The sequence below is a fragment of the Haliotis rufescens genome, unplaced genomic scaffold (genome assembly GCF_023055435.1).
Source record: "Haliotis rufescens isolate VD_foot unplaced genomic scaffold, xgHalRufe1.0.p SCAF_5, whole genome shotgun sequence".
NCBI lineage: Eukaryota > Metazoa > Mollusca > Gastropoda > Lepetellida > Haliotidae > Haliotis > Haliotis rufescens.
The window spans coordinates 3238753-3310841 of record NW_025964223.1 but is presented as its reverse complement, the minus strand read 5'-3'; the positions used below and the strand labels follow the sequence as shown (position 1 = coordinate 3310841).

The 72089-nt window shown below is 40.6% G+C and overlaps 2 protein-coding genes across 4 annotated transcripts in view; both read right to left on the bottom strand.

Annotated features, from left to right (window-relative positions):
• LOC124133624 (beta-1,4-N-acetylgalactosaminyltransferase bre-4-like) overlaps positions 1-7834 on the bottom strand; it is a 36642-nt gene extending 28808 nt beyond the window's left edge. The window contains exon 1 of one of the 2 annotated variants that reach the window (XM_046498078.2): positions 7751-7834. The gene's annotated coding sequence lies outside the window, so the exon portion shown is untranslated. Of the gene's footprint in view, positions 1-7432 lie in introns of both variants that reach the window. The other variant, XM_046498077.2, reaches the window with a different exon arrangement.
• Positions 7835-42731: 34897 nt separating this feature from the next.
• On the bottom strand, positions 42732-71867 carry LOC124133533 (beta-1,4-N-acetylgalactosaminyltransferase bre-4-like). Of its 2 annotated transcripts, none has more exons than XM_046497957.2 (8): positions 71831-71867; positions 68300-69444; positions 55626-55858; positions 51270-51457; positions 49108-49230; positions 47208-47312; positions 45902-46040; positions 42732-44936 (listed from the first exon to the last, which is right to left on the bottom strand). In XM_046497957.2, exons 2-8 carry the CDS (start codon positions 68655-68657, stop codon positions 44931-44933), a joined length of 1152 nt encoding a protein of 383 aa, XP_046353913.1. In that variant the 5' UTR covers positions 68658-69444; positions 71831-71867; the 3' UTR covers positions 42732-44930. The 2 variants fall into 2 exon arrangements, with proteins under 2 accessions (XP_046353913.1, XP_046353912.1); XM_046497956.2 differs by lacking the exon at positions 71831-71867 and adding an exon at positions 71542-71824.
• Positions 71868-72089: the final 222 nt, after the last annotated feature.

Below are 72089 nucleotides of genomic sequence, written 5' to 3'. Positions count from 1 at the left end.
TCTCAGTGAGCTAGCACTATAAATCGGCATCAGTCCGGACTAGTACAAGCACACACACACACACACACACACACACACACACACACACACACACACACACACACACACACACACACACACACACACACACACACACACACACACACACATACACACACACTCACTCACATGCACGAACGCACGCACGCACACACACATATGCATGCACGTCGCTATATAAGTGCAATAACCTTGAACGCGACGTTAAACCCCATTTCACCTCACCTCACCTCCACATGTCCATCATGTTGTGACAGTATTATCCTTCTGTTGTCATTACTTACTCATGTTATCCCACTTATGTATGCAATTGTTGTTACTGTTAATCCTCCACCTACTATATATATTCTGTACGATGTTCCTCATTCCAAACTAGAGATAAAAAGCAAAATCAAAGCCTCTATAGCACAAAGATGGCAATCCCAATGGGACGCAAGTAACATCGGCAGATGGCTATACAAAATTCAACCCAAGATCCAACAAAAGCCAAACTCATACTCAAATGAAAGGAAAATTGAAATTGCCATCTCACGCCTCAGACTCGATCACAAAAAACACTATGACAAGGTTTGTTCATCTTGCAATCAGCCTGAATCGTGTTACTGGATTGAATGTCAAGACCACGTCCCAGCCGGGGCTCGGTTAAAACAAGAATTGCCCCTAAAGCCAAGAGATGCAACAGCGAAGGCCAAACTAACTCTGTTTCTGAGAGATCGACAGCTACTCGAACGTATATAAACAGAGCAGCCAAGGATAAAAATGAAATTATATCAAAATACGAAAATAGAAATCATATCAAATCAAAAACAGAAATTATGTGAATACCAAACTCAGAATAGATATGTGTACCAGAGTCCCAGAGAGGGACAGGTCAGCCGAAATTGCTTAAACACTTAATGCAACAACAACGACAACGTTCTTACATAATTCACAACTCGTCATTATCCCTCGCCCCAACGAAGTTGGCGGGGGGTAAAGAAATGGGTTATGTCCGTCTGTGCGTGCGTGTGCGCGCGTGCGACCCGAAATCGTTTTCGGAGCATAACTCAGAAACCGTTAAATATTTCTCTACGAAACTTTGCATGTCTATTAGACTCATGCTGAACTGGTGCCTTTTGCTACTGCTATTTAGGAATTTTAGAATTTTTTATTTATTTTATGTTTCCATGGCAACAAGTTGGACTTACATGTAGGTTGGACTTAGGTTCTATAGGGTAGAGTTCGTTTCCGGAGCATATCTCAAAACCCATTCAATACTTTCTACAAAACTTTGCATGTTTACCAGACACATACTGAACTGGTGCCTTTTGCTATTTAGGAATTTTAGAAATTTTTATGTTTTACATTTCCATGGCAACAAGTTGGACTACATGTAGGTACTATAATTGTTGTGTTCGTTTCCGGAGCACAACTCAAAAAAAGTTAAATAGTTTCTTACAAAACTTTGCATGTCTACTAGGCACATACTGAACTGGCACTTTTAGAATTTGTTTACGTTTCCCTGGCAACAAGTTGGACTTAGAAAGCAATAAGGGTAGGGTTCGATTCCGGATGAAATTTTCCACATATATCAGACACATGCTGAATTGTTGCCTGTTGCTATTTATGAATTTTAGAAATTTGTATTACTGGGCATTATTTTCAGAAATATTTCCTTGCCAAACATTGCATGTCTATATATAAAGCACATACTGAACAGAACTGGTGCCCTTTGACATTAAGGAGTTTTAGAATTTCCATTGCAGCTATTTTGACATGGGCTAAGAGAAATGTTGGGTCAGTTACCTGGTTTTGGACCATAACGTGTTAAAATGGGCGGAGGATATAGATGACTTCGTCGACTAAACCTTGTTTTTAATTGTATCAGTGTGTAGATTATTTTATCTGTTAATGATGTAATTCACGTCCCTGTTTTATAGTGTAAAACGTAAAATACGTCAGGTTTACTCGGGTTCTGTCATTTCCCACTGTTATCTTTCCAAAAGATTACAGATTAAAAACAGTTAGCAAGAATTATTGTACATACCTTTAAGTACCATAGAAATACTTAATCTTTACATGGAAACTGCCATCTTGATGCATTCTTCTGTATTGTATGACATGGATATATGCTCCTGTACCGCAGCTGGTAGTTTAATTTGTGAAAAATAGGAGGACATTCAGCTGTCGGGGTTATGGGCCAGTTGGTGATTGACGGTTTGTGATTGATTGTTTCCAGATGGCTCCAGCTGGGGTAGTAGACGACACACTTTCCAACTATGCTAAATATGAACAGGCTGGTTATCCTCGAACTCTAGCTGGGCTAGCAGACGACTCACCTGTCTCAAATTTATTGAAAAAACACAATTAATTCTCAACCTTATCTAATGCTAATTCAACAATTTATCATATACTCTCTAGTAAAGATTTGATGCACCTGTCTCTTACTTACTTACTTAAATTAGGAATTTAACGTGCGCTTTCCGACATATGCATATTTCGCACACGGGCCCGCCAGGCCATTTGGTGTTTGGTCGAAAAGGGTATGTCCGAAAAGGTGAGGCAGCTTGTTTGTTGTACTTTCATTTTTAAATGCGGCCAAGTAGGCCTGTTTTGAAACTACCTGGGACAGCTGGGCCCATATATACACTGATGGACCCAAGAATCCTACCAACAACAGTGATGGTTACGGGATCCATATCCACAGCTCCAAACGCCAAGCACATTCGGTTCGCCTGCCTGATGGTTAGTCAGTATTCACGGCTGAATTGGAGGCAATTCATCTTACACTCAAACTCATACCGGAACTTCCGGAAGCAAAGGCAGTCGTCCTACTGAGACTCGCTAAGTGCACTTCAAGCCATCAGTGGCAGAAACTTCAACTCCAGGCCAAACACAGTCAACACTATTCTATACGAATATACAAAACTATCGGACCAAGGGCAACAGGTGGAGATGTGTTGGATCCCCTCTCACATAGATATTCATGGAAATGAAAAAGCAGACTCACTAGCGAAGCTAGTTCTAGACAAAGCGGATACACAGCCTATTCCCATTAGTAGACTAGTGATAAAAAGCAAAATCAAACCCTCCATAGCAGGAAGATGACAAGCCCAATGGGACGCAAGTAAGATCGGCAGATGGCTATTCAAAATTCAACCCAAGGTCCAACAAAAGCCAAACTTTTTTTAAATTGCTATCTCACGCCTCAGACTCAGTCACAAAAAGCACTATGACAAGGTTTGTTCATCTTGCAGTCAGGCTGAAACCATTGCTCACGTGTTACTAGAATGTCAAGACCATGCCCCAGCCCGGGCTAGGTTAAAACAAGAATTGCAGTTAGATCCACTATCTGTCATAGATCTCCTAAAGCCAAGAGATACAATAGCGAAGGCCAAACACTCTAATTCTGAGAGATGGACAGCTACTCGAACGTATATAAACAGAGCAGCCAAGGATAAAAATGAAATCATATCAATATAAGAAAATAGAAATCATATCAATACAAAAACAGAAATTATGTGAATACCAAACTCACAGTAGATATGTGTACCCTACTCACACACAGGAGTCCCAAAGAGGGACAGGTCAGCCGAAATTGCTTAGGCAGAAGGCGACCTCTTAAACACTTAAATGCAACAACATCAACAACCTGTTGTCCATAATCAAAACGGCAAATGTCTAGTGGCAGTCTCCTTTCTACCTCATCCTCGGGGAGGTAGATATGCTTATCATGGAGGTTACAAGTTTAGAGTGAACAGGAAGAAGAATGATGCAGTCTACTGGATGGGTACTGGGGCTACTTGCAAGGGAAACATTATGACAGTTGTGGACAGACTAGTAAAGATCGGCCCAGACCACAATCGCCAATCAGCTCCTATTTCCATCATGTTGATGCCTTTAGAAGCAAGCTTCTTGATCGTGCCAGAACTGAGACTACGCCTATCCCAGGTATTTATGCTGATGAACTGGCCAACCTCAGACGACATGCTGATGAAGTTCCTGGGGAATATCTCTGCCAATTTCCAACTTTTGACAGCATGAGGTCACCTATGTACAGAGAAAGACAGAAGAACATACCCAGACTTCCAAAGACCAGATCAACAGTTCACTTGGAAGAAGGCTGGACAAGAACTGACGCAGGAGAACAGTTTCTGATTGCTGACCATGGAGAAGATGACAAGATTCTTATCTTTGCCACAAGAGAGAATTTAGAACATTTGTGCAATGCGGACATCGTGTATGCTGACGGAACTTTCCAACTGCCCAACAAGTCACAAGAAACCTACACAACAGCTTTCCGTTTACTGAAGACAGAAACTGAGACACTGCATCTCAACCTCCAGCCCCAGATTTTTCAGATAGACTTTGAGAAAGCCGTCGCCAATGCAGCATTAGCACTGCAGGTTACCTGGACTAATTAACTAATTGAGGGTTAAATGACCGTGTTTAGAGTGTGATATAATCCGTTTGATGTCGAATTAGAAAGAGTGAATCTTTAAAATGGGTACGCATATCTGAATTGAACTGAACTTTATTTACACTCAGGCTGCTATCAGCGGCATCAGAGGTACAACATTATTTCAACAACATAATACATATACATACAGTATTTTATTCTATCTTCTTGCCGATTTAGAGATTTTGTCTGAGATGATGGCTTTGCTATATGATACTGCGATGTTGTTGTGCTGAATGTAAATAATAATGTCACTGTAGTTATGGAAGATAATCCAGGAATTAAACACTTACAGAACAGTACTTATCTGTAATGCCAATTATACAATGTAGGCTATTTCTCATGTCACTTTCAATACATTGCTATTTGTATATGTATCATGTTTGGGAGAGGCATTCAGATAAGCAAGATTTGCTTGTTTGCCAATCCCTCCACTTTATGGAAATAAATATGTTTATATCACATATACATATAAATATATAATATATACAAAACCATCTTGGCCGAGCATGCATGCATATTTATACAGATTTACTATGGTAGCAATATATGTGCAATTCAGAAAGAGGGAGAGTTACTTGACAGGTTTAAACAATGACATGATGATTTTACAGAATTTTGACAGTTTTCTCAATGTTCCTAGTCGTGAATTATTGAAAAGTAAATTAATTTTATGCATATTGGGTTTAATGTAGTAGAATCGGTAAATTGTTTTCTTTCGTTTTCTAAAGATGGACAAATAAACAAATAATGGAATTCATCACCTATGTCAGATAATTTGCAAAGTTGACATCTCCTTTCGGTTAAAGGTATTTTCTCCATCTCCCAGTTTCAATAGGTAGATTAGGACCACAAGTTCTAAACTTAAGTAAGACTCGCCAAGCGTTTTCCTGCAGTACGTTTAAATAATATTCAAAATTTAGGCAATCATTTTTTTATGATACCATACATTGTGCCTTTTGAAGACCTATCCCTTGCACTGGTCCAACACTGTAGGTTAATGTCATTTAGTTTTTCATGGACTAGATGTTTTAGGTATGTGGGATTTTTGAAACTTTGTGAAAACCAAGTGTACCTTCGTCCAAGTTCATCAAAAGTTCGTTTGATATATGTAATCCATTTATGTTTACATTTTGCAAATAGGTAGTCATTAAATAACAACTTGTATACAAGAAAGGATAATTTAGTTGATTTCCCGGAAAGCAATTTTGTCCAAAAACTTATCATTCTCATTTTGACGATGTTTGATAGACGGAGTCTTCCAAGTTCCCCATGTACCATGAAATTTGGAGTACATTTTCTTAATGGTAACAGATATTTTATGAAACGCACGTGTAAACTTTTCTAGAGCTGAGATGTTTTCAAATCCCCATACTTCGCATCCGTAGAGAAGAACTGGTACAACCATACTGTCAAAAAGTCACAGTTGACATTTAAGTGACAAATTTAACTTCCGTCCTTGGCATAAAACATAGAACATAGCTTTCGTTGCTTGTTCTATTAGCTTTTTCTTTGTTAAAGTGAATTTTGATTTTTTTTTTGAAAGATAACACCCAGGTTGTTATAGGAATCACCTTTATCCAAAACATCATGACCAATTTTGAACTTATGTTTATAATCAGTGTTTGATCTACCAAATATTAATATTTTAATTTTGGTAGTATTAACTTTAAGCCTCCAGTGTATACAATAATTATGAAATGAGTCTAACATATGTTTTAGATCATAAGCTTTTGTGGCCAATAACACTGCATCATCTGCGTACAGTAATACAAATAGTGTGACGATATTTTCGATTCGATCATAGAATTCATCTGGTTTTAATTGGACACCGTTACATAAACACTGTACAAGAGATGCTTCGAGATCATTTAAAAATATTGCAAACAAGACAGGCGACAGGTTTTCTCCTTGTCTTACTCCAGATTTACATGAAAAGAAACCTGTAAAATTACCATTACAGGAAACACATGATTTGATATTCTGGTACCTATTATAAATAACGCTAAAACAGTTTCCAGATATGTTATTTTGTAATGTTTTTGCCAAAGTCCTGATCGCCAAACTGTGTCAAATGCTTTCTGGAAATCTACAAAAGCACAAAATAATTTCTTTTTCCTAGCTTTTAATAATTCCATGAGGTTATATAGAGCAAAGATGTGATCACTGGTAGAATAACCCTTTCTGAAACACTACCAATAGCACCTGCCATTCACATATAGGGTTGTCACGATTAAGATACATGCTATAATGTATAATACTGACACGTTGCTTAAGCGTTATGGGAATAACCGTGAATTTGATTTTCACACTCTTTGCTCATGAGCACATAAATTTGAAATGCAATTGTAAATAAAGGTTATTTTCTTCAGAAGAGTTGTAGCCAAGTCCTCGGGATACGTCATAGCGACCTTCCCGTCCAGAATAAGAAGGCTTAGTTGATGTCGTGATATTGCCCGCCGTGATATTGCTATAATATTGCTAAAAGCGGCATTAAACCATAATCCCTCACTATTTGAAGTGCGTTTCAGCGTGAATACCCAGGATAAACGAGAATGGTCAGGTGCAACGCGTGGTTCAATACCCTTACCCGCTACACCCGACTCACATGCACGCTCAACCTAAAACTGTGAATAACAGTGCAATTCGTCGTGTGCACCACAAGCACGGGTATGGTGCTGACAAACATACAAACATAATCGGGGCGTACCGGGATTCGAACCCACAATCATAGGTTTCTGTAGTGGCCATGGGGCGCAACCCTGCACAGCGAATCGTGGCGCCTTTGACGACTGGGCCACCCATGCCCCCTCCTCTTATTGGATGAGGTCAACACCTTCAATATAATCCGATATATCACTTCATCTACTCTTGAAATCACCACACAAAGTCATACCACCGAATTCATAACCGTTGGATGATATACTGTCTAATAATCCATATACATCTACTCACCTGCTAGAATCTGGGGGAAAGTCGCACATACCAAAGTTATGTTGTTCCGCTCTCGTTGAATCTTTGAGCGTTATCCACAATATGCCTTCATAAATCTGATCTAGCTCAATTACTTCATTTTTTCTAAAAGATTTTCATTGATCAAAAGCCAACCTCGCCGGAGCAACATTTCCCCCGGCGGTGTAGAGAAGTACTATTGTGCTCCTTCCACACCAAGAACGCTTCACCTTCTTATTCTTGAGGTGCGTTTCCGCGATGCCGTTGTTGTCCAGTTTTCGGTCTAGGATGACATGGTTATTGGAAGCATCATTTACATACCATTCGCTGACGTTCCAAAGCAGGGAGAAATGACGAGTTAATAGGTCGGGATTTGTAGCAGGGCGACCTGGTTGCTTCGTGGCATGAACCCAAACGGCAATGGACCCTACTCATATCACTGGTTTGTCCCACAAAGACCTGATTAATTACAAGCTGTCGTCATACAGCTGGGATATTGCTCTGACATCTCATAAACCAAGTTATCGATCGGATTGATCAGGGCAAACATCAAAGCCAAACAGACTGTGTTTTTACTTTGGATTTGTGAAACCAGAAGACGTTTTGTAAGAGTTCGGGGGGACGTGAGCTTTAAGACAATTATGTAGTGTCTGATAAATATAAATAATTTTTAAGAAGAACGTACTCGACCTATCAATTCACAGATCGGACAGGTGTCACGTTTTCCGTATGTCACATCAGAAACCCGTTAGATAGACATCTGGCGTACATACTAGGGGCCAGTAACACAATTCATTCATCACATGGGGATACGTGGATACAAAGCGCCCCATGCAAGCTTAGCGTGTACAGGCAACCAAATGAATTGGAAAATAGGCTCAGTGACTTGATGATTGCGTTCATCGTATTACGACCACGTAATTCCTAATCACTGATGTGTCTTTGCTAATACTCGAATATAGCTGTAACATTCACGAGTGCAGCGTAAAACAACAAACAAACTACATTCAGTTATAAAATTGTTCACTGCATGGTTTCAATACCTGTTAGTGTGTAACTAAACACCAAGGCAAGTCAGCTGCTGGTGTATCTCAGCTCATGGTCAATACGAACGTGTGGCTACACAATGCCATTTTGGATTTAAACATTTGTTACATTTGACCACTTTCAAAATGGCATTGTGTATTCATAGCTTTCGGCCATTGGATCCGTGCCAATTTACGCTTGTCTGAGGGGTACACAAAGAACGTGATCTATACTACTAGGACTACTAGTTGTCAGACTTTCATGTGGTGGAAGCCTCGGTGGTTGAGTGGGTCAGATCGCTGACTTTGTGTGCTGGCGATTAGGTGCCTCACTCTGGCAGTGTGGGTTCGAATCCCGGATGGGACTCAACCCCATAACGTACCAGAAGCTGTAATTTACTAATAAAGTGTTATCCCAAATATTACATTTGTCGATTGACATCGATTGACTTCTGTGTCTGTATAAACACTACTGGTGTCGATTACATGAAACAAGATACTAGTATCCGTCTGCCTGTTACCATATGTTAAAAGCATTTTACGAAAATGGTCAATCTAACTGGGTTTCTGATATAAGACAATTATTGTGTTAAACTGATTTTTCATATGTGTGGTCGTCTCAGGATTGCGGCGATATGAAATGCTTCATGGTTATATTGAAACAACGATGTAAAGATATGGAATTCCAAAACTGGCATTACAAAATCACTAATTCTTCTTTCCTTAATGTTTATACATCTTATAAATCACAACTCCAACCAGAAAAATATCTGTCTGCTTTAGCATGTGAAAGAGATCTTCTTAGAGCTTTATGTACATTCCGTTGTTTAAGCCATTATCTAAATGTACAGAAAACTCGATTTAATACTACAGAGTCATCGTCTAGTTTATGTATGTAGCGTAATCGCTATGAAATAGAAAATGAATACCATTTTTTGTTAATTTGTCGTTTTTATTCCAAAATGTTACCATGTACAACCATCTGTCACAAAATGTATCAGTCTTCTATCGACCAGAAATGAGTGTGTTATTAAAAACCTGTCCATATATTTAAAAAGACATTTACCTATTCTTTATAAACAGTGTCCGTATTGACAGAATATGTCATCCTTTTTTGGCAATATACACTACGCAGGCACAGACTTTGTCAACTCATTTAGCCCCAGCGGGTACCGGTTTGCGGAACCAATCTATAAATCATATAGTTCAGTATAAGCTCTCAGGCCTACGTTTGTTTGTTTGTTTGTTGTTTAACGCCGCACGTAGCAATATTCCGGCTATATGACGGCGGTCCGTAAATAATCGAGTCTTGACCACACAATCCAGTGATTGACATCATGAGCATCGACCCTCGCAACTGGGATACGATGACATGCAAAAACCCGTTCCCGTTAGTCGCCTCTTACGACAAGTATACCCATTCATGTATTGCGGCCTACATGATCCACAGATTTTAACATAATATATATTTGTCTGGTGGCATATTGTTTGCTAAATGCTAAATAATCTGGACCAATATTTAATTGCCTTTGTCATATATACAAACTGCGAAGTCACTCTTCCACATTCCCCTTGAACCATATATGAACAAGTTGATTTTCTTGTAGATTTGAAAAAAAATAATATGTACCGATTCAATAGTGTTACAATATATGGTGCCCCATATTTCAGGACAAATGTAGAATAGGTGTTATCACACATTCAACTATCTTAAGATCTGGACAACTGATGTTATCAAGTTTCTTTCGGTAATTATTAACTGAAAGTATTGCCTTATTTGCCTGGGGCAGGTCTGAGCTTTGCTCCGGGGTGAAGTGGCGGGTATTAATATAAAGACAGACACTCTCTCTATAGGAGCCATCATAAGACCACTTGTCATATGACCTTTAGGGACCACTAATTTTTAACACAATAATCTTCGGTTTATTTACCAACTTCACACAAGTGCAGAACATCATGTCTTAGAGGGGCGGTCAGGTAGCTTAGTGGTTAAAGCGTTCGCTCGTCACGCCAACGACCCGGGTTCGATTCCCGACATGGGTACAATGTGTGAGCCCATTTCATCATGACCCCCGCCGTGATATTGCTGGAATATTGCTAAAAGCGGGGTAAAACCATACTCACTCACTCATGTCTTAGAATGTCAAAAGCCTTGGAAAAGTCAATGAAGAGGCAGTAAAATCTGCCTCTTTTCTGACCAATGTATTTTTTAACTGTTGCCTGTAATGAAAAACTATTGTCAATAGTAGGGTAATGAACTCTAAAACCAGCTTGTTCATTAATAATATCATGATTCTCACACCAATTCTTTAGACGGCGGTTCAAAATAGACGTAAATACTTTACAAGTTGAGTCTATGAGAGAATTACCTCAATAGTTGTTCAAGTCATTTTTACAGCCAGGCTTGAAGAGAGGACATATAATACCCTTCGCCTAAGCAGACGGAATCTTCCACTATCAAAAATGTGATTACAAACATGAGTAGGATAAGGCACAGTAAGATGCATTGAAGCTTTAAAACATTCACCAGCCTCACCATCTGGTCCTTGTGATTATTTGCACCATCCATTGGGTATATTAAATAAAACGTCTTGATCAGTGATTGGTTGATTAAGTGATCCAGTGGGTCTTTCTGTTGAAGGAAGCAAATCATCATCAAGATGAGGGGAAAATACTTTGAGTGGTTCAACATGAAGTGAGTGAGTGAGTGAGTGAGTTTAACGCCGCTTTTAACAGTATTCCAGATATATCACGGCGTGTCAGCTTAAAGTGGGAGGAAAGCCCGAAGGGATGCAGGTCTCAGACGTTTACCACTTCGGTGAAACCCACGAGCACGGGTGTGGTGCTGACAAACCTAGAAACATAATCGGGGCAAACCGGGATTCGAACCCACAATCGTAGGTTTCTGGCTTGTCCAGGGGACGCAACTCTGCAAAGCGAATCGCGGCGCCTTGGACGACTGGGCCACCCGTGCCCCCTCAACATGAAGTATTCCACCCTCCCGACATATTACACTGTGGACTTATTCTCCAGAAATAGAGTTTTTACCAGCTGCTACTAATTTATTTTTCTGTGCACCGAAAGGATGTTCCTTTTTAATTCTAAAGGTACTGTTAAACAGATTCCGAAACATTCTAAAATCACTGATATCCTTTATAAAATCTCTGTGCCCTCTAAGAGCTCTGTATTTTTTGTTTTCTAGCTCCTCTTGTTCCTGGTCCCACCATGAATGTATCTGCCCGGTACAAGAACAAAGTTTTGTTTCCACCATTGCCACATCAAGCCCACTTTCCTGTGCAAAATAGGACTTCACTATCGCGCATATCGATAGTTCGATCCATATCGAGTTGTTGATGGACTGATATTCGACAAACGGTGCGTATTGTCGATTTGCAATGTCTTAAACTGCATTATTTTCACACTTGTTAAAAATGTCATGGGGGAATACAGTAAAGCAAAACGCACGTGCAATTTATGGCATTCGTAACCTATAAAAAGGCAAGCATAAGCAAATAATTTGTCATTCAATTGTCAAGTTCGAAAATGCCGAGACTCAGCGCTGCCGATCGGAACATCGCCATAGGACGTATCCAAAGAGGGGAATCGCAGTCTACTGTTGCACGCCACTTCAACGTCCACCACAGCACCTTTTGTCGCCTTTGTGACCAATACACACAGTTCAATTTAAGTGCACACCGTCCGAGAACCGGCCGACCAAGAGTTACCACCCCTGCACAGGATCGCTACATTCGACTGTTCCACCTACGTCATCGCAATGCCACAGCTACGGAGACTACAGGACACATCCCTAGTTTGAGGAGGATATCGGACCAGACTGTCAGGAACCATTTTAGCGAGGCTGGATTCCGACCCAGAGACCAGTTATCGTCCCTGTTTTGCAACAGATCCATCGACAGCGACGCTTGCGCCGGCGCCATACCTTACAGCCTTGGAATTTGAGAAACTGGAGACGAGTGTGGTTTAGCGATGAATCACGATTTCCTTTTCACCGGCGAGATGGAAGCCAACGTGTTTATCGTCGTCGAAATGAGCGTTTTGCCCCACGTTATGTTCGTGAATTCGACAATTTCGGTGGCGGCAGTGTCATGGTGTGAGGGGCCATATCCTACACCACGAGATCTGACTTGGTTGTGGTTCAGTGGAATTTGACAGCAAATCGCTACATGAATCAAATTCTTCAACCTCGTGATCACCCTCTACCAATTATTAACCGCCAGAGGAAGCTGTTTCAACAGGACAACGATCCACCGCACATAGCTCGTGTCACGGTATATTACCTCCATAATGCCAAAATCAACGGCTATCCCTGGCCGTCGAGATCTCCAGATCTCAACCCAATCGAACACCTCTGGGATGAACTCGATCGACGTGCACGTCAACATCAGAACACGCCACAGACACTCACGCAACTCGCCAACGCGTTACAAGCAGAATGGTGCAGAATTCCGCAGGACAGAATTCGTACACTTATCCAGTCAGAGCCGAGGAGATGCAGAGCAGTGATTGCTGTACGGGGCGGTCACACCAGATACTGAGTTCAGCGCAACCTTGTGGGCTTATGTGACAAGACAATGAACAGTTTTCATGCCTTTGTACAACGACAACATGTGACTATCGAGCTCAAAATTTCATATTTGTATCTATGATATTAAATTGAGTAAATCGACTTTATAAGGTACAATAAATTTACTTAAAATCTAACTGTGCGTTTCTTTTTTTTGAAGATTGTATGTAAATAAATGGATGATATCACGATCCATATTCAATGTTTGACACGAAATATAAGAGCTACACAGTGCTCAAATTGGTGAAACACACGTTGGATATGACAATGTTCTGTTAGACTTTGTCTGACAAATACATTTACATCACCGCTATATTGTCCAAGGCGTTTCACCTTGTGTCGTACACAACTGATAACCTGATAGCCAGGTAGGAAGTCACTGGACTTGGTTATGGCACGAACAGTACTCTCACAAAATCCGATTATATCATAACTGAGACACTGTTTCTTTAGAATTGAGACTATTATCGTGTTTTCCTAAACCTTCAAGGTGAGGTGAAATGGGGTTTAACGTCGCGTCCAAGATTATTGCACCTTTATAGCGACGTGCATGCACGTGTGTGTGTGGCTGCTTGTTCTAGTCCGGACTAATGCCGATTTATAGTGCTAAAACACTGAGATACTATGCCGCAGTTTAACATGATTACCCCATTCAGACACAGTATACCGAGCCGACCAGTCCTTGTTTTAGCCCCTTAATACCGAGCGCCAGACAGGGTAACAACAAGTACCATCTTTTAACATCTCTTGGTATGACGCGGCCGGGAATCGAACCCCGGACCTTCCGCTCTCCGGGCGGACGCTCCACCACTAGACCACTGAGGCGATCCCTAAACCTTCGATGTTCCAAGTAAGTATGCTCACATCTGAGTCACATTTGTTCTGTTCTTTCGAGCCTTGGATCACATTTGCTTGATTTTCATTTCGACGTCTCAAGTGAATCGGGACTTTTTTTTAACAAAATGCACGTGATTAGCGACGATTACCCCTGTTTCGACGTTGTGTACACCATTGACGTGTGCTGACAATATGACGATCTATAAATGGCGGCACAACACGTGGATGAGGATGAGGTGCGTGTGGACGATGTATGGTACTCCAGCAGCCAAATCAGACTGTGAAACATTGAACGTATTGACCACTGCACGCTGTCTTCTGCCAGTTTCCAGCATGCCAGTTGTACTGTATTGCTTTTTTCAATGTCTTTTGCGACTCGTATCGTGGTTGTGTGCGATTTCCGGTATTGCGCATGTGCAATAAACGTCTTTCGTACTTCCGTCATCGTCAGTGGACGTAACATGGTGTCAGAAGCCATGAAGCCATGAAGATTACAAGCAATATACAGTTAATAAGCAGTACCTTGATACGAGAGACATTTTTAGAATGGGAGATGAATAAAGCAGGGTAAACCTCAGGGTGAAATGGGATACTGCTGATCTTCCACAGACATGGTAGAACTTTAGAACGCACATGGATTTCATGTTCGTGGGCAGTTAAGTAAGATTTGTCTGTTTGTTTATTTGTTGTTTAACGCCGCACTCAGCAATATTCCAATCGATTCTGGACCAAACAACCCAGTGATTGACATCATGAGCATCGATCCACGCAGTTGGGATACAATACCATGCATCCACCAAGTCAGCGAGCCTGACCACCCGATCCCGTTTGTCGCTTCTTGTCAGAAGCTGGGTTTTGACCTCACCTGTTTCTTGTTTTCCTCATAGCTAGACTTTAGTTAAGCTAACCCTAACTAAGACCAAAATGACGAAAGGAATGAAATATATATTTGCTTGGTCAGGAATTCAAAAGTGAAAGAATGATGAAAACCACATGACTCTTTATATACCCTGTACTTTTTGCGCGAGATGGGCGTTATTTACCCTAGTTTAACGTAATGTAACGCTTTTAAATGTAGTTCAACGTACCTGAATGTGTGGGTGAGTGAGTATGGTTTTACGCTATTTTTAGCAATATTCCAGCAATGTCACGGCGGGGGACACCAGAAATGCGCTTCACACATTGTACCCATCTGAATCGAACCCGGGTCTTTGGTGTGAAGAGCGAACGTATTAACCACTAGGCTACCCCACCACCCTTGATGTAATTGCGTTTTGGAACAAAACATAACAGGGTAAGAGAGAAATGCATTGAAGAAGGATCAGGTCTCACATTGCAAGGTGCGTCAGCGATTGCACAAGTTATGAAGTCTCGCAGAAACAATTGCAATCCTTGCAGGTAGACAAAGTTCATGCCTTGAAATATGCCCATGGTGCTGGATATATAGAATACTAAACGAGCCCCCGTGTAATACCAATTTTATGAAACGAGTGAATAGTTCTGGTATTTGACGAGCAAAAGCGAGTCAGATACCAAAACAATTCACGAGTTTCATAAAATTGTATCACACGGGAGCGAGTAAAGTATTTTATTTAGTACTTGCCATTTTAACTCTTTTTTAAGAATGTCACTGTCGTGTATGAATGGGTAGATACCTACACGATCCCCAATGTAATCTATCTGACTTTAACAGAATAATACTTCAAACACGTCAAACGTTGACACATATTAATTTAATATCATAAAACTGCCCACCTTCAGCATTCAGGCGTCCGTTCCACAAAGTTATCGAAGCGCTAAGGTTATCGTAACTCACAAACTACGATCACCTGCACCACAAAGTTTAGAATCACGTCACAATACTCTATGCCGTGACTAGTAGAATTTTGTTGCAAGATTCCCCGGCGAAACAATGCCATGTGACGTCAGCCTAGCAACGGGGTTGCTGGGGTCTTGAGTTTGCATAAGCTCCTCTCTGTGATCTATCATCTCCTCACGTAATGTCGTTGAATAAGTCAAGCGATGTTGACAGCTTGTTGTTTGTTTGTGTAACTTGTTCACGCAGTACATAAGCACGCTCTTTGGTATTACATAATGTGTAATACAGTTGTATGTTTATTAAACAGGTGATCTCTTCAAGGGCAAGTAATAAATAGAGGAAATACAGAACTTAGTCCTTTTAACTCCTCAGGTGATTAGTGGACCACTCAACAAACCACAGAATTATTGATCAATCAAGAGTTTTTCAGGCTGCAAGCTTCATACTAAAGAAAAAGTTGCCTTGAACTCGGAAATAGAGACAATGTTCACGACATTACTTTTAATGTTGTGGATGTGATTGAATTTCCTGTGGTTGTACGTGCAACCTGTTTAGGGATGTGGAAACCAACAGTCAAATTACTCAATATGAGGTTGAGTCCAGTCTGAGTGGCTATCAAGATGTATTTGAATGATGTATTGGAATGTTTAGGGTGCCTATCAGGGACTTAAAGCATTAAATTGTCAGCTTAACACACCAGTGATTCACTGTCCCCGAAAGCTTGCTGTTCCTCTTCGTCCCAACGTCAAGATACAGCCAGACAGAATGGAGAGCTCAGTTAGTAAGACAAACGGGCCACAACTGATTGGGCGAATAGCATGGTTGTGATGGTGAAACCCAACAATATTCTGGATCCAAAGGATTTGAACACCGTAATTCGATGAAAACATTTCCCTTTGAAGACCATTGAGGAAGGCGTGGCTGTTATGGCTAATGCTACAGTGTGGCTGTTATGGCTAATGCTACAGTGTGGCTGTTATGGCTAATGCTACAGTGTGGCTGTTATGGCTAATGCTGCAGTGTGGTTGTTATGGCTAATGCTACAGTGCTTTCGAAATTGGATGCCGTCTCTGGGTTTTTGCAGATTGGTTTAGACGAGGAGTCATCCAAGTATACTTTTAATACCCCATTTCGAAGGAATAGATTCACGAGTATGCCGTTTGGTATTGTTGTATGACAGTGTAATGTTTCGTTAAATACTGTTGTAATTGTATTATATTGTTTCTGTTGAGTCTCAGTAGAAGTTCATTGCATTGATTTTTGAAAATGATTAGTTGTCATGAATGTATTAGTATCTAATGAAAGCAGTGATGTGGAAGTTGCTACATATATGTGTTTTAGGAGTCAATTGTAATCTGGAGTCTTCTAGAACAGCTAGGCTAATCCAGCACTGTATAGAAAGTTTTAGAAGGGATTTAGACACAATAAGTGTCGCAAGGGCGTGCCTACCTCATCTGGCATCACATCAAGACCAGCGGTTGTGTGAAGGTCATGGTTGTCAACCCGGATATCCGGCCTAGGCCTATTTTGGACGCCTGTTGGACAACTGTTGCTGTTAGGTGACTAGTATCACTGCCCTTTTGCTATCACCTCTGCTGTTGTATTTATTCTGCCATTATCATTGTACTGCCATTAAATTATGTACTGCTACTCTACTGTGTAATGCCATTGTCATAACTTTGCAGTAATTTGTATTGATTTGTGAATCTAGTTAATTCAAAAATACAATTGTTATTTGTAGACCATATTTTGTTTGTTGGTTTGTTTGTGGGGGGGGGGGGGGGGTCGATGTTTGTCTGTCTTGAGCCTGGAGTTACCTCCCTTTGGAAGCGGTTGTTATTACGGCTTCCACAAACACCGAAGAAATTAAATAAATAGAAATTAATAGAAATTTAATTAATATATGTCGAGCCCTGGTCGGTTATATTTTCCAGAGCTGACAAAACAGACACATAAAATCATCCATATCGATCAACATCGCAATAAACGCCAGGGACAAACATGACATACAGTGCACTACTTTCCACAGTGTTATTACTGTCGATCTACACATCAGGTGTGACCACTGCAAACAACCCAAGCTACATGTGTTCTGACTTGAGTAAGTTAGACACCAGAATAAACTTTCATATATCTGAGTACAATCCCTCTCCTTTGTTTACATTAGAAAAAAACAGACTCGAGACAGTTGTAAGTGCAATCCATGTACAGGTGTTATTATGTATCTGTCAGGAGACATAGAGTTAAGCCCTGGAACATTAAACAAAGATCTAGAAGACATGAAATCAGCATCATTCGTCAATCATTCAGCAAAAAAATGATTAGAGGATAGACTGACAAACGAGATCAGTTCAATGAGGAACGATATTTATTTCGTAGGGAGGTCGGGTAGCCTAGTGGTTAAAGCGTTTGCTAGTCACGCCAAAGACTCGGGTTCGATTCCCGACATAGGTACAATATGTGAAGCCCATTTCTGGTGTTCCCCGCCGTGATATTGCTGGAATATTGCTAAAAGCGGCGTAAAAACATACTCACTCACTCACTCACTCACTCATTTGTTACGTGGTGGGGTCACAGAAAAATCCTTAAGGAAGCCAAAGAAGAAAATAACATCACGAGGTTAGATACTGATGCTGATCATTAAAACGTTCATGAAATCCATAATGGTTTTGATACTATTGATCCACGCATAGAGGATCTTGATAGACGTAGCAGAAGGAACAATATCATTATCTATGTTATCCTTGAGAGTAAGAACGAAGCTTATTCTGTTTGCAAAAAAACAAACTTGGAAGTTTTGAACTGATGACATAGAACTATTTACACTTGAGGGCCCACAGGATAAGTCACATGTCGCCCGATAAATGATACACATGTTGGACGATAAAATACAGATTCTTAACCTAAAAGTCTAGAGGCTGCGGTATAGTGAATGATCTGGCGATAAGACCAGAAATAAAACAATAAATAACGACTCTGAATTTAAAAGTCCAGAGGCTACGGTATTGTGAATGATCTGACGATAAGACAAGAAATAGAAAATACAAAGAGAAAGGCTCAAGCAAACATTACTTCTACAAAGGCGGTAAACTGTCGTCTGCTCCTGTAACGTACTCTTCGCGGGTTAATACAGAGGTGACTCGACCCGAGTCACGGTTCGGAAACAACCCACGTCGGGTCGACAGGGGTAACACAGGCAGGGGTGGGAGACCGACACAGAAAAGATAGGGGCGGGACCAGGGCCCGGTTATACCTGGGGCGCCGTCTGAACCTACTAGTAGTATCATTAATGCTGTAAAACTCGTGTTGTGGAATATATCAGGACTGGTCGCCAAGTTCTCTGATTGTGAGTGTCTATCATTTCAAAATACATTTGACATAATTGGTTTGACAGAAACATGGACCCAGGAGCTGAATTTTGATTATACGTTCTGCGAATATACCAACTTTTTATTTTAAAATGCAGACAATATTGCAAACTTTGGAAGACCTCAGGTGGATTTGTGTTCTCATAAAAAAGAATCCTGTAGATTATGTTAAAAATCCATGGAGCTCAGAAAGCGGTGTATATCTATTACTTGACAAGTCACTGTGTGGTCTTTATAAACACTGTTATACTGTTGGGTGTATATTCACCCAGACGGATCTACATGGTACGACAGGAATGTTGGATCTAAGAATTGTATATTGCTATTTCAGGATAAACTGCTTGACATTCTAGGTGATGTTGGTGACGTTTCGTGATTTTAGGGGGTCACTAAGGGGTTGGGATGGAAAGAGCCAGATTATGTGGACGATGATATACTTGAATGTCTCCATAGCCAGGATACTCCCTACTGGAACCTTCTCCCAGACAGGTTTGATCTGTGTAGATATTAAAACGATACTGTTCTTAATAATTTTGGAGAATGATTTATTCATTTATGTTCTGTTATAAATGTACACATTATGAATGGCCGCTGTGGAAGTGATTCCGGAAAAGGTGACGTTACATTTGTTGGCAATGCTGGGGCAAGTGTTATCGATTACATTATTAGTACCATAGATATATTTGACGTGTGTGAAAATGTTGATATTGAGTCACGCCACGAATCACAGTATCTGCCTATCACGATGTCTTTACGAGCGCTTCATTCAGGTGGAAAACCATCATTTGATGACGCCCTTCATAGTCATTCAGTCAGTGAGTGAGGTTTTACGCCGTTTTTAGCAATATTCCAGCAACATCACGGCGGGGTGACACAAGAAATGGGTTTTACACATTGTACCCATGTCGGGATCGAACCCGGGTCTTCGGCGTGACGAGCGAACGCGAACCACTAAGCTACCCGACCGCCTCCATAGTCGTTCAATGTTTAAGTGGTATAACAGCACGGCAGACATTTTCAGACACTTTCGCATGTCTCTTACATAAAGCTATTGATTATCTTTTCACAAATATTGATAAAAGTGTATCGTTCGTTTCAGAAGCTATTGTATATGCGGAGAATTTAATGAAAAGGTGGGGCGGTCGGGTAGCCTAGTGGCTAAAGCGTTCACTCGTCACGCCGAAGACCCGGGTTCGATTCCCGACATGGGTTCAATGTGTGAAGCCCATTTCTGGTGTCCCCCGCAGTGATATTTCCTTCTTTCCGAGGCAAGGGCGTTAACTGACTGTACAAGTCAAGTTTCTGGCTGGAATTTCATGACTCAATCGTAGCGACCCCAGTGGCACTTACGAGTTATGCCCCTTCTATGTCCTTCCTATAGGCCAATCAGATTCCACCTCTCATATCACTTTCATTTGCTTCAATCAATACGGCGGCGCCCAGGCAAGACGATCTGACCGATAATCAGGATATTTATAGTAATAAAATTGGTCCTACCTCGCAAAGTGCATCAGATCACTTGAGCACCTTGATCAAAAGCTTGAAAAGATTTGGAAACATGTGTCGACGCTCATTTCACGGTACACATGCTCTACAAATCCTACAATCGACCGAAATATTCACGGCAGTCGCCATGTTGTTAATGAACTGAATGCCGAATTTATTACGCAAGTTTGATTGGACTATGCAGAGACTCATTAGTCCACCCAATATATAACTCCATAATTCCAGGCTAGTTCGTCAAGGGTCGAAACTGGATTTCATAGGCAGTTTACTCCCTTGCCTCGTGAACATGGAATTCTCCTGTTTTCCGAGCACCAAATTTTGAAGACCTTTCAGATCGTCAGAAGATGTCAAGTGATGGAGTTGTCTTTGAAGGAATTTGATAAGAGCATCAAGCATATTAAAGCCAAAAACACAATTACATCCTAGTGCATTACCACAAGTTGGCTGAATGTGATCAGTTTTGACTGCAAACATGACTTGCATTTTTGTAACAGATTCTCCTGATTACCATAAACTGACGTCCAAAAGAAACTTTACAAACTGAAAATATAAATTTCAGACCAAGTATGATTTTTTTTCCGATGAAGTCTATCTAAAACACATAACCTAAATACAACAATAGTGTATGCAGAAAATGTTAATCGTCTGTTACATGTTTGCGAGATAACACGCGAAAAAGTGAAAAACACGTGCACCACGGGCAACTGCAAATGCACGTGCGGGTAAGGGTATAAAATGATTGCAACGGCAAGTCAGACATCCACAGTGATAAAAAACCACAAAAGAAATGCCACAACTCACAGTCGAACAACGTGAACAAGCCTTGGGTATGGTACAGATGGGAGCCACCCACGCCCATATTGCACGAACCTTCGGTTGCTCCCGTGTTGCCGTTACCAACTTGATGCAACGTTACAGACAGACAGGGCGGACCGCTGACAGGCCAAGAACAGGCAGACCCAGGGTTACCACGCCCCATAATGACCGGTACTTGCGTCCCTTGCACCTCCGAAATCGCTTCCTGACAGTGACTTCATCGGCGACAAATGCCTTAGGTCACAGGGTTAGTCGACAGACAGTGGCCAGGAGACTCAGGACTCATGGAATCAGGGCTTTTAGACCATACAGAGGACAGCTATTGACAGCGCAAGATCGTCGTCTGCTATTGAGATGGGCCCGGACTGTACGACGTTGGCAACGACGTGACTGGCAGAGGGTTGTCTTCACTGACGAAAGTCGATTCTGTATGTTTAGGGCTGATGGAAGACAACGTGTTTACCGCCGAAGGGGTGAACGAACGGCGGCGTGTTGCGTGCAGGAGGTCGTACCATATGCTGGAGGGAGTGTCATGGTGTGGGGAGGGATCTGTGGGCAGGAGAGGACACCGCTGGTCATCGTTGACGGAAACCTGACTTGCTTAGCGTTACAGGGATAACATTCTTCGTCCAGTTGTCCTACCATTTCTCCAACAGAGGCCACGTGGTGTCATTTATCAGCATGACAACGCTAGAGCCCATACAGCCAGAACTGTTACTAACTTCCTCGCAGCCAACAACGTCAACGACCTGCCGTGGCCTGCACGCTCACCCGACATGTCCCCCATAGAACACCTCTGGGACTTGATGGATCGTCGTGTTCGACAACGACCACACTCTCCAGCCAACCGGCAAGAATTGATCTTGGCCCTCCAAGAAGAATGGCGTCAAATCCCACGTGACCTCATCAGACGACTGACTTTTTCTGTGCGTCGAAGAGTTTTTGCGTGTATTGAGGCATTTGGTGGTCACACACGCTACTAATGACTTGTTATTGAACGTGAGCGATTGTTTATGTACTCTGCCTATTGTCCATGATTCTGAAAGCTCGAGTTTTGTACCACACCAAACTTTGGGGGGACTCTGACGTCATTCCCGGTCGCGGTATGATTGTCATTTTCAGTGTTGATTATGTTGATATATTGATCTTCTCGATACACTTAACTTCATGCATGTATGTTTGTTGTTTTTGAGCAAGAGTGATTTCAAACTCTGGTAAAGTTACTTTTTGAAATCAGTTTATTTGCTTGCTATTATTTATTGTACTTAGCCGTTTTGGTACTTTAATTAGCACTGTGTTCAAATTTCGTTATACGGGTATGTAGTTTAGTGTTAACAATGTTTAATTGTATCACATTGTTACTGCTGAGATTCCTTGTGTTTTGACTAAGGGTTATTTGCCCAACATTTAGGACTATCTAATGTGGATGAAGTAGGGTCCAAGAATCCTGCACTTATACAGCGACGTGCATGCACGTTTGTGTGTGTGGCTGCTTGTTCTAGTTCGGACTAATGCCGGTTTTTATAGTGCTAGCCTACTGAGATACCTTGCCACAGTTTAATATGAAATTCAAAGAAAATTCACTGACTCTGAGCCAGCTAATCCTTGTTTTATCCCCTTTATTCCGAGCGTCAGCCAGGGTAATTACAAGTACCATCTGTTAACGTCTTTTGGTATCGAACCCCGGACCTTCCGCTCTCCGGGCGGACGCTCTACCACTAGACCACGGAGGCGGTCCATGCGTGTATGAAATGGCTAATAGCCTGAGGTAATTACCTAACACCTGTTACGAGGTGATGACCTCACACCTGTCCATGCATTCTCACAGGTGCCAATGACGCCTGAGTTGGGGGTGGTCTCAAAATAATGCTGGTATTGGATTGAGATATGCGTTGATGTTCTGCATTGTTTTGCTTGGAAAAATGATAGAATGGGTGGGGGTTGAATCAAGAAGTATTCGTTGCTCTACAGATGATTTCTTTAGCCAGCATCGGACTCTACTGATGACGTATCTTAATCTGTACTATCACCCAAAGGTATGATAACTAGTGCAACTAGGGTGGATATTGTATTGTTAAACAATTATTGTAACTGTATTACACTGTTTCTGTTGTGATTTGGGCGAAGGTTAGGCACTGTTTTGGGATTAGTTGTCAGTTGACTGTAGACTCTCGCATCTCTCACACATATTTCATTACATCAAGACCAGCTTTCGTGTGAAGATCACTCATCACCCAGGATTCCCTGCCTAGGGCTTTCTTCGAAGTTTGACCGCTAAGTGAATATACTATTATCACTGACTTTTGCTATCACCACTGTATTTTGTATATTTCATACTAAACACTGCCATCACATTATATATATTGCCATTGGATATTGTGCTACCACTCTATTGTGAACTGCCATTGTAATTGCTGTGCGGTAATGTAACAGCCTATGTAAACCTAGTTAATTTTGTAATACATTTCTTGATTGTATACCACTTGTTGGTTGGTTTTGGTTTCACACTAAGTTCTTGTACGTACACTTTTCTTGGGTACAATTTGGGAAACGAGACCTAACAGCAATCACAATTTGGTAATTTATAAGAACATTACCGCTGCCTTGGAGCCTTTATTTGAGGCATATAAACAGACAGATTAATTTTTTTTTATCAAATTATCGAAGACAGGAGTCCTTCGGTGAGCAGGATGTGCAACGTAAAATGTTTTTCTTGACATTCAAAACAATTTCTTTGATAGACATTTAGAAGTTGGAGTACTAAGTAAGGATAAGAATTTATCGATGAACAACTTTTTTATTACAATTAAGAGCGACGTTTCGGTGTAGGTTCTAACACCGTTATCAAGCAAGTGATATACAGAGTGTTGTTGACAAGTATATATACAAGTAGGAGGCAATGTGTATACAGTAGTTATAAGAATTCTACTGTTATGCTTGATCTTCTATCATGAAAAACACTGAAAAATAATATTTACCTATGGAAAACATGGCAAACCTGTTACTTTTAGGATTAAGATTTTTATTAGACATCGAGTTTTGAACTGCCCCCTAAAGTTTTCATTTGGTGCTAGATAAACGTTATGTTTGCCAGCAATGTGTCGTTTGACAATTACGTTACATGGTAACCCACAGACGGGTTTCTTATGTTAGAATATCGAGATTGGAACAAGGCTGGTTGAGTTAACGGGTGGAGCCACACAAACTTATGTGTGTTCGAGAAGTCCCTAAATCTGGGCGTTAAGCCGCGGCTTCATCATGAATATTTGCTTGGTCTGTTGGAAAGAAAGGTGTTACTGTGAAGAGACCAAACAGACACTGAATCTGATGGTCTTAACCTGTGTCAGCCATGACTTTAGAAATATGCAGTTGTAATTCTCAGGTGTGACTCTGAGCAAGAATGTTGTTTAGCGCCGCAGTCAGAAATATTCCAGACGTATCCAAGCGTTCTCAAGGGCACGGGTGGCCCAGTGGTCCAAGGTGCCACGATTCTGTGTAGAGTAGCGTCCCTTGGGCACGCCAGAAACCTATGATTGAGGGTTCGAATCCCGGTTCGCCCCGATTATGTTTCTAGGTTTGTCAGCACGATACCCGTGCTCGTGGGTTTCAACGAAGTGGTAAACGTCTGAGACCTGCATCACTTCGGGCTTTCCTCCCACATTAAGCTGACACGCCGTGATATAACTGGAATACTGTTAAAAGCAGCGTTAAACCCAACTCACTCACTCACCAAGCGTTCTCATATTAATCGGGTGCCGTGGGGATAGCCTAGTGATCAAAACGGTCGCTCTTCTAGCCGAAGAACAGAGTTTCATGCTTGGTGTTCCCGCCGTGATATTGCTGGGATAAATACTCTGGCGTAAAACCAGAGTAAGTGTTTCAGTGCGTGCCGGGAAACCCAGTGCCTGAAAACACAAGCAACGTCCCAGTCTCGTGCCGTGCCAGTCTCGTGCCGTCAGGCTACACGCACGCATTCAACTGTCAGCTTTACACCAACTGACATTGTAAAGGTGAGGTGATGTGGGGGGTTTAACGTCGCGTCCATAATTATTGCACGTCTTTTGCGACGTGTATGCATGTATGTGTGTCTGCTTGTACTAGTCCGGAATAATGTCGATTTCATCGTGCTAATCCACTGAGATACCATGCCACAGTTTAACATGAATACCCGACTCCTACACAGTATACTGACTCCGATCCGACCAGTCCTTGTTTTAGCCGCTCAATGCCGAGCGCCAGACAGGGTAACAACAAGTACCATCTTTGAACGCTTTTGGTATGACGCGGCCGGGGATCGAACCCCGGACCTGCCGCTCTCCGGGAGAACGCTCTACCACTAGACCACGGAGGCGGTCAACATTTTAGAAGATATAACAAAATATTATCATTTTGTATAACTATTCATGATACCACCTGACCCAGAAGATCCGGGTTAGAATAGGTCTTCAACATCCCCTGTTTGACGTAAAAGGCGGCAATGCTTGTAAGAGGCGACTAATGGGATCGGGTGGTCAGGCTTGGCCGATGCATGTCATCGTATCCCAATTGCGTAGATGATTTCGATCACTGGATTGCCTGGTCCAGATTCGATTATATAGAGTGGTCATATAGGTGGAATATTGCCGAGTGCGCCGTTTAACAACAAACAAATAAACATAATACTACCATGAATACACAATGCCATTTAGAAAGTGGTCAAATGTAACTAATGTTATATTTGGGATAACACTTTCTTAGTAAAGTACAGATTGTAGTACTTTTTTGGGTTTAGTCCCGTCCGGGATTCGAACCCACACCTGCCAGGATTAGGCACCTAATCGCCAGCACACAAAGTCAGCGATCTAACCCACTCAGCCACCGAGCCTTCCACAAAAATGAAAGTCCGACAACTGGTAGTCTAGATCACGTACTTTGAGTGTTATCCCAAATATAACATTAGTTACATAATACTACCACTTTATATAGCTTGGTTATCCTGTTGGAAATTCCAAGACAACATATGTTCTGAGTGGCAATGCTTGCGTTGGATTTCAAAACAATGGGCAAGCCAGGTTAACTGTTTTGACATATTTTGGGATAACCAAAGTTAACCTTGGCTGACAAAACACCGTGTCAAGGTCGAAATTGAGGGACAGCCCTTATGTATGCTAAATGTTTAATTCTCTTGGGTTTTTAGTTACCTCTCACGCGTTAACTAAATAAACACTTTATTGAATACTGAACTGCAAAAGAAACGTCACATCATGAAAATACTTCATGAAAGTTTCCCATTGCATTTTTTTAGCTATCTCGTTTTTGACATTAGTCTGTATCCAAATGTAATATTAACGGTCAAAAAGTGCCACAAATATGGACAAATGGGTCGCTAAAATGCAGCTTAACAAACAATCATGGTACAAAATCCCAAATGCTTTCCATGAAATCAAAATGCACTTGCGTTTCCTTGTGCCTTTTCCGATAACGGGCACCCCAATATGTCGATCCAACAGTTTTTTTATCGAGACAAGCGCCATGCCAAGACTTACAAAGAATCAGAGAATCCAGGCTTTTGGACTTCATGCTGGTCAGACTGCACGAATTGTGACAGTGCCTTTAAGAACCATCTTCAGATTACATCAACGATACTAAGGGTGAAACGATACACCGACATTCCGATGCATCGCGATACTTGACCCACGATACGATATACGATAAACGAGGGCCCATTTATCGATACGCCACGATACGGAACGCAAATCTCAAGTAAAGCGTTTCCTCGCTATTGTGCCTTTCAATAAACCGCTAACTTGGTTATAGCGCATGGCTCCCAAAAACGTACTTACATTTTTAATATGCTCAGGTTTTACACCGACAGATGTTTTTCCCCATCTCAAAAAACATTATCAGCTGATCCCCGCAAGCGCATAACACCGGAAATACCTGTCAGCAAATCCGAACTGATGTACGCAATTCAATACCATTATTATACTATCTTGTTATTAAAACGTGTTCATTATATATCTGGACTTGTTTTTGTAATTTATTTTATTAATTTTATTAAAAATTTCATTTAATATTGTTTTCATTAAGTTATGTGAAATCGTGTGTGAAGAGATACTGCATGCAACCACGGTCAGATTACCTCTTTTGACGCATTGAAACGAACTTTAGTTGCTGGAGCATGGATACATATATTAAAAATGCCATACTTTGACTCGTTAAAAGTCATATGTGTGGCAATTTGGCGAATATATGTCAACATAACGTTTTCGCAATCGAAATACATGTAGCACAGGAAGTCCCTAGGGTGACTGATCAAATTGTTCCATACGTAAAAATATCCTGCAACAGCAATCACCAGTACCAAAATTCTACACTTGTGGTTCTTATAATTTGAAATATATATATAGTTAAAGCTGCAACTAAGGTAACACGATATTGGAATATATTATTCCTGATAAAACAAAAATTTCAGATACAATTTCTTCGACCATTGCATCAAAATTCTTTGAAGTTGTAGTACCTGTGGAGTACATTAATTATTTTCTGTTGTTTGAACTTTGAATTGTTTTTAAGGAAAGGTAGAGAAAGTTCCAACTTCAGTAGTCTTGTTATTATAAAATAATTTTGACTGTTCCAAAATCATGAAAGGTTCAATCTTGACATGCTTTAAGTCATGTTTTATTTATCATTGCGTATCGAGATACGTATCGTATCGTGACCCGAATATCGAGATGCGTATCGTATCGTGACCTTCCTGTATCGTTGCAGCCCTAGACGATACCAGTTCACCAAAAGCATGCAGCATTCCTTAGTTCATACACTCTTGTATGGGACAAAGCCGAAGTCTTTCCCTGTATTTTGTTTTGGTTTGTTGTTTAACGCCGCACTCAGCAATATTCCAGCTTTTTAGCGGCGGTCTGTGAATAATCGATTCTGGACCAGACAATCTAGTGATTGATATCATGAGCATCGATCCACGCAATTGGAGTACAATCACATGTATCAACAAAGGCAGTGAGCCTTACCACCCGATCCCGTTAGTCGCCTCTTTCGAAAAGCATAGTTGCCTTTTACGGCAAGCATAGATTGATGAAGACCAATTCTACCCCGGATCTTCACGGGTCCAATTTACCCATGCAGACGCATCAGATGGATGTGTGCAAATCTGATGATCAATTCCGTAACTTGGGTGAACAGCCGGGGAGTGATGGAAATTCACCATGGTAGTACCAAGAACTCATATCGGTGATTGTTGACTGCGAATCAGAGATACCTCCTTGGACCCGGAAGAATTGGGACATCCCCGTAAGTATCCTGATCTTCCAACCCCCTGGCATTTTTCGGACGTGGTGTAAGTGAGTGAGTGAGCCTGGTTTGTACGCCTCTTTTAGCAATATTCCAGCAATATCACGGCGGGGGACACCAGAAATTGGCTTCACATTTTACCCATGTCGGGATTCGAACCCGGGTTTTTGGCGTGACGAGCGAATGCTTTAACCACAAGGATACCGACCGCCCTGGAAGTCGTGTAAGAAATTCTTTGTTGAGCACCTTCAGATCTGTGATCATCCTCATGCCTGTACTGACGAGCGAATGCTTTAACCACAAGGATACCCGACCGACCTGGAGGTGGTGTAAGAAATTCTTTGTTGAGCACCTTCAGATTTATGATCATCCTCATGTCTGTACTGTTCATGGGAACCAGGAAGACTTGAGAATAGAATCCTCGACCGTGGTCTGCAATCTTCAGTTCTCGAACAGGTCTCTTGTCTGATAGCGTCTGAATAGCTTTGGACACGCTGTTTACTTGTGACATGTTAGATGGAATCGACAGTCCTGGTGCGGGCGAGAGATTTTCTTCCCGTATTCGATAATCTTCGTCAATAAACCAAGCAAGGCCGACAGGTTTTATTTCAAACGTTGGAGTCGCCGGGCAGTCGATATCGGTGATCCCCTCTTCCACCAGGCTTGGCAGGGAAGCGGTTGAAGATCTTTGACAGCCTGTATGTTCTTACATCTGCGGTTTAATATCTTCCTCCTTCTTGGGGGGTAGATCTCTTCCAATAATTCCAGAAATGGGTGTCCCAGAATGTGATCTGCTGTAAGGGGTACACTGAAATCTAAGATCTCTTCACTCTGGAAAGAGTAAGTCTTGACTACTACGCCTGAACCCAGAGCCATGCACCGGATATTCTGAGTCCGCTGGAGTCAAACTGTGGGCCAAGATCTGTGTGGTAGAGGGCTGACACGTGTTGCAGATGCAATCAGGTTAGCAGCGTCCAACTGTGTCCAACTGGCCCTTTTATCTGTTGAAGGACCGAGATGAGGGTCTGTTGCAGACCTAGAGTCCGAGCTTTGAACTGTCACACTAACGGGGCGCTGCTTCTTAATCCCACATGTGATGCCCATGGTGGTCGAATAGTTCATGGCAGATAACAGGTATCTGTCCTGGTTCCAGGACTCTGCTGAGTCAAGCTAGCTGCCATGGGGTGCCCCTGATGAGCGTGAATCTGTGGGTAACGATTGGGTGCGAATCTCTACTGATCCAGTTAAAAGAGAGGAAAACGCCTCCATTGTCTTCCGAGCAGCCTCCATCCTCTTTGCCTTCTTCCAAGAGTCTGCAAACTTGTCGAACACCTCTGGGACAGAAATCTTACGGTCTTCAGCTGCATCGCGGGATACTCACAACCCTAATCCTCCTATTACTGATACAATACAGCATAAAACCTACCAAAACTAATTTGCTAATGTCAACCTAAGACACAAATGCTGTTGTTGCCACGAGCATGCACAGGAAAGAAGTGCGGTGTGGGTAGCAGGATACTATTATTTGCAAAACTGATTCTGGATACTTGACAGTGAAGAGGACTTCTGTTCAAAATCTGAAGATGTTATAGCGTTATGACAGCTGATATTCAGGATTTATGGATATGATAAAACAGGTAGGGTATTCGCAAGAATTCTATTTACCAAAAATCTAAATCTGGTCTTCACACCAGTGATGCATGGAACCAGGCCTGGTTTGTTTGTTTTGGTTTGTTTGTTGTTTAACGCCGCACTCAGCAATATTCCAGCTATATGACAGCGGTCTGTAAATAATCGAGTCTGGACCATACAATCCAGTGATTGACATCATGAGCATCGATCATCGCAATTGGGATCGATGACATGCATCAACCAAGTCAGCGAGCCTGACCACCTGATCCCATTAGTCGCCTTTTAAGACAAGCATAGTCGCCTTTTACGGCAAGCATGGGTTGCTGAAGACCTATTCTACCAGGCATGACTAAGGGACGCAACTCTGAAAAGCAAATAATGGTTCCTCAGACTACCAGGTTTCCTCGTAATAGGATCAAAACGTGGACACGGAGTAGACAGTTTTATTAAAAAAATCAAAGACATAATATGTACAACATTATGAAATCACAGTAATATTTGTCTTCACATCCCAACAACAAACACTTCTACCATATGGAAGTATCCCTTTTCACATTCACTAACGACCATAATCTTTAGGGTTTTCACATTTAACATGCAACATAATCAGTCACTGACTGCTAACACCAGATGGTGTTTCACAATATATGGAGAACACACGTCACACAAAGGCGTTCAACCTAATGCTCATGTCCTTCTAAGTCCTCCCAAAGATTGAGATTGATTCTTTTTAGTCTGGGAGGCAGAACTTTAGTATGGAGGATTGTGCTTTTCAGTTGTGACTAACCTCAAACAGGTTAGAGCACAAAGGGAAAACAGCTTCCTTCAGGGGTGGTGGGGTGGTAGCCTAGTGGATGAAGCATTCACTCATCACTGCAGTGTTGTGTGATCTGTGTTAGTTGTGTGAGATTGATATCATTGGGACAATCACTTGAATCATGTTAAACAGGAGTTTAAATCTGGTTTGTTCAATAACAATTACCGGTAATCTCTCTTGAAATTTCCAAATAGGTATCTTAGCATCGAGGACAACTCATATTAACCTCACCCGACTTTGATGTCATGAAGCGTTTTATTTTCATTTGTAATGACATTCCAGGCTACTTCTTGCCCCTTGTCAGGTGAATTCTGACTTGGCGTATGTCAGTGAGTGTGAATGAGTTGGGTTTAACGCCGCTTTTAACAGTATTCCAGTTATATCACGGTGTGTCAGTTTAATGTGGGAGGAAAGCCCGAAGTGATGCAGGTCTCAGACGTTTACCACTTCGGTGAAACCCACGAGCATGGGTATGGTGCTGACAAACCTAGAAACATAATCAGGGCGAACCAGGATTAGAACCCACAATCATAGGTTTCTGGCGTGCCCAAGGTACGCAACTCTGCACAGCGAATAGCAGCACCTCAGACAAATGGGCCACCTGTGCCCCGCGTATGTGAGTGATTATACATAACAGTGATTTGTGTACACAGGGTAGGATTAATGCTGGACCATGAAAATACACTGATAAGGCTAGAATAGACTCTCTAGGACAGTATCCAAGATGCAAGAAGCAAAACAAAGAAAGAAGACAAATGATGATTTCAGGAAATTTCAGGTAAAACCTGGTCACCAAAATGAAAGAAAACAAAGTAAAGCAACAGCTGATGGAAGGTAGCCTTGCTGTACATTCATTTCTCTACACAATAAAGATAGACTTGTCGGTTCAACAAGAACAAAATATTCACCTTATTGATACTTCAAAATGTCACAAGAGGAAGAAAGGATCAATCCTGTGAAATATGTTTAACTGTGAAATAATGAGTCCATGACAAGATTAATAAGCATGGGATGTGTTGATGAAGATAAAAATGCATCTAACAAATGTTATATTTGGAAAAATACTTTCATAGTAAAGTACAGATTCTAGTACTTTTGGGGGTTGGGTCCCATCTTTGATTCGAAGCACATAAAGTCAGCGATCAGTTGTCAGACATCCATTTTTGTGGAAGCCTAGGTGGCTGAGTGGATTAGATCGCTGACTTTGTGTGCCTCACTCTGGCAGTGTGGGTTCAAATCCCGGGTGAACTCAACCCAAAAAAGTACTAGAATCTGTACTATACATGTACTAAGAAAGTATTATCCAGCATAAAACATTTGTTACATTTAACCACTTTCTAAATGGCACTGTTATGAATAAATGCATCTGTTGATGAGTTTGGGGTTGTGAGAAAAATAGTTTGGACATACCGTATTCGACATAATAAGCGCCCAGGGCGCTCTCAAAATAAGAAATAGGTGGCTCTTATTAGAATATTATTTTGGTGGAAAAAACAGAGTTGAAAGATAAATCTTGTGGTTTATACTGACAGCCTGAAATATTTATATACGACAGATATATTTTTCCAGAATTTAATTGCCCATAATTAAGGGCGCATATAACACACACGAGTGCATATAATACATGAATAAATAAGTCTTGTGTACTTTGATCAATCAGAAGGGGTGCTAATTGGGATTGTTCACTAGCCAATATATATTAGAGAGGGCGCTTATTACGGTAAGTATTCTTATAATTACAATCACTGAAACATTGTCCAATAGATATGCACAATGTGAACATGGATAAACAACATACATGTACACAGTATAGAGCTGGGCAAGTGTCATCCATGGACAAAACCACAGAGATCTTGGTCCTCTTGCTCGTCACAATATATATTCCCAATTATGACAGTTTTGACGGGTATGTATTTATGGAATGTACACGACACAAACATACAAAAAGGCACCGACCATATGATATATCTTGAGGAGGGGTCCTGGGAACTCCTGCAAATGATGTTCCATGAAATGAAGGAAAGTTATAATTTCAGTTTACAAAAGGAAAAAATAGTTTCATTGGACATGCTGGTGTCCTGCAAAAAATATGGTTTCCAAACAACTGTGCGGTTTCTCCTTTCAACGGAAGAGTTGAAGCTGTGACAGGAATAAATATCCTGTCTGTAAGGCCTTATATTTTTTTTAAGCTGGATTATGAGACTACAAACAAAAAACAACTGAAATAAGTCATACAATATGACTTTTGCCAAAGTGAGTGAGTATTGTTTAACGCCGCTTTTAGCAATATTCCAGCTATATCACGGCAGGGAACAACAGAAATGGGCTTCACACATTGTACCCATGTCGGGAATTGAACCCAGGTCTTCGGCGTGACGACCTAACACTTTAACCACTAGGCTACCCGACCTCCTTTTGCCAAAGAAATTGGGGACAGAAGTAGCACTACTAATCGGTAGGTTGAAAATCATATACTTTTAATTTTTTTCATCCACCTACATTAAATTATAGGTCAAAACCTTTGTAAACCAACCAATAAACAAAATGCAAACAAAACTCCCAAGTCACTTGTAAGAATATCATATGGTGGGGCAGTAGCTAACACATGCGCAGACACTTCAACTGGGAATTCATGCACAACCCTTCTTTCCAAGTGAACATTAATTTTATAAATAGTGGATATTTGGCATATTTCGTCAAAGAAACTGAAACTCATCGAAACGCCTAAAATGATGACACAGCATGAAGGGCTGAAAAATGTCAGCCATCTTAAGTTTTACTCCACAGTGTAGATAAACTTGACGTTTGAAAAACAAGCCAGTTACTCTGGCCATGATGTATTTCTTACTTGTGTGCAACATTACAAACAATATCATCAGTTCTGATTGAAAGAGTGAGTGAGTATGGTTTTACGCCGTTTTTAGCAATATTCCAGCAATATCAAGGCGGGGGACACCAGAAATGGGCTTCACACATTGTACCCATGTCAGGAATCGAACCCGGGTCTTTGGCATGACGAGCGAACGCTTTAACCACTAGGCTACCCGACCGCCCCTCTGATTGAAAGAACTTCTGGCATTAAGTGTTATTAAACACAGTTACATGAAATACCAATATATTTCAACACTAGATAAATTATAATTATTATCTTCCATTGCACATTGTTATATTGCAAAAATAACTTCCGACTAAATAGTGTCAAATTATATCACAAAATATGCTACTAGTTTGACAGAGTCCTAGACTGATAAAAACAAATACTGATAAAAACCACATAACAGAGAAGACATTTTGCTTATAAGGTCAATTTGTATGATACAAGAGGCAGTATATTTACATATGTGTAGGTCTGCTTTAGGTGTAATTTTGGTCATATTAAACACATAACATTTATACATATGAATAAATTAGTAATTACCGTCGATTGTCAATAAAACAAGCAAGGAAATACAAGTTGTGTCTACTTCACACTTGATTACTACAAGAGCAGATTAACAGTAGATATTTTACTCCAATACGATACCTCTCGACACAATAGAGGCGAAATCGGATTTAATGTCTCAGCCAAGATTATTGCACTTATATAGCCATGTGCATGCATGTGTGTGTGTGTGTGTGTGTGTGTGGCTGCTTGTACGAGTCCGGACTGATGTCAATTTTATAGTACCTGCCCACTGATAGCATACCGCACACTTTGAGCTGACGAGTCTTTGTTTTAACCCTTAATGCCAAGATCCAGGCAGGGTACAACAAGTACCATATTTTAACATGTTTTGACGCGGCCGGAGATCGAACCCCGACCTTCCACTCTCCGGTGGATGCTCTACCACAAGACCACGGAGGCGGTCACCATGAAGGTCTAGGTTCTTGAGCCAATCAGATGTCAGCTTTCTGAAACAATTTGGCTTTATTTATTTCTCACCTTGATTCAGATATTTATTGTGACAGAAGAAAACTAAAATTCCTCGGCTGGAACTTGTGGGTGCAGATGCAGTGGCTCGAAGAGACAACAGGGTGCATATCCACAGCGATATTATGGCATGACATGGATTACTTCCAATCAGAACTGTCCGTATTAGGTTCATTTTCAAAGTGAGATACACTGGTGTGAATGCTTCACTCACTCATACCGAGTATACAGAAGCCTTGATGCTGATTGGCTGATTAGTGAGTGAGTGAGTTGGGTTTAATGCCGCTTTTAACAGTATTCCAGTTATATCACAGTGTAAGAGCTTAATGTGGGAGGAAAGCCCGAAGTGATGCGGGTCTCAGACGTTTACCACTTCGATGAAACCCACGAACACGGGTATGGTGCTGACAAACCTAGTAACATAATCGGGGCTAAGCGGGATTCGAACCCACAATCATAGGTTTCTGGTGTGCCCAAGGGACACAACTCTGCACAGCGAATCACGGCGCCTTAGACAACTGAGCCACCCGTGTCCCCGATTGGCTGATTAGAATGTTCCCCCATCACAACCTCCCAGTTGGGATCAGCTGCTGATGAATAGAGGTATCATATCAGAATAAAGGATCCGATTTTAATGAGACTGATTTCTGGGACCCAGAACTAAATGCTATCTTGTTAGTGCAGTCCAAAAAATCCTTTTGCTTCAGATGAAGCCTAGGAGAAAATAAACTTGTTTGTCAATGTAAATTTTGCAATAAATGATAACCAGACACAATGTTACAGTTTTCATTGTATTTCACATTAACTAGGTTTTTTATATGCAGCAAACAATACGATTGTGTTTGTTTTACTCAGAAATAGCAGTCATTTTTACATCCATTTACTTCTGTGATCAACCAGTGATTCAGTTAAAAATACCAATAATAGTTCAAGTGATTTTGAATGAAACGTTCGGAGCATGACTATGATCACATCAAGAACACATAAGTGAACTATGAGCAAATTATGAGCAGCACGCCATGAGCAGCACATCGTGAGCAGCATGCCATGAGCAGCACATCGTGAGCAGCACGCCATGAGCAGCACATCGTGAGCAGCACGCCATGAGCAGCACATCGTGAGCAGCATGCCATGAGCAGCACATCATGAGCAGCACATCGTGAGCAGCACGCCATGAGCAGCACATCGTGAGCAGCATGCCATGAGCAGCACATCATGAGCAGCACATCGTGAGCAGCACGCCATGAGCAGCATGCCATGAGCAGCACATGATGAGCAGCACATCGTGAGCAGCACATCATGAGCAGCACGCCATGAGCAGCACATCATGAACAGCACGCCATGAGCAGCACATCGTGAGCAGCATGCCACAAGCAGCACACCATAAGCAGCACACCGTGAACAGCACGCCATAAGCAGCATGCCGTGAACAGCATACCGTGTGCAGCACACCACGAACAGCACATCATGAACAGCACACCATGAGCAGCACATCGTGAGCAGCATGCCACAAGCAGCACACCATAAGCAGCACACCGTGAACAGCACGCCATAAGCAGCATGCTGTGAACAGCATACCGTGTGCAGCACACCACGAATAGCACATCATGAACAGCACACCATGAGCAGCACATCATGAGCAGCATATCGTGAGCAGCATGCCACAAGCAGCATGCCACAAGCAGCACACCATAAGCAGCACACCGTGAACAGCACGCCATAAGCAACATGCCGTGAACAGCATACCGTGTGCAGCACACCACGAACAGCACATCATGAACAGCACACCATGAGCAGCACATCATGAACAACACATCGTCAGCAGCACACCGTGACTGTGGGTGTTTGCTGGTGTTGGTGTTGATGTTGTGTTTGTTGGGGTTGGTGTTTTGGGGGGTTGGTGTTTTGGGGGGTTGGTGTTGGGGTTGGTGTTTTGGGGGTTGGTGTTGGTGTTTGCTGGGGATGGTGTTTTGGGGGGTTGGTGTTTGCTGGGGATGGTGTTTTGGGGGGTTGGTGTTTGCTGGGGATGGTGTTTTGGGGGGTTGGTGTTGGTGTTTGCTGGGGATGGTGTTTTTGGGGGTTGGGGTTGGTGTTACTCCACAATTTGATTTGATATACATCTAAACATTTATGCAATGGTACTGTCACTTATGTGTTTTCCCTTCTCGATGTCAACATTTTCACACAAAAATATTTTGTGGTGTGGGGAATGTCTCAAAACTTAAGGAATAAGTTTTTGATCTGACATCAAACTTATGAACAGCATTTTCCTGAATACTGAAACTCACACAACAGCACCTAGATGCAACTCTGGCTATTAAAGAGCTATAACATTGTTTAAATGGAAACAAAGGCATCATTCAATAAATGTAAAATGGAAACATTTGACTATCAATTTGGTATCAGGCATTGAAAACAACAAACAATATTTTGATTTTATAAGCTTGCCATACATGGGCCCAAAACTGACCCAGCACCAATAATGACTGACAAGAAATATGGTTTGACAACAGGAGATAACTCAAGAACAAGGAATAACCTGTTAGATATAAATAATTCGCATAGAAGCATTAGGAAGACAAATTACCAAATTACAAAATACTGAATTATGGTTCAGTATATAATCATAAACACCCTTTGGGAATCAATGGAGATTTAATTTGTCAGCTTGTAACTAGCACTGTTAATAATCCCTTAAAACAGATCCATTGTGTGTAAGTAAAATTTGAACAATGCTACTGAACTTACTTCAATCAAATCTAACATTTTCTAATCTACATAAATGGCCCTCACTCCTGGCATGCACTAGCACAAAAGTCAGGATTTACCACAATCATCTTGTGCAAATTGTACCCCAAAAAAGAATCAGTTGTGGAAAGAAAATCAAATCAAATCTGAAAACATTTTTAAAGAACAAACTGTTTGTCATATCAATAAAAAATGAAATAAAAATGTCTTACTTAATTTAAATTTGAAGGATTACATTTCTTCAAATTTTACCGGATTTGTAGTATTTATCATTTTTGGAATAAGCAAAAAGATTTAGTGAATAGCAGAGACTCTGTATAAATATGAATCCTGTTCCTGAACCCAAAACTTACAAATAAAATGAATATTGCCTCATTTTGTCACTGGTAATTTTGCAATTTTAAGTTTATCCCATGGACTGACCTAAGTGAACCAAGCTAAAAGCCATTCATGTCACACCTCAACTCCCCAATCCAATATCATCAATGGGGCCCCTGCCCCTAAACAATGCTATGTACAAATAGACATCATCTTTAGTCCATTCACAAATCACATTCACAAAACCCTCTCTATTATCTTACCACCTTTGACATAGAACCTGCCATCCAAAGGCTGTCACAAACATGCATATGCATTCAGTAATGATGGAATAATAATAATAAGGGTGTCCTCTTTTGTAACCACTCTAATACACTCTAAACATTTAATAAAAAGCCTTCTAACCCTAGTCAATACGTCAGTGCGCATTCCCACTAAATTTCTGGTAGAGTTGACATCTCAAACAGGTACAGAAATACCTAATGAGCATGTGGAACTTGATAATGTTGATAAACAAAATAACTGTGCACATGTTCTACAACCCTTTCGGAATTATATTAAAACAAACACCATCACAGCAATTATTCTTAGAATTTCGGGAAATACAAATTTATTGTAGGAAAGTACTCCAGAAGTCAGAAACTGAATCGAAAAAATCTCACAAGCAAAAAACAAAAAGACCAACCAGTTAGTGTGTATATTGTGATTGCTTTTTCACAAAGACAGAATACTTATGACTTTGCTTTTATATCCACAATTTGTTTTGTTTTTTAACAGGACATCCATATTTTTTTGGGTTAAAAACCTGAGGCCAATTATTTTTTCCAAGCTAGTTCTGGAATGATTTATTTTAAAAAATAAACAGTTATTACAAAGAATCCCCTGGATATCCTTGTTTTAAAAACACAATTGCCTAATCCACAGGAGTGATTCATCTGGGTCACATCCAGGGGACTCAAGCAAACATTTAGGGTCCCGAGGACCTGGGGCATGCTACGCTTGATGCCCAAACATGTCAGTGATGCCGGATTATTAAAAATACCAAGAAGCCTCAAGCCAATTATAGATACGGGTTTCAATGTCAAACTGAAGAAAATCATCCACCGACACTCTGAACTTTGGGTGTATAACATTCCAGAATAGAAACGTCAAACTATAATTACCTATATATACCTGAATAGGAGTGAGTGAGTGAGTGAGTGAGTTGGGTTTAATGCCGCTTTTAACAGTATTCCAGTTAAATCACGGCGTGTCAGCTTAATGTGGGAGGAAAGCCCAAAGTGATGCGAGTCTCAGACGATTACCACTTCGGTGAAACCCACGAGCACCCGTATGGTGCTGACAAACCTAGAAACATAATCGAAACAAACCGGGATTCGAACCCACAATCATAGGTTTCTGGGGTGCCCAAGGGATGCAACTCTGCGCAACTTGCGGCGCCTTAGACGACTGGGCCACCCGTGCCCCCCTGGATAGGAGGAACTGGTTAATGTAATTTTATAGGCTACTGCTGAGTACTGATCTTAAAATTAAAAATTATAAATATACCGAGGTACATTGCATTGCACAATATATATATGATATGGCATGATATATTTCTCAGAATTATTCTTCATAAATCGGGAAGGGATTGAAACATCAATTGATTATCAATGATACATTGAATGCCAACAATCCCCATCACACAGGACAATACAACATCAACAGCATGACAGCAGCTTTCCATACAATCTCATTAAAATCAGATATAAGTTCTCGCTACCGCTAAACAAAGATCTGAGAACATCCCATTACGGGTCACGTCAGACGACATTTCATCTGACCAAACAGAGCATCGCTTACCAGATCATGAAAGTGACAGTCGGAATGTGACTTCTAATCATGCAACCTCGAAAACTTTAACTTGGGGTATTCCGAACGATAGTTACGGGCTTAACTATTGAATCCATACAATATAGACCATCTATTAGCCATTCCAGAATGTTCTTTTGTTCAGGTTTCAAATTTTTAATTGAGAATTTGTTAAAAAATGTTTTAAAGCATAGTCGCAAATTTGAAATTTGTGCCGTAAAACACGAGGAAGCTGCCTTCTGATTGGCTAATGTCAACTTCTTGTCACTCATTCCATTGGTCGGTCAAAGTTCGTGCAAGGTCGGTCTTGTGTGACTTGTAATGGGGTGTTCTCAGATCTTTGTTTAGCGGTAGCGAAAACTAAGATCTGATTTTAATGAGATTGCTTTCTGCACAGCTTGGAAGGACTAACAAACATTGTATTTCAACAAGTTAAAAACATACATCGTTCCTAATATACATCTCCCCTAATACATATTCAGGGCTTTTATTCATAATGGGTCTGATCAAGAAGGCATACTGAATACCTTTAAGGTCTTTTATAAACCCATCACTGTCTACCCTATATTGAGCTAGGTTCCAGACAACCTCGGGTAAGCCAAGTAACCAGCACATCATCCAAACCAGGTTTTGAAGTGATCCTCTTCCATACCTGGATTTGGAAATGGGTCACTTCTAAACCTGTATTGAGGTTTTACATTTCAATTGTAAAACCTAGGATTTACAATTATCATTTTATAAACTTGTCTCTTGAACACAATTCTGTTTGATGATTGGTCAAAATTCACAAAAAAAATCACATGAAATTCCAAGATGTGAATCAAACCGGCAACCTCACATCCCGTGTTAAGTTAACCCACTGTTCCCCACTGAGCTACTGAGGCAGGTGATGAGAAGTTGTTAAATCTATCATGTCATGACTCCAGCCAGTCCATGCTGCATATTTTGTTCTATAGCACGCTTTGAGCGAATTCCTTTTATACCAAACACATTGTATTGATGCACGATAAGATATGTAAACGTTTTCTTATTTTTTCTGGTGTTTCTTGCATTTAGACAGTTCTAGAGTTGGATAAAACACACCTCCTCTGTTAGGGTGGAAATGTACAACCTTGAGCCTGCGCTTTTCCTTCATTTTACATTTTCAATAAAACCCTCTGTGGTGTGTTTTATCCTATACATAATTTGTGGGTTCAGAAGAAAAGCTATTGATAGTTGAGTCTGAAATACCTGGAAAACAATAGCGGTAAAAAACTCAACATTTTTCATGAGCTTACGACAGACCACCCAAACGTCACATCATCATCCGCAAAATTATATGACATGGTTACAATTTCAGCCAGAATATGGTACCCAAATTAATTTCATTGGTCCAGTGGTTTCAAAAGAGAAGATGTTCACGTTAATGATCCAGACACTGGATGAACCGCTCATGACACAAACACACTTAACCCTCAGTGAACTCAAAATTTAAAGGAACTAAGGTTCATCAATTCCAAAATTTTGATGATAAAAAATGCTGGTTAGATGTGAGGTATCAACCACCACGTCACAGTCTTCATACGTGAGCCATCATATGTTTGTAATTTCTGCTGGCATTTTTTTCAATTCTTCACATCGGAATGGAAATTTGATAAGTACACTGGCAAGACATCTTCCCGAGGCAAGAGAGTTAACTGACATTAAAAGTCTATTTTCCACCCTTGCCAAACTTGGCTGGAATTCCTGGGCTCTATCGTAGCGCCACCAGTGGCTATTATGAGTTATGTCCCTTCTACTTCAAACCAAATGGCGGCGCCCAGTCAAAACGATCTGATCGATAATCAAGATCTATATTGTGATAAAAGGGGTCTTACATCGCGAAGTGCATCAAATCATGTGAACACCTTGATTAAAAACAAGATTTGGAAAATATCTGTTGACGAGTTGGCGGTGCAAATGATTTGCAAATCCTGCAATCGACCGAAATCTGCACGACAGTTTACGAACCGGATTTCGATTTCGTTGCGCGATTGTGATTGGACTAGGCATAGACTCATTATTCCAGCCTAAATGTAACTCCATAATACCAGCCTAGTTCGGCAAGGGTGGAAACTGGACTTTTATAGTCAGTTAACTCACTTGCCTCGGGAAGATGCGGTAAGACTGCTCGGGTGACATTACAGTTCTCTGAACACAAACATACTTTGTGAGAGAACAGGGAAGAAGACATGGAGAAGATGCCATCCCCAAACAAATCAAGTCAAGTTCCGAATACTCTCTCCCATCACCAGGTACGACTCAAGAAAATGTACACAATATGAAGCAAAGGTCGGTCTAACACAGTCCCATACAGCAGAAAGCAAGACATGCACAAACACATATCTTGAGGTTCCGTTCACACACAAGTGGATTTCTAGGTGCAAGGTGCAATGTGTTAGATTCTGGCAGGTCATTATTTGGTATTTCTCCCACTGCAAAACTAAAACTGACAAGTCCACAGAATTCAGTAGCTTCATAAAAGATTGTCATCCTTATCACCAACTGAATGCAGAACCTCTTCATCTGGGGATGTTCAGAGTTCTTCCTGTTCTATATACACACATATATCTAATGAAGGTCATATGCGTGTCATATATTACACACATATATCTAATGAAGGTCATATGCGTGTCATATATTACACACATATATCTAATGAAGGTCATATGCGTGTCATATATTACACACATATATCTAATGAAGGTCATATGCGTGTCATATATTACACACATATATCTAATGAAGGTCATATGCGTGTCATATATTACACACATATATCTAATGAAGGGCACATCCATGTCATATATTACACACATATATCTAATGAAGGGCACATCCATGTCATATATTACACACATATTACAATTGAAGGTCATATGTGTGTCATATATTACACACATATTACAAATGAAGGTCATATGCGTGTCATATATTACACATATATTACAATTGAAGGTCATGCGTGTCATATATTACACACATATTATAATTCAAGGTCATATCCGTGTCATATATTACACACATGTATCTAATGAAGGTCACATCCGTGTCATATATTACACACATATTACAATTGAAGGTCATATGCGTGTCATATATTACACACATATTACAAATGAAGGTCATATGCATGTCATATATTACACACATATTACAAATGAAGGTCATGACCGTGTCATATATTACACACATATTACAAATGAAGGTCATATCCGTGTCATATATTACACACATGTATCTAATGAAGGTCACATCCGTGTCATATATTACACACATATTACAAATGAAGGTCATATGCGTGTCATATATTACACACATATTACAAATGAAGGTCATATGCATGTCATATATTACACACATATTACAAATGAAGGTCATATGCATGTCATATATTACACACATATTACAAATGAAGGTCATATGCGGGTCATATTTTACACACATATTACAAATGAAGGTCATATGCGGGTCATATATTACACACATATTACAAATGAAGGTCATATGCATGTCATATATTACACACATATTACAATTGAAGGTCATATGCGTGTCATTTATTACACACATATTACAAATGAAGGTCATATGCGTGTCATATATTACACACATATTACAAATGAAGGTCATGACCGTGTCATATATTACACACATATTACAATTGGAGGTCATATGCATGTCCTATATTATACACACATTACAATTGAAGGTCATATGCATGTCATATATTACACACATATTACAAATGAAGGTCATGACCGTGTCATATATTACACACATATTACAAATGAAGGTCATGACCATGTCATATATTACACACCTATTACAAATGAAGGTTTATATCATATATATCACACACATTTAACAATGATATTAATGTACTGATATGTTGTTGATTATGTTTCACACGCTGAGATTCCATCAGTGCCTGAACTTCCTCTCTTCGACACAACACCTTAACGCCATTTGCATTCCAGCTGATATATTCATGTCTTCCACTAGCTGACAGTACATTTCAGAAGTTACATCCCCATTATTGTCGATCAAGGGTGTGTTGGGTGTGCAGGACGTGTGTGGGTGTACGTGCGTTGTGTGCACTATCCTTTATTCAGTCCATCAGTGATATGTTTTTGTGCTCTTTGTGACTTTGACCCCCTTCAAATCACAGATCCACCTCTGGTGATCGTTCCTGTTCAAGCCTTGAGAATCACAAATGAGGATGCTATTCTGGTTACAACTGTTAGACAATGAAGCCCCAATTGAAAGGGTCTCGCGGATTGATCTGGTTGATGGACCTAGTGAATGGATCCAGTGGATGGATGCAGTGGACGCAGTACATGGCTAAGCATCATCTGACATGTGGGCTGCCTGGTATCTGTGCATGTTCCGACAATCATCAGCTACTCAGGGCAAGACGGGGCCAGAAGATGTCGGGACAAACATCCTGATCTGTTCAGCCAGGTATTGGACTATGTCCATGATCCAGGTGATTGTCAACTGCTGACCAGGGAAGGATCAAAGTATCTCAAGACAGACCTATTGTTGAGCTCACTCCAGTTCAGGTATTGGGACATTGTACACGTTTTATTGATTGTCAATTGTCAGAGCAAGAGGAGTCCAAATCCTGTACTGACAACCTAATCTTGACCAGAAGGCCATCAAAGCTTTCACAAAATCCTGTCACAACTGAAAATTCTGCTGCCCAGATCGTGTGAAATCTCTTCACAGTGTTTTCACTTACAACTTAATTATTTGACAAGTCATCCAATGTGACACATCTACAAACATTGCATACATGCAGATTACAGTTCAGTACACCCGACACCATCCAGTCATGTGTATCTATATCACAATCACCTTGAAACACACACAGTCTTCCAGCAGGGATCCCAGGGACTTCTCACATTGGAAATTTGTTAGTTCATGTAGGGCAACAGATGTCAGCTGTCAACGTATCATTGTTAACTCTGAAAAAACAAAATAGATATTATCTAAAACAGAATTAGAAACCCTTGGGTGTTTGTTGGATGAGTGGGTGAGTTGGCAGTATTTCAGTCATATCAGACGAGTGAGTGAGTGGGTGGGTGGGTGAGTGGGTGAGTGAGTGAGTGAGTGAGTGAGTGAGTGAGTGAGTGAGTGAGTGAGTGAGTGAGTGAGTGAGTGAGTGAGTGAGTGAGTGAGTCTCGTGAGTGAGTCTCGTGAGTGAGTGAGTGAGTGAGTAAGTGAGTCCACCCATGCGGAGAATTGAACCCGGGTCCTTGGCGTGACGTATTACCCAGTAAGCTACCTCACAGAATGTCACAATACAGTAGTATTCATATGTACTGCAACACCAAGTGTCACTATATATACTGCAATACTTTTCACACGTCGGATATAGAAAAGCACCAAATTTCAATCTTTTTGTCATCTCTAAAACTTGAAATACCTCTTAGTCTATTTCCATCCTGTTTTCTGCCCAAACTGTCTGCCACAATCCAATAATTGTACATTTAAATAGTTCATGTATGTATCCAATAATTTATGCCTATGGACACTGGTTGAGAATAAAACACATTCCTATGAGTATTAGCTCCTGAAATGAAGCTTCAGAGGTGCTTATTGTGATTTGTTTTGTTTGTTTGCTGTTTAACACCGCACTCAGCAATATTCCAGCTATATTTCATTAGTCTGTAAATAATCGAGTCTGGACCAGACAATCCAGTGATTGACATCATGAGCATCGATCCATACAATTGGGATATGATGACATGCATCAACCATGTCAGAGAGCCTGACCACCCGATCCTGTTAGTTGCCTCTTACGACAAGCATTGTTGCTCTTTACGTCAAACTTGGTTTGCTGAAGACCTATTCTACCCCCAGGTCTTCACAGGTCGCTATTGTGATTTAAAACCTCTGATTATCCAATCAGAATGGATCTGTCCCTCACCTTCATGATCTCCTTCTGGTTGACCTGGACGTACACCCACGTATACGTTGGCTTGTATTCCTTTTTCACGACTTCATACTTGAGGGAATTCAGTCCATCCTTCTTCGCCCTCTTGGATGCAGCATATAAGAGATTAAACCTGAAACAGGGCCGAGACAATGCACTCCCTTGAAAATGTAGGCCGCAACAATCAATCCAGTGTATTTAAGGACTGACTTTCACATTGTGTGAGTTTTTTTGTTTTTTTACTTTCTTCTCTTTTTTCTCTTTTATCATTTTTAAAAAGAATTGCCTGTTACATAAAATGTGCTTCCGCCCAGGGTAAAGCCCATGACATAAAGCACAACTTATCAGTACATCTTAGTTTGTTTTTTTACAGAAAATAACATACTTCTCACTCACATATTCACTCTAGTAATACAAACATACTGCATATATCAAGTGTGCATTAATATAATGAGCATCAATCAACGCAATTGGGATCGATGACATGTATCAACCAAGTCAGCGAGCCTGACCACCCGATCCCGTTAGTCGCCTTTAACGACAAGCATGGTCACCTTTTAAGGCAAGCATGGGTTGCTGAAGACCTACTCTACCCCTGGAATCTTCACAGGTCTGCGGTGCTGCGAGCTATTCTGCCACAGAATCCTCAATGGGAGACAATGTGGGGAAACCCATCAGCACAGGTATGGTGCTGATAAACCGAGAAGCAAAAACAGGACGAATAGGGATTCAAATCCACAATCAGATTTGTGGCATGCTGGTCGTACAAGTTGACTATATTTGGTGGTTTAAGCTCAGTGACTTGATAAATGCATGTCACTGTGCACTGACTGCCTGGGATATTGCTCATGACATCAATAACCGGTTTATCTGGGTCAGGCTGAATTACTTACTTACTTACTTACTTACTTACTTGGCTGTTAGGATTAAAAAAAATACAATAAAAGAATTGGGACTCCTGCAAATATATTTTTTTGCTTGTTCAAACTAGTACGTAACCAAATATACAGTTGTGTACCATCAACCTGGGAAAGGGCCCCCTACATTAATAAGCATGCAAACTCCTATTGCCGCCATGACAACAACGCGAGATGGGCAGTAAAGGGAGGTAACTTGTGCTATATTGAATCGCATTGTTTTAAACTATTAGGATTTTTAAAAATTTAAAACGGAAATAAAAAACGAAACGCAGACATTTCAATGAGCAGGCGATGCCCGAGAACCCAAACTATTATTTTTACTAGTCTTATCTTACAGCTGTATTCCAGTAGCTTGCTAAAACACATACATCAGCACTCACCTCTGTTTGTTCACTTCATTGGCTTTGTCCCGGCCATGTTTTATCATCTTATATCGAGCTAATTCTATTGGTGCTCGACTCAACTTTAAACCACTCAACTGTATTCTGAAAAAGAAAAAAAATACATTTACATACGATATCCGATTTCACCAAAGTTTGATGGTTTACTCATGTACGACACCTCCATAACCGTTCTTAATAACGGAGGCGTAGGTTCTTGAGCCAATCAGATATCTGCAGTCCATGATTATTCCGTTTCATTTCTTCCTCGATTCGGAAATTCCAATTTGAGGTTTTAACATAAGAACCACAATACAATAAAAAAATGAAAAAATATATTCAGAATTTATTCTCTTTCTTTTCTATCCCACCAATAAGCTGATAGCATATAGCATCCAATGTTTTTGTCTAAACAGGGGCCCACTGAAGAGCACATATATTGACCATGGGAGTCAAAATAAAGTTTGTTGATGGCGTTCCTGAAATTTGTAGGATGCATAGATGCCGTAGTATTCCTGCTTGATTCATCAGGTTTGCATTACTATAGCAACAGCTGTGTTGAAGGTTGTCCTGCCACATTAAACTAATTTTTCATTTTATACCAGCTGACCTGTAGTGGAGGAGAAAATGTTTCCATTAAAAAATTTGTGAAACAAGTAAAACACACCGTGTGGCCTAAGTGTGACATGTGTGGCCTAAGTGTGACATGTGTGGCCTAAGCGTGATGTGTGGCCTAAGCATGAAATCTTTGGCCTAAGCGTGACATGTGTGGCCTAAGCGTGACATATGTGGCCTTAGCGTGACATGTGTGGCCTAATTGTGACATGTGTGGCCTAAGCGTGATGTGTGGCATAAGCATGACATGTGTGGCCAAAGCATGACATGTGTGGCCTAAGCATGACATGTGTGGCCAAAGCATGACGTGTGTGGCCTAAGTGTGACATGTGTGGCCTAAATGTGATATGTGTGGCCAAAGCATGACGTGTGTGGCCTAATTGTGACGTGTGTGGCCTAATTGTGACATGTGTGGCCTAATTGTGACATGTGTGGCCTAAGCGTGATGTGTGGCATAAGCGTGACGTGTGGCCTAAGCATGACATGTGTGGCCTGAGCATGACGTGTGTGGCCTAAGCATGACGTGTGTGGCCTAAGCGTGACGTGTGTGGCCTATACGTGACTTCTATGGCCTAAGCGTGACGTGTGTGGTCTAAGCATGACATGTATGGCCTAAGTGTGACGTGTGTGGTCTAAGCATGACGTGTGTGGCCTAAGCATGACATAAGTGGCCTAAGTGTGACATGTGTGGCCAAAGCATGACATGTGTGGCCTAAGCATGACATGTGAGGCCTAAGCGTGACGTGTGTGGCCTATACGTGACGTGTATGGCCTAAGCGTGACATGTATGGCCTAAGCGTGACGTGTGTGGTCTAAGCATGACATGTATGGCCTAAGCGTGACGTGTGTGGTCTAAGCATGACATGTATGGCCTAAGCGTGACGTGTGTGGTCTAAGCGTGACGTGTGTTGCCTAAGCATGACGTGTGGCCTAAGCATGACTTTTGTGGCCTAAGTGTGACATGTATGGCCTAAGCGTGACGTGTGTGGTCTAAGCATGACATGTATGGCCTAAGCGTGATGTTTGTGGTCTAAGCGTGACGTGTGCGGCCTAAGCATGACGTGTGGCCAAAGCATGTGTGTGGCCTAAGCATGACTTGTGTGGTCTAAGCGTGACATGTGTGGCCTAAGCATGACTTGTGTGGCCTAAGCATGACTTGTGTGGCCTAAGTGTGATATGTGTGGCCTAAGCATGACTTGTGTGGCCTAAGCATGTCCTGTGCACGGTTCGGGATTTTTACATCCCTGCAAGCTGTTTCTCCAGGCCTGATCAATGACCAACATACCTTTTCATCATGTCATCATCCTCGCCACCCCAGCCGAAGTATTTATTTGAGAATCCATTGACTTTGATCATGTGCTCCTTGGTCAAGGCTGACACGCCTCCAAAGATGGCAGCATATGGCAATCTGTGGAAGTTGGAGAACCAGCTAATGATTATTCATGGTAAGGGGATACTGATTCATAAATTTGCTTATAGATCCACCAACCCCTTAAAAAAATGGAAGAAGATATTTTTTTAAAAGTCATCATTTTTTAACACTTACAAGTTTACTTCAAAAGAACAGTGCATCCAACAAGTTGACTAACGAGCTCAGATACTTTATGTAGAAAACTTTATTAGTTACATGGAATATGTCAATATGTTACAATATGTTTTTATAAACTACATACAATAAGTTAGTTTTACAATATGTGTTTATAAGCTACATCATGTACATACAATGTGTCAATATTACTATATGTGTTTATAAGCTACATACAAAGTGTCAATATTACATTATGTGTTAATAAGCTACATACAATGTGTCAATATTACAATATGTGTTTATAAGCCACATACAATGTGTCAATATTACAATATGTGTTTATAAGCCACATACAAAGTGTCAATATTACAATATGTGTTTATAAGCCACATACAATGTGTCAATATTACATTATGTGTTTATAAGCCACATACAATGTGTCAATATTACATTATGTGTTTATAAGCTACATACAATGTGTCAATATTACATTATGTGTTTATAAGCCACATACAATGTGTCAATATTACATTATGTGTTTATAAGCCACATACAATGTGTCAATATTACTATATGTGTTTATAAGCTATATTCAATCAAGCTTAATCAATCAGTTGATTCAGTTAATGCAAACAGGCAGTGGCAAGAGTATTTGAGTAGAGATATATGATTAATGGTTGATCCATCACCATTGATTGTGCTGATTCGCCGCGATTGTTTTGATTCACTGCTGATTGCGTTAAGCCAGTTGTAAGTGACACTTGACACTGAGAGAGATTTCTCAGTTCGCTATACACGTCACTAAATAGGGGTATTTGGACTTGTCAGGAATCATATATCCGTTCGCGATATCCGTTAGATCGCTGTAGAGAGTTCGTTATATACATAAATTTTATATGATATTACCGGTATATAGGAGATAAATCGGGGATTTTTTAACAGTTCATTGAACCGTTTGTTCACTCTATCCATGTTCAGTATATCTATGTTCTACTAAATGACTTATTATCTAGCCTCAGTGACACGACATTAACGTTAGCAGATTGATCACAAGTATTCTAGTTGGGACACTTACATTCCAAAAGGCACGCTGAAACATCTTCATGAGTGTCCTGTGACACGTGTGAGGTGAAATGAGGTTCAAGGTTATTGCACCTATATAGCGTGTGTGTGTGTGTGCGTGTGTGTGTGTGTGTGTGTGTGTGCGTGTGTGTGCGTGTGTGTGTGTGTGCGTGTGTGTGTGTGTGCGTGTGTGTGTGTGTGCGTGTGCGGCGTGCGTGCGTGAGAGAACCATAACATGGTCTAAGTCACTTAGAAATTATTTAAAGCTGTGGATTCCGTAAGTAGAATCAACAAGCGCAAATGGGTTCCAGTGATTTCTCCATCACAGAAAGATGCTCACAGTCGCCATAATACCTTCAAATGAGAGCACTGCGGATGGAAGCTATCTCTAGAAATTAATGTGAAAACGTGAAATAGTCAGCAATGTAATCTGAAAATAAATCTTATTTAACTAGCAAGTGTTATAATCTAACAGGGATGTGTCCAGCTTGGAAGTCAAAGGCTTCACTCTTCCTGCAAAAGGCTCAGAGTAGATTCACAAATGTAATACAGAGTTTCACAAAGTGCATGGGGAGCAAGTATGTGACCTACGTTAAAATTTTCCCCAAATGTCTTCTGTGTCGTAAATCTACATTACCTCAAACTGTGAGTGCTCTCAGTAGCTGTCAAATCAGCATTTTCACACATAACTGGACCAATGTTAAACACTCGCAAACAGTAAAGAGAAAAATGCCAGCTACTGGTATTATGACATTTTTCACAAATTTTTAAAGAAGTTTTTCATGTTTGCTCCAAATCAAAGATTTATTCAAAAAATAATTCAGAATCTTGATTTCCTAGGAAATGAAAGTACTGACTTGTAATTAAACTTGTCGATGGCCACCGACATGTGGCGTGGGTTCTCCGGACACGTGTACAGGTTCCTGTCGTTCTCCGGGATGAGGTCCACGTCGTGGAAGATGAAGCACTGGAAGTCGTAGTCCTTCAATGCCTCTGTGTAGCCGATGTTCATCAGGATGGCTCTGTTGAAGGTCGTGGGCATGGCCTGTGAAGACAAGGAGTGAGTTGGTTTCTATCCTACTTTTACAGTATTACAGTTCTAACATGGTGTGTTAGCTGCAGAAGAAAAGCCTGAAGTGATTTGACCCCTAGCCATAAATGCGATTCAATATCAATGCGACTCCCCCACCCCATCCCCAGTGAAATGATACATATCCTACCTTAATCCAATCAAACAGCAAATAGTCCCGCTTAGTAGAGTATATAAATACACAGTTTATATGTTGACTGGCATTAAGGAAGTTCAAAGGCAATAAAATAATTAAACTAACAACAGTTCACTGATTAGTATGAGGAGAAGGTTGTCAACAAGTTTGACACGTACGAGTTGGTAGAACACTTGACGCCAGCAGTGATAACTCACCGGATGCCCATTGTGTAATTCCTATTCTTTGAATGGCATTTGTATGTACTTGTTACAACTGCTGCTCAATAAACTGTGTTTGTGTTTATTTTCAAGTTGGTATTTCTGCTATCCAAAGTTTGTTTTGTTTGGTTTGCTTGTTGTTTAACACTCAGCAATATTCCAGCTGTATGACAATCCAGTGATTCACGTTATGAGCATCGATCCACACAATTGGGATACGATGACATGCATCAATCAAGTCAGCAAGTCTGGCCACCCGATTCCGTTAGTCGCCTCTTACGACAAGCATAGTTGCCTTTTACTGCTATCCACAGTGTGCAGTGAGGCCGTCTTATTGTTGACAGTCATTTGGAGACATCAATGCGAAGTTAATTACAGCGAGCAAAGACCACTCATATTTTTCGCATTTAATTCACTTTGCATTAATTTCAAGATTTACAGTTTATTCCCCGAAACATGTTCCTCATAATAAAGAAATTGACATCCATAAAATTATTTTCCTTAAGTGTATTAGACGACTAAGTAATCGTTTGTAAAAGTCTGGTAAGGTAAATGGGTAAAAACAGAGTATCAACTGACTTCTCATGAACTCAACTATGCCTTATTTTGGCAATCACTCAGTTCAATTCAAAACAGAACAAGTTCCTGTTACCCCAGGGTACAGCTCTCAGTGACTGCCTCTGTTACCCCAGGGTACAGCTCTCAGTGACTGCCTCTGTTACCCCAGGGTACAGCTCTCAGTGACTGCCTCAGGCAGCAGTCAGTCCATTAGACGGGCAGCAGTCAGTCCATTAGACGTGAGCATCTGCTGGGCCTCAAGCCAACTCCACTCTTTACAAGATAACATTCATTAAAGATACACAGGCCTACTGCTTCCCTCTGGGGCAAGACACTGCAACTTGATCTTCATAGAGATGTAGATATGATGTCTAAGGCAGGTAAAGTACTGGCTGGTTTCTGTGTTGAAATGTCTCATTGTTCTCATGGTTGTAGCTGCAGGCTGTGGAGCCTTTCAATCTTAGTCTGATATGACCATATACCTCCAGTGGGAGAAATGAAGACTGCCAGTCAAGAAGATGTTATCATAACACAACCATATACCTTCAGTGGGAGAAATGAAGACTGCTAATCAAGGAGATGCTATCATAACACAAATGGTTCAAATTGAAGGTTTAGTGGTGCCGAGATTCAAACAGCAACAAACCTCAAGGACCACCCTAGTTTCCAGTGTTATTTTCACAGGATCTGGTACAGGATCATACTGACTCCTGTCACAGAACTGAAGCCATCTAGGAAGGCAGGACTCATGTGCGTCCCACTAACATGGGAATTTATCTGTTCCTGATATTTTTTGAAAGTGAAAAAAACAATATTTTCAACAAAAATTCCACACACTCATATTTTCAGTGTTCTATTCCTGATCTCAGAATATCTGATTCCTGACAGTTTGTGAATATTGCAAATTTCTGGGAATTTGTTTAAGCGCTTATCATGTATATTACTTGACTTACAAAAATATCAGCAATGCGTAAAAAACAGTTTCAGTGTTAAGCTTTAGGCTTTACCACCAAGTCTGATGTTTCCTCGGACAAGTGACACCTCATAGGCCAATGCTTGTTCAAAGGGTAAGATGTAGCAGTGACAAAAACTATACCATACCACACCATTACATTAATGACAGATTAACTCTAGTGATATGTTTGTTTGTTTGTTTGTTTAACGCCGCACTCAGCAATATTCCATCTATATGACGTCAGTCTGATAATAATCAAGTCTGGACAAGACAATCCAGTGATTGATATATTGTGCATCGATCAACGCATTTGGGATATGATGACATTCATCAACCTAGTCAGAGAGCCTGACCACCCGATCCTGTTAGTCACCTTACGACAAGAATAGTTGCCTTTTACGGCAAGCATAGGTTGCTGAAGACCTTTCCCCCCCCCCGGATCTTCATGGGTATCTAGTAATATAAAAGAATCAGTTGTTCTTTAACTTCTGATGATGACTAGCAGGTACAGTCAGTGGGGAGTCTTGTTCCTATGTAAACAGAATAACAAATTATTTGCACCAAGGCATCCTTTATCAGCATGTAACTTCAGACCACCTTGATGAAGTTGAATCACTACTTTTGTGTCTATTCAAGCATCCAGATGTTTGAACAGGACAGAGAAGGGTTTACAGTTTACCTTGCGGCAAACCCTTCTGATTCTCTATAAGCTTCTTGCAACCAGGAGAGGATAGGATTCCCACGCTGTTTTGTGACTTGCTTAAACTAAGGGGAATCTTGGCATCTTCAAGGGCTGCTGCAATAATAGTTATGTTTAGCTACCCACTAAATCATTTTTTTACATTAGATTTATAAGGGTCACAAGACTTTCATGTCTATTTTCAAACACTGTGGCTGCTGTTGTGTGATAAACTGTGGCTCCTGTTCTGTGATACTAAAAGTTGTCAACTGATCTTGAGGGTACATATGCTGACACACAGGGTACATCTTGAGGGTACATATGCTCACACACAGGGTACATCTTGAGGGTACATATGCTTACACACAGGGTACATCTTGAGGGTACATATGCTCACACACAAGGTACATCTTGAGAGTACATATGCTCACACACAGGGTACATCTTGAGGGTACATATGATCACACACAAGGTACATCTTGAGGGTACATATGCTCACACACAGGGTACATCTTTAGGGTACATATGCTCACACACAAGGTACATCTTGAGGGTACATATGCTCACACACAGGGTACATGTGAGTGAGTGAGTGAGTGAATGAGTGAGTGGATGGGTGGATGAGTGAGAAATGGGCTCCAAACATTGTACCCATGTGCTGAATCGGCGTGAGGAGTGAACGCTTTAACTTCTAGACTACCCCACCGCCCCAGACATGAAAGAACCTACCAGAGGCCAAAGACATGAAAGGATCTCCCAGAGACTGAAGACATGAAAGGACCTACCAGAGACTGAAGACATGAAAGGACCTACCAGAGACTGAAGACATGAAAGGAACTACAAGACACTGAAGACATGTAAGAATCTCCCAGAGACTGAAGACATGAAGGATCTCCCAGAGACTGAAGACATGAAGGACCTACCAGAGACGGATGACATGTAAGGACCTACAAGAGACTGAAGACATGAAAGGACCTACCAGAGACTGAAGACATGAAAGGACCTACCATGGACTGAAGACATGAAAGGACCTACCAGAGACTGAAGACATGAAGGGACCTACCATGGACTGAAGACATGAAGGGACCTACCATGGACTGATGACATGAAAGGACCTACCATGGACTGAAGACATGAAAGGACCTACCACGGACCGAAGACATGAAAGGACCTACCATGGACTGAAGACATGAAAGGACCTACCATGGACTGAAGACATGAAAGGACCTACCATGGACCGAAGACATGAAAGGACCTACCATGGACTGAAGACATGAAAGGACCTACCATGGACCGAAGACATGAAAGGACCTACCATGGACCGAAGACATGAAAGGACCTACCAGGGACTGAAGACATGAAAGGACCTACCATGGACTGAAGACATGAAAGGACCTACCATGGACTGAAGACATGAAAGGACCTACCATGGACTGAAGACATGAAAGGACCTACCATGGACTGAAGACATGAAAGGACCTACCATGGACTGAAGACATGTAAGGACCTACCAGGGACCGAAGACATGAAAGGACCTACCAGGGACCGAAGACATGAAAGGACCTACCAGGGACCGAAGACATGAAAGTACCTACCATTTCTGTGATATAGATTGCATAGTCCAGCTGCTGTCTCTCCAGTACGGGGTGCAGATTGTTGAGCAGAATTTTCAGTTGATCTTCCCTGTTTCTGTAGGGGACAATGATGGCTACACGATGCCGTGACTTGCAATCCGGGGGCTTATATCGGCCTCCAGCCTGAAGCTCTGGGTATTTCTTCTGCATCTCCTCAAAGGATAGAACCTCCTTATAGGTTGCTAGTGCCCCCACTGAAACATCACACACATCATACTGAGGTATATATCAAAACACAAAACTTATGTAAACCTAAACACATTCAACAACAGTAAATATTCATGTCTTGAAACAGTTTATCTTAAATTGTACAGTTTCATAGACATCTTGTCAGTTCTCTCCAGCAGAGCCTTCACCTAAAGTGAATGAATAGTACTTTCATCCACCACCCAAGGCAAAACAAGCATGAAACACTCATATCCCCCGCTAATATGACATGTCCGGTTGTGTGGAGCACTACCGTCATTTTCAGTCGAAGTCAAAATCGTTGCCATGGAAACACGAAAAATATTTTGTTTAAAATCCCTAACTATCAAAAGGCACCAGTTCACCACTAGACCTATCAATGTGCAAAGTTTGCTTAAGATATCTCTCATGTTTGTTTTTACACAAAACAAGATGGAAGGACAGACGGGTAGCACCCATTCCTATATCTCCCTTTCATTTCGTGGTGGGGGATAGTTAACCCAAAAGGTGAGGTGAAATTTGGTTTAACGTCGTGTCCAAGATTATTGCACTTATATAGCAACGTGCATGCACGTGTGTGTATGTGTGTGTGTGGCTGCTTGTACTAGTCCGGACTGATGCCGATTTATAGTGCTAGCTCACTGAGATACCATGCCGCAGTTTAACATGAATACCCCACTCAGACACAGTATACTGACTCCGAAGCAACCAGTCCTTGTTTTAGCCCCTTAATGCCGAGCGCCAGACAGGGTAAAAACAAGTACTGTCTTTTAATGTCTTTTGGTATGACGCGGCCAGGGTTTCGAACCCCAGACCTTCCGCTCTCCGGGCGGACGCTCTACCACAAGACCACGGAGGCGGCTGTTAACCCTAAAGAGATGGGTCTGTATAGCACCCAAGAAAATACCTTCGGTCAGAGTAAGATGTCATCATCTTTTTACCACCTGCACCAGGTGCAACCAACAGTGAATTAGTCAGGTTGCACCACCAAAATATTGGCTGCACCATGTTATCATGAACTGAAATACTGTATTTTCAGTTATTTTGAATAGTAAATATATTAAATGACAAAATAAAGTTTTCTTTCATTTAATGGATAGTGTTTTCAATGGATAAACCAATCCGATAAACTGGGAATCCAATCTGCTAAATATGCAAACAAGGCCATCTGGCAGGAACTTCTTATAGTAAGCCGTATACAAAAGACCTTTGCATAACATTACCAAAAGGATTCAGGACAGAGGTTTCCCATTGTTAGAATGTTCAGACATGTGACTAAAGTACTCATGGAAATGAAAAAAAACTGTTTTGCTGGATTTAATAATCGACACAAAGCATTACGTAGATGTAAATACGAAATAACAAAACAACTGGAAAGTACTAGTCTTGATTTGCTAGTTTTATCTCAGTGCTCAATACAAAATGTACGTTACAGGAGGTAATTTGTAGGCACTTTCAACATTCAAAAATAAAACTAAGTCCAAATTGACATGGCAGAAACAGGCTATAGGCATTATGCAAATCAGCCTGGTAAAAAGTTATCAAAACAACAATAAAAATAACAGCTATTTTCATGTACATAATAATAATGACATGTAAGTTTTTGTTTGAGAAGGGAATATGTTACTTTTACGCTCTGATATCTTGACGATGATTCACTATCCCACAATGCCAATCACAAATCACTAACCACTGACAAATCACATGCACATGGGTTTCAAGCACCTGTTTTCTCCTGTCGTCAAGGTGTCATAGGTCATGGACATTCACCTTGATCTACTAACACCTGGTTATGCTCAGTTTCAAAATAGTCTGTTTTGTTGATATTTTTACACACTTTTACGTGTAAAAAGACATAAAAACCTTTGATACGCTGTATTTGTGCCAAGGCCCAATTAGTACTAATTGAGTTGTTTGAATATTTATATATTTTTTATATAAGCTGCATTTATTTAAAATCTGAGATCGAAAAAAGTTTTTTTTCATTTCCGTGAGTACTTAAGTGCACTTGGTAGACAAATTGGGAAAAAAACGAATAACGAAATTTGTCCAAATTTGGGATTTTCTTTAAGTTCTTATGCACACATGTGCGTGCGTGTGTGCGTGCGTGTGTGCGTACGGGTATGTGCATGTATGAGCACACCAAGATACAATGCCGCAGTTTAACATGAATACCCCACTCAGACACAGTATACTGACTCTGAGCAGACCAGTCCTTGTTTTAGCCCCTTAATGCCGAGCGCCAGACACCATGGTCTGCAAAGCAATAACATCAGTTCAGACTATAATCATGGTCTTAACATGACGATGCTTTCATTCTAATTTGTGAAGTTTTATTGATATTTGTTTTAGATTTGGGGCTGAATATCAGCCACCGAGCAGGTCGAGATAAATCCCTGGATTATTTAAATCATTTGGTGGCAGTTCACTATGGCACTGTACTTCTATGCTCTAAGTTACTTTAGCAGCTGTTGAGTGAATGAAAATATGTCTTAAAGTTATTATTTTAAGAATGACATTATCTGATGATTTATTATTACCCTCATGGTTTCCATACCCCAAATATCACATCATAGGAACACAAAATATGTATTATATACGGTTCAAGTCTTATCCTATTTATCAGGCCTACAGATAAGCAGTGTATTTGCGTACACCCCCTCCAAAAAAATCTTTGTCAGTGTCAGCTTAATGTGGGAGGAAAGCCCCAAGTGATGCAGGTCTCAGACGTTTACCACTTCGGTGAAACACATGAGCACGGGTATCGTGCTGATAAACCTAGAAACATAATCAGGGCGAACCGGGATTCGAACCCACAATCATAGGTTTCTGGCGTGCCAAAGGGACGCAACTCTGCACAGCGGATCGCGGCGCCCTAGACGACTGGGCCATCCGTGCCCCCAGTTGAAACAAGACGTACCACTGAGTACAACTAGCAGCAGATGCCAGGGTTCGTGGACCATTATTAAATCTCAGTGTAAATCTCACGGTCTACAAGAAGACTAAATAATTGTCAGTCTAAGTCTTGCATGGCATAACAGGGCATTTTTTAAGCCACTGAGTATGCTCTCACAAGTTATAAATAATACTGGTTTTTCATCGTTTTCTTTGGGTAGTCAATATATTTTTCCTCTCTTGTGTCCCATCTATTGGGTGTTTTTTCACTAAGTTTTATTCATTTTATTAAGTAATTCTGCTTGAAGTGCTGTCTCAGATAACCTCTAATTGGTATCTGTTCATATCCTGCCCCAAGTGTATAACATGCGTGACAAACTCACGACAGCAACATGCATGATATGTGCAAGGTGCAGTGCATTATCATGCATTATTCACCACAGCAGAGCTCATGTATGTGTGTTGCATACAAGGATCTATACAAAAATATAGACATAAGCTGAAAAGTGTTGTTATTCTGTTTGTGACATGTTTCATGTGTAATTTGAGCACAAGCATCTCATAATTAATTGGGTAGTGGTGATGTATTCCGTGTATTTTCCGCTATTACACAGCTTACCTGAAGCTCGGCCATATAAAAGGAACACAGAATCAGCTGACTTCAGATTACGAGGGACCTACTCAAACCTAGGTCCCCAGCAATCTATTTGTCCCTCCCTAATCATCTAATGGTCTGGCTGGAAGCTGCTTTAAACCATGCTGCCCTGAACATGGTTACCTGGATCGATTGCTTGTGTCAATAATTTACAATGTCCCTTTCTGTGAGACAAGCCTGGCACACAGTTTATTGTTCATATTCAGTTTCAAGGGATGAGTGAGTGAGTGAGTGAGTGAGTGAGTGAGTGAGTGAGTGAGTGAGTGAGTGAGTGAGTGAGTGAGTGAGTGAGCCATCGACCTTCTGCTCTTCGGGCAGACACTCTATCCACAAGACAGCTGAGTGAGTGAGTGAGTGAGTGAGTGAGTGAGTGAGTGAGCAACCGAGCAAACAAGCCTTTGGTTTACCGCCAATTTTAACATTTAGTCAGTAATTCCACAGCATGTCAGCTTGATGTTGGAGCAAGCCCAAAGAGTGAGTGAGTGAGTATGGTTTTACGCCGCTTTTAGCAATATTCCAGCAATATCATGGCGGGGGACACCAGAAATGGGCTTCACACATTGTACCCATGTCGGGAATCGAACCTGGGTCTTCGGGGTAATGAGCGAACACTTTAACCACTAGGCTACCCAACCGCCCCCGCAAGCCTAAAGAAATGCAGGTCACAGAAGTTTACCCCTGTGGTTTAACCCACAAGTACAGGTATCATGCTGACAAACCTAGTAACATAATCAGGTCAGATCGACCTTGCGCAAACTTTGACTGACCAATGAAATGACCAGTCAGAAGGCAGCTTTCTCGTGCTTTACGGCACTAATTTCAAATTGGCGACTACGCTTCGCAACATATCTTGACAAATTCTCAAATACAAATTTGAAACCTAAACAAAAGAACATTCTGGAATGGCTAATAGATGGTTAAGATTGTATGGATTCAGTCGTTAAACCCGTAACTATCGTTTGGAATACCCCGTGTTAAAAGATTTGAGGTTGTATGATTAGAAATCACATTCCGACTGTCACTTTCATGATCTGGTAAGCGACGCTCTGAGTCATCGGATGAAAGGTCGTTCTGACGTGACCCCTAACGGGATGTCTTCAGATCTTTGTTCAGCGGAAGCGAGAACTAAGGTCTGATTTTAATGAGATTGGGACGAATTGGGCAGTGCAGTGGGACACAGTTCTTATATGACTTGAAAGAAGTTAAAGAACATCCTTTTACTATATGACTATACTTAATCTTTTGAGAAGTTTATGCAATGACAGAAGTTGAAGAACACCCTTTTTCTAAGTCTATAGTCAAACTGTGGTGGCCATGTACACTGAACAGCAGTATATAGGCCAAGTGGCAACAACGTCTTCTTCCTAACCAACATTCACCAAGAACTTCCCATTGTCCATATGTAAGTTTTCTTTCTCTCAAAACATACAAGGATGAAGGCCATTGTTCATCAGCTTATGTAGCTGCCAACACCAAAAGCAAACAGAACCATTATGGTCTTGATATTCAAGTGTCTCTATGGGCGATGTCGACTTTGAACCCCTGTGGCTTTTCATTGTTAAAACAGCATGACATGATGCACCCTGCACACATGCTCCCAGCTTAAGGGCAGATATTGAAAAATACTTCACGCTTTGAACACACAATGCCATTTAGAAAGAGGTTAAATGTAACAAATGTTATGTTTGGAATAACACTTTATGAGTAAAGTTTACACTTGTCAGAGGTGTACGACAAAGTATGTGATCTAGACTACCAGTTGTCAGACTTTCATTTTTTGTGGAAGCCTCGGTGGCTGAGTGGGATAGATCGCTGACTTTGTGGGCTGGCGATTAGGTGCCTCACTCTGGCAGTGTGGGTTCGAACACCAGACGGGACTCAACCCCAAAAAGTACGAGAATCTGTACTTTACTCAGACTGTGTCATCCCAAATATAACATTTGTTACATCATGTACATTTGACCAGTTTCTAAATGGCATTGTGTGTTCATAGCTTTCGGCCATGGGAGCCATGCTAATTTACACTTGTCAGAGGGGTAGACAAAGTATGTGATCTAGACAACCACTTCATGCTCTGTAAATCACACCAACAGTATAAAACTCTTATTTAAAAAAACATTTAATAGTATCATGGTAGTCTTCAACAGACAGAGTCACACAATCAGACACAGAGACAGACAGTCACACAGAGAGACAGACAGACCACAGACAGACAGACAAACAGACAGAGACACAGACAGAGAGATAGAGACACAGACAGACAGACATACAGACAGTCACACAGACAGACAGACAGACCACAGACAGACAAACAGACAGAGACACAGACAAGAGATAGAGACACAGACAGACAGACAGACAGACAGACAGACAGTCAGTCAGACAGTGACTGCAGGTTTTCCAGACCCCACTTTTGAAAGTCAAGGCAAAATCCTGAAATATGGCAGTTTGATCATTTTTTAATGTACCCATAACTTTCATCCAAATAAATTGCAAGTGTTTCGCAGCATTTGATCTAAACATGCAATTTATTTTTGCTTTTCATAAATGAATGAAAACTTGGTCAAGCCCACTAATAGAGTATTGTTTATGATTGGTTGATAACAGAATAGGCGGGGCTTGTGTTGCAATACTGCGCTGAACGATGTCACTGATTTTGTATCTGTCCACAATTATTTGGTGTTAATGAATAAATATGCAATTTGTGAAGTTATTATTTATTTATTATTTGACTATTTACAAGAACTGACTTCAATAAACACAAGAGCTGGTGTGCACCGGTGTGGTAGTTAACATGATTAAGCGCGTGCTATTACACAAAGGCAACACTTATTTTTTTTAATTTTATTTTTTTTTAATTTACCTTCCTCACTTTTGAAATCCGAAAACAGAGAAATAAAAGAAATGTTAACAAATTTCTTGTGTATCTGGGGGATGGTCGGGTAGCCTAGTGGTTAAAGCATTTGCTGAAGACCCAGGTTCGATTCCCGACATAAGTACAATGTGTGAAGCCCATTTCTGGTGTCCCCTGCCGTGATATTGCTGGATTATTGCTAAAAGTGGCATAAAACCATACTTAACAAATATATCAACTACAGCCCATGCAAGTCTATAATGCTTGGCAAGTCTAGATTACTGCAGTATCTTCTGAAAATGAAGAGAATCACTTGGCTGCCTTTTTATTATATTTTTATTAAGATAACTGAACAACTGTTTTTTCTGTACGATATGTTCATTTCAGAGAATATATGTTAGTCAACAGTTCAGTATGTGCTTTATATATGGACATGCAATGTTTGACAAGGAAATATTTAACGGTTTTTGAGTTACGCTCCGGAAACGAACAGCACCCTTATAGAACTTAAGTCCAACTTGTTGCCATGGAAACATAAAAAATAAAAATTTATAAAACTCCTAAATAGCAAAAGGCACCAGTTCAGTATGTGTCTGGTAAACGTGCAAAGTTTTGTAAGAAATTATTTAACGGTTTTTGAGTTACGCTCCGGAAACGAACAGCACCCTTATAGAACCTAAGTCCAACTTGTTGCCATGGAAACGTAAAAAATAAAAATTCATAAAATTCCTAATTAGCAAAAGGCAACAGTTCAGCATGAGTCTGATAGACATGCAAGTTTGTAGAGAAATATTTAACGGTTTCTGAGTTATGTTCCGGAAACGATTTCGGGACGCACACACGCACGCCCACATGGACGGAACCCATTTCTATATCCCCCGCCAACTTCATTGGGGCGGAGGATAAAAATGCAAAGCTCAATCAAAGTCCGCCCGCATATTTCGCAGTTAATTTACACACATTAATTTCAAGATTGACGGTATGCCCCTATGGTACAGTGTGAATTTGGTGCTCATGTCTCAAGGCAAATGGACGCAACTATTCACAGTACACAGAATAGGCAGAGTGAAGCGTGAATTTCCAAGCGTTTTCTTTCCTCTGCCCGGCAGTATATTCTCCGAAATTCCCTAGTGAAGTAAGGTGGAAGAAACTTTATAACGTCTCGTTCAAGATTATCATACAGACGTGCATCAAGTGAATGCTTGTGTGGCTTGTTATTTTGAATGCCCACCATGCTTCCCTTTATTAACTCTCTCCCTGTCTGATGCTTAAACATATTATCATATCATTTTGGCTGGACTAACGAGTCAATGCATAGTCCAATCAAAATCGTGCACCTAAATCCGGTTCATAAACTGTTGTGAAGATTTCGGTTGATTGCAGGATTTGCAAAGCATGTACACATGGTACACCGCCAACTCGTTGTCAGCAGATATTTTCCAAATCTTTTCATGTTTTTAATCAAGGTGCTCACATGATTTGATGCATTTCAAGATGTAAAACACGTTTTAGCACAATTTAGATCTTGATTAACTGAAAATTGGGATTGGTAAACAAGACCGCACTTATTTTAACCATGTTAACATCTCTCCCTATATAGAAATCAAGAAACCAAGATTCAAGGTGTATATATAATATTTACACAAAAAATAGCTTGGTGGTCGGATGTGATCCCGGATTTTGGACTTCATAAAGGCTGACCAAGACAAGTTCGTCCCTTATATTTAAGTATGTTAGATGAGAAGACAAACTATATGCAACAACAAACTACTACAGCTACTTCTACTAGTCCAGACTCATGGAAATTTGGAAATGTCTGCCACATGACTACCATAAACACAGCTGCCGTAACGCAAGCGGTTGGTGAGGTGAAATGGGGTTTAACATCGCGTCCAAGAGTATTGCACTTATATAGCGACGTGCATGTACGTGTGTATGTTTGTGTGGCTGTTTGGACTACTCCAAGCCGACCAGTCCTTGTTTTAGTCCCTTAATTCCGAGTACCACCTCTTAACATCTTTTGGTAAGGTGTGGCCAGTGATTGAACCATCGACCTTGTACTCTCTGAGGAGACGCTTTATCCACAAGACAGTAGAAGCTGTCAGTGTGGTTGAAAACAGTGAGAGTGAGTGTTTTTTCGAAGTTTTTAGCAATATTCCAGCAATATTAGTGCGGGTGGACACCAGAAATGGGCTTCATACATTACCCACGTGGGGAGTTTAACATGACCCTTCATGCTTTGACCACGAGGATACCCTACCACCCGTAGTTGTAAACCAGCGTCCCAGCAAGTTTATTTCAAATACACTTAGTTAAATATTCCTAAAAAGACCCATCAAACATCATTTGTTGCAAAAACTATTGAAATCCAACAGCAGTGACAATGTTTACCTTTCACTGCACAATTGCCATGGTTACCAAATGAGATCTAATCAATTTATTGAACACACAGGTGTAAGCATGTTCTGGGAATGGATAATCACTTCACGTTAGCATGTCATTCCCATACCGACTTGTCCACGTGGGCCAAATTGGGTCTGGTGTCACATACCATGCTCGCACCTCATACACGTCATGACCTTGGCGATAAAACAGCTTGTTGTTTTGTATGTAAACTGAAATTTAGTCCCGATATCATTATTACCAATGTCAAGGTCATTCAGTGGTTCTTGTTGTCAAGCTATCAGGGTCGACAAGACACAACTGGTCAGTTATGTCAAAAATAATTCCAACGCCAGTTTTAATCCTGTTCTTAGGGATTGTGTAACTTTTTAATGCTGTTCGGTCTTAGTAGCTTGTTGTGTAATGCTGTGTCAGCAATAATCCAGCCATAGCAGCCAAGACAAGAGTAAACAAGTCTGCCACACACAAGCAGGTGGTCGAAATAATGAGCATGTTTGATGTCATACAGTAAACAAACTCATCTAGTCTGAACACAAGCATTTTGTTACATTTAAAAAAAATAATAAATAAAATTGGTCTGAAATTCCTTGCTTTAGAGACACTGTTTTAACAGCTTTGCGTTTGTTTTTCAGTATATTATGGGGTTTCAGATCGGATCATTTTCAAGCACATTTACTGATCATATTCATAAATAGACTTAATTATCCTAAAGATTGTCTTAAAGACTTTATCCAAAGTTGGAAATGATATGGAAGAACATCACAAAATGTGATAAAGTGTAAATATCCTAATGCTATTTGTCTCGCATAAACACTGGGTATTTTCGGGCCTGGGACATACACTGACCTGCCAACTTGACCCAAATGATAATTTTTGGCCAATGTCAGACCAAACTTTACACACAAAGGTGATAAACATATCCACCACACATGCCAGTGACGTTTTAATCTTATATCACTGGCAACGTCCACACCAAATCGTAAATCTATTTGTAGGTTGAAACATCAGCATCAAATATAAGCTTGTTTGTTGTTTAACGCTGCACTCAGCAATATCCAGCCAATAGCAGGATGAAATTGATAACAGGATGAAATTGATGACTAACAGCTGTGACACTGAAAACACAAATTATTTTAGCATCACAAGGAGTGAACAATATCTTTAGATAGATTATACCACAAAACCTGTTGCTGGATTAAAAAACTCTACACCAGTTTTATTGTTTACCATGTTGAAACTATCGATAAACATGATAAGAACACAGAACAGCTGATATTGCTGACATTCATTTTATAGAGCTCAAACAGTATCATCATGATCATCATAAGTCACAGACCAGCTTAACACTCAGGTATACGGTCCTATATACAGGCCTCAAAGTTGCGACTAAAACGGTCGCCAATGCGATATAAATTTTAATTTGTCTACTGTCTAAAATTCAGAGGTAGCCAAATGACTACCTTGAAAAATATCTTGTGGCTACTTAAATCTATTGCTACACACATGTAGACACAAAAATAAATGTGTCTGCTACTAATTGTACTGACACGCTAATAATTCCTCCTAAAGTCAACAATGAACCGAAATACATAAATCTTAATGTACTGATGTAATGAGTATTTTATTTTAGTTGATTTAAGGATTGACTGTATTTTTTTCGGTTCATTGAGGTTTGAATTGAAAAACCGATGTGAAAACTGTAGGAATCAGCGTAGTAATCATTCCGTAGTAATAAAAGTAGTCCGCCTCGGTGGGCGTGGCTTAATTTTTCTAAATCCATTGGGAAATGAATGCAATAACACGTGACCAATTCAGCTAATCAAAATGCAGGAATTTCAATGAACACAACGAAAATTTAATTATAGTTTATTGGATAAGCAACATAAGTTTTGTACCTATAACAAAACTCAGGTACAGTTTCCACTAATATACAATTCCAAGACTAGTGCTATGATTTGTACATCTAGTAGTTATTTGATAAAAGATCATGTCAAATGCTTTTGGCTACCTACACTATTGACTTGACTACTTAATTTTACCACTGGCTACCTGGAAAAACTACATGGCTACTTGGTAAAAAAATAAACTTTGAGGCCATATATAGCCAGACTAATTTCTATTTCTTGGCTTGCAGATTCTTTGAAAAAACATTCTGGTTAGTAAGCACTGGTAAGCCCAGAAAAGACATCTTAGATTTATTTATTTGTTATTCAGAAAGTTCTCTGAATGTGAGGGCTGTCAGCTTATCCTGCATCATCTGTATTGCAGTTTAACATCCTGCATGCACATTTTTTGCTGTGATGAACTCGTCAGTTTGAAATAATAAAAACAAAATGTTTTTTCCAGAGTTGGGTTTAACGCCACTTATCTCCAGTTATATCACGGCGTGTCAGCTTAATGTGGGAGGAAAGCCCTAAGTGATGCAGGTCTTTACCAAACCTTTACCACTTCGGCGAAACCCACGAGCATGGGTATGGTGCTGACAAACCGGGATTCAAACCCACAATCATAGGTTTCTGGCCATCTTTCCGAGGCAAGAGACATAACTGACTATAAAAGTGCAGTTTCCACCCTTGCTGAACTAGGCTGGTATTATGGAGTTACATTTTGGCTGGACTAACGAGTCAATGCATAGTCCAATCAAAATCGTGCACCGAAATCCGGTTCATAAACTGTCGTGCAGATTTCGGTTGATTGCAGGATTTGCAAAGCATGTGCACCGCCAACTCGTCAGCAGATATTTTCCAAATCTTTTCATGTTTTTAATCAAGGTGCTCACATGATTTGATGCATTTCGCGATGTAAGACCCATTTTATCACAATTTAGATCTTGATTATCGCTCAGATCGTCCTGACCGGGTGCAACCATTTTGTTTGAAGCAAACGCAAGTGATACGAGAGATGGAATCTGATTGATCCATAGGAGAGGCTTAGAAGGGACATAGCTGGTAATAGCCACTGGTGGCGCTACAATCGAGCCCAGTAATTCCACCTTAGACGAATCGGCCCCCCGTGCCCCCTATAAATATAAGAGGGATGGACTGAATCCTCAATTTAGCCAAAAGTCTTGTCTGAGCCTTTTTCGCTCATTCTAGACACACAAGACATACCATATTCTACGTAAAAAGGACCGCCTCCGTGGCCTAGTGGTATAGCGTCTGCCCGGAGAGCAGAAGGTCCGGGGTTCGATCCCTGGCCGCGTCATACCAAAAGACGTTAAAAGATGGTACTTGTTGTTACCCTGTCTGGCGCTCGGCACTCAAGGACTGGTCGGCTCGGAGTCAATATACTGTGTCTGAGTGGAGTATTCATGTTAAACTGCGGCATGGTATCTCAGTGAGCTAGCACTATAAATCGGCATCAGTCCGGACTAGTACAAGCAGCCACACACACACGTGCATGCACATCGCTATATAAGTGCAATAATCTTGGACGCGACGTTGAACCCAATATCACCGTTATAACCGTAATCCGTTATAAGCACTTTTACAGCATATATACAGCAATTGGACGGGGCCATAATATAATTTCATTATATCCATTATATCCATTATATCATTATATCCATGGTTACAAGCATGTTCGTTATAAATATAGTCTACTGTATTGATACCGCCCAATAGTTAATCAATCTCTACTTACCTAGTGTCGGTGGAACCAACGGACAGAGATTCCCAATATCGTCCTTTCCAGAAGGAATGTTTGTCACAATTTCCGTCATATTGGCAGGTTCTGATGGCAATGTCAAGTTCTCTGATGCACTTCTTGTCACATTCTTTTCTTGAACTGATTGCAAATTCTTGAAAAAGTCTGACACATCTGGGAAAAACAGTCCAATAGCTGATCGGTTATGACTACCATAGCTGTCATCTTTGAGGAACTTGGTCACATAGCTGTAGGTGGCAAGATTGATGAGGTATTGAAGCAACACTAGAGACAGGCAGATCACTAGGAACACCTTCAGAATCCTCACAGTGGAACAGTTGTCACACACATACATCTTGGTGCCACAGTTGAACAAGTCCAAAAGTAGAAAACCCCGATAAAAGGTTCCGATCACTTCGGGAACACTCTCCCTAAAGTTGCTCAATTTGGCTATACATCTGGTGGTCAAATATGTACTAGTGAGAATATTGAGAATTAAATGGTTAAAGTTTGAACAGAAATATTTGCTGGAAGGGTCTTTGGTTTAATTTTATGAATTTTTGTAACCATCGCTTAATTGGTTTCTGAACAATATGTCATGCTTGTACAATATTGTATGGAACGACAGCGGTAGAAACTAACATTTTCAGTCTACTAGGCCTTATAATGATAACATGTAGCAAGCCCTTAGAAATATTTTTTTTTACTAGTCCTTATGATACCTTAACTATTGTGCTGTTTGGCACGGACTACAGGACTAGCGCCAATTTCTAACACTGGAATATGGTTTGTAGGAAGATCGGAATACAAATTCTTAAAAAATGTTTTTAATAATTTGCTCTCCACTCTTCCAAAGACTTCCAGGAAGATATCAAAGTAAGTCTGTGATATTCACAATGTCCACTTTTTCAATGTCTGTCTCTTCAGCGGCCATCCACAAAAGCAAAACACCAAATATCTATCATCTCATAACTGGAAAAGGTGTTTCACCTCACTGCTGTGCTGTCTTTTGTGCTTGATCTTGGTCCTCGCAACATTCAAAATCAGCTGCGTCAACTCTCAATGTCACGGTCCATAAACTGCTGTGACTGCTGCACTCACAGAGATGTTAGTGATGTGCAAGGTGTTGACAGCTGTTAAACCTGCAAATAGAATCAATCCACATGTATTGTCAAGAAAACCAATATTCAATAGCCACATGTTGAGAACACTTATGACAGGAGTCAGTGATGTCAATCAATCTCAATACTTACCATCAAAAGAACTATGAATATCATACATGTTGGTCAATACCGTATTCAACGTAATAAGCACCTGTGGCGATATTTGCTAATATACTGGCTTGTGAACAATCCCAATTAGCACCCCTTCTGATTTATCATTGTACACAAGACTTATTTATTCACATATAGTACGCATTCGTGTGTTATATGCACCCTTAATTATAGGCAATTATTGCCAATTAAATTCTGGAAAATATATCTGTCGTACATAAACATTTCAGGCTGTTAGCATAAACCACAAAATTTATCTTTCAACTCTGTTTTTTTCACCACAATTATATTCTTATAAGAGCCCCCTATTTCTAATTTTGAAGGTGCCCTGGGCGCTTTTTACATCGAATACGGTATATGAAGACTTACTCATAATATTCAAGAGAGATCATGACATCACATTTGACATCATAGATCCATGACTCGAGATGCACCATTTGTCTCATGCAGGATTAGTGTGTAAAGTTTGGAAATCACGTGCAGCATATCGTGATAAGAATAAAGTCACTGTGGTAACACTTGACTGATTGTAAGTTTTGTCATTAAGTGGTACACATTTGGACAATTCTGCTTAATGTACATACTTCTCTATATGTTTCTATAATTTCGTGTTTCTCTTGGCGGTGGGTTTAGATATAGGAATGTCGGGGATAGAAATGCACATGTTTTCAAGTGTGCCAGCCGCCTCTGTGTCTTACCCTGCCTAGTGCTCAGCATTAAGGGGCAAAAACAAAGACTGGTCGGCTCAGAGTCAGTATTTTGTGTCTGTGTGGGGTATCCATGTTAAACTGCGGCATGGTATCTCAGTGAGCTAGCACTATAACATCAACAGCAGTCCAAACTAGTACAAGCAGCCACACACACAAACACACACGCTATATAGGTGCAAAAATCTTGCACCTCATTTCACCACACGTGTCACAGGACACTCATGAAGATGTTTCAGCGTGCCTTTTGGAATGTAAGTACCCCAACTAGAATACTTGTGATCAATCTGCTGACATTAATATCGTGTCACTGAGGCTAGATAATAAGCAGTTATATTTCAGAAAATACTACACCCTTCAGTTCATTGTGAATGATAATACCCAACAGTATTGTGTGGATCATCCTGTATGCATATGTCCACATCTTCAAAGGCCTGGCTTTTTTAGGCTTGGACCTATTCTGACCTAGAATCCATACAGTGTACTGGGGGTATACATACAATTAGTACTAGACGGAGAGCGATTCCAGCTGTATCACAGTCAAGTCCAACCAGTGCTTGACAGCATCAGCAACATCACACTCACCATACAGATGCATCAGGCATCATATGTTAACCATGTTAACATTTCAAGAAAACAGATAATATTAATTCCTAACTAGATCAGGCTCTTTGACACTGATCTTATTCTAGGAAAGCACATGAACCTCAGCAATGATTATAGTAACTGTACTGATTTTAATAGATGAATGATTCGTCTGAAAAAAGGCATACTTTGCTGTAATGACAAATCATGACGATTCACGAAGTATTAGAAATATACGACGGCCATGCACAGGAACTTGTGATTCGTCAGTAAATAAAAATAATACCCCTTCACTACTTACATTCAGGGGGTATATATTTTATTTACTGACCAATAACGAGTTCCTGTGCGGCCCTGGGGTCCTCGAGTTTTTTTCTGCTACAGTAATTTGATGCCAACAAGAAAACATTAGGGTTATGACACTGAATGCTTGAAAAATATTCTAGAAAATATGCTGTCATTTGTGTCAATAAGTAATGAAAATTCACTTGATTTGCAAATAAAATTTGTCAGGAATTCAATGCCATTTCATCAAAGAATTAGCCTAAATTACTGATGGTTTAAAGCACAATTTTTGTTATAAGCATGCTAACTTTGTCTTTTAGTTTCATTAACATAAATGAGAATATACACACTGGCAAACACATTTTCGACATCAATGTAAACACACTACCTGTAACGTCCGTCACGTACTAAGCTTTCTCACTTAACCCGGTGTCTCGCTACTCGAAGGATGATCACCTGTTCGCAGCTTGCCGAGCGAGTTGTGAGCAGAGCCTTCCAGTGATTGTCGCTCGGTATTGTGAGAGTATAGACTAGCTGAAGCGTTCGTGTCACAACACTGAATATCACAATTGGTAGTGGTATTTAAACCGGTTACTCAATGCTGTCGTTCCTCGCTTCAATGCAAAATATCAAAAGCCGCATATTGATTTAGTCGAGGAAAATGAACACAACCGTACCTATCAATATGATGTCCTATTACCGGAAGCAGTGAATGGGCAGATAACTCTTGTCATAAAAGGTGGGCGTGGCTGAACCGGGTCACACTAAATAAAGTCGCACACAGGGAACCAGTGTCGTGTAGTAAATGGGCTGTCTTGAAATCATCAGGTCAGGTCAAGGTGTCTTGTTTAAAACTCTATACATTATTTACGGTTATAGAAACAGACATAATTAAACCACATTCTGTAAATGTCAGTCATTTTGACTAAGTAGCTA

Excerpts from the sequence above, each read along its gene's own strand:
- LOC124133533 (XM_046497957.2), bottom strand. The coding sequence starts at position 68,657 with ATGTATGTGTGTGACAACTGTTCCACTGTGAGGATTCTGAAGGTGTTC. Across the intron at positions 55,859-68,299 it reads GTTGGTTCCACCGACACTAG|TGGGGGCACTAGCAACCTAT; the intron begins GTAAGTAGAGAT and ends GTGATGTTTCAG. Across the intron at positions 46,041-47,207 it reads AATGAAGTGAACAAACAGAG|GTTTAATCTCTTATATGCTG; the intron begins GTGAGTGCTGAT and ends GCCCTGTTTCAG.